This window comes from Asterias amurensis, chromosome 20, assembly GCF_032118995.1.
Source record: "Asterias amurensis chromosome 20, ASM3211899v1".
Taxonomy (NCBI): domain Eukaryota; kingdom Metazoa; phylum Echinodermata; class Asteroidea; order Forcipulatida; family Asteriidae; genus Asterias; species Asterias amurensis.
This window is the reverse complement of record NC_092667.1, coordinates 707,193-779,281: the sequence shown is the minus strand read 5'-3', so window position 1 is coordinate 779,281 and position 72,089 is coordinate 707,193. Positions and strand designations below refer to the sequence as shown.

Below are 72,089 nucleotides of genomic sequence, written 5' to 3'. Positions count from 1 at the left end.
CATTGTTACGGTACCTTATTTTAACGCCATCGTTTAGAATAGTGTGAAATACTTTGGGAGGGGGTTAATTCGCCCTACCCGCCCTACCCCCCCCCCCCTCACACACACACACAAACGAATAATAATGAAAATGCAAAAGAGGCATACGTGTTATGTGTAGATTGGTTTCTATGGAGAAAGTTATACCAGCTCTTTTTTGTGTGTGTTTATTTTTTATAACTATGATCAATCCTGGACGTCTTCATCAGGGTACGGCCCGTTTAAAGGCTCCTAACAGGAGTCCAGGGGCGAAGCCAAGTAAAATGATGCGAGGTCAATATGTTATTATGTACGTCGGCTCAACAGCAGCTCTCTAGCGTAAATCACGAGACTCCAAGTCTGATTTCAGATGGTCAGGCTATGGTAGACTGTGCAAGTTGACCTCGATTTACGGGCACCTAGAAAAGCAAAAATTGTATGTTATAATGACTTCCATTAATTGAGTATAATTAACGTGACATTAATTTTGAAGTTTAAACTTTGCTGTAAATCTTGAAACATATCGATATGCTTAAGGGCAGTGGACACTATAGGTAGTTACTCAAAATAGTTATCAGCATAAAACCTTACTTGGTAACGAGTAATGGGGAGAGGTTGATAGCATAAAACAATGTGAGAAACAGCTCCCTCTGAAGTGACGTAGTTTTCGCGAAAAAAAAAAAAAACAATTTTCCACGAATTTGATTTCGAGACCTCAAGTTTAGAACTCGAGGTCTCGAAATCAAGCACCTGAAAGCACACAACTTCGTGTGACAAGTGTGTTTTTTTCTTTCATATTTATATCTCTTAACTCCGACGACCAATCGAGCTCAAATTTTCACAGGTTTGCTATGTTATGCATATGTTGAGATACACCAAGTGAGAAGACTGGTCTTTGACAATAACCAATAGTGTCCAGTGTCTTTAAGGGCAATGAACACAAGTGTTATTTACTCAAAATAATTGTTAACATAAAAACATTTTGCAAAAAATAGTTAATGGCCTGACGTTTCGACCCTAGCAGAGTCTTTCTCGAAGGCTAAATGACAACACAACAAACATGAATAGGTAACTAAGTAAAACACAAGCAGTGAAGTGGAAATACACGGAATGGAGTTAGAAAGCATACAGCAAAAAGCAAGGGGCAAACAATTAATAGGGGGACAAAAAAAAGGGGGGTGAAGGGAAGGGACTGGCTTGACCACAAGCAAGAGGATGGAAACACAAAGAACAACATCAAGGTTTGGGAGGTGGGGTAAAAAGTTATTAATTGGTGAATGAGGCCCAGGCTTAAAGGCTATGGGGGAAAAGGAGACGGCAAAACAAAAGGTTTACTAAACGAACAGTCTCTCTGTGGTTGCATATGTGCTTCTATTCCCTGTAAAATCATGTCAGAAATGGAGTGATTAGGAAGATTGAAGTGATGTAAAGATTTTCACAGATATGTTATTTTCGGCATTTTATGCGTGTATTGAGGCATACAAAGTGGGAATACCGGTCGTTGACCATTACAATAAAGGTGCCCAGTGCATTTAAACAATGTTTACAGTGATGCAAACAAACTCCAGGTGGGAATTGGCGTGATTGTTGTAGATGCCCTTGTTCTTATGAAAGGTGCTTATTGTTCAGGCCCTTCACCTCGAAAAGCATAGAAAACAAACTTGTAATGTATCAACCCAAAACACAAAAGCTCTACTCAGAAACTGCTTCCAAAATTTCTTCGCTCAGCAAAAAACGAGGTGGACACCAGTGATAAAAATGTGAACTTTATGTATTATAGACTGATAACTCGTTTCTATTAAGCAATATTTATGTTTGCTGAACAAGTATTTTTGTTTACAGGCATTATGAAATGGGCCAAGGACAGTTTGTACACAGCTTCAGGGAAGAAAATTATGTCCTAAATCCTCCATTTTTTTTTTTTTTTACTTTTTATTTATCTGGGTATATTTTGTTTTTTGTTTTAAAATTCAATTTTGCAGAAAGACAAAATTACACCATCACGTATTCGTCATGGTTGATTTGTTACCCTGCATAGTTAAGCTCAATTTGATTACGGTATGCAATTAAACCCCATTAGGGTCTGAATGCATACAATCATAATTAGCTCTCATAGTTTATTTTTTAATCAAAATATGCATTAGCCTTCCCTTTTATCACGAGGCAGGTGTTTCTGATATGGACCAAGGTAGTGGACACGACAGGTTTAGTAGTAACTCAAAATAATTGTTAGCATAAAACCTTACTTGGTAACGAGTAATGGAGAGCTGTTGATAATATAAAACATTATGGGAAATGGCTCCCTCTGTAGTGACTTAGTGTTCGAGAAAGAAGTAATTTTCCACAAATTTTATTTCGAGACCTCAGAATTAGATTTTGAGGTTTCGTAATCAAGCATCTGAAAGCACACAACCTCTTGTGACAAGGGTGTTTTTTCTATCATTATTATCTCGCAACTTCGACGACCAATTGAGCTAAACGTTTGACAGGTTTGTTAATGCGTATGTTGCAAGTGAGAAGACTGGTCTTTGACAATTACCAATAGTGTCCAGTATCTTAAAGTCTGACTAGAAATTTGAATGTAAACCCTCTTAGTCATTGATGTCCATATTTTACAACTGTGTGGATGTTAGTGAAGTTGCGAGATAATATTGTAAGACAAAAAACACACTTAAAGGCAGTGGACACTATTGGTTATTACTCAAAATAGTTATTAGCGTAAGACCTTACTTGGTAACGAGTAATGGGGAGCTCTTGGTGGTATACAATATTGTGAGAAACGGCTTACTCTGAAGTAATGTAGTTTTCGAGAAAGAAGTTATTTTCAACGAACTTGATTTCGAGACCTCGGATTTAGAATTTGAGGTCCCGAAATCAAGCATCTGAAAGCACACAACTTCGTGTTCCATGGGTGATTTCTGCAAGTGAGCAGATTGGTCTTTGACAATTACCAATAGTGTCCAGTGTCTTTAATTGCCACACGAAGGTTTGTGCTTTCAGATGCTTGATTTCGATACCTCAAAGTCTAATTGTGAGGTCTCCAAATCAATCTAGTGGAAAATAACCTCTTTCTTGAAAACTACGTTACTTCAGAGTGAGCCGTTACTCACAATATTTTATATTATAACACCCCTTGCAAGTATTCTGCCTGCTCATTGGTTTAGAGCACGTCACATGACATGTCTTAGTTTTGCTAGACGACGGCCGTGTGATAGTGCGTCGGTTTGCCATGCGCTAGTCCGAAGACTAGCGCTAGTCCGAAGACTAGCACACGGCGCCGTGCGCTAGTCCGACAGACTAGCACACGGCGTGCAGTACCCAGACGTCCGTTGCGTGTACGAGGATGATAAATTAATAGTCTGTAACCATTTCGGATTGCACGACACTACATGCAACACAGTAAGTAGAAGTGTTTGCAATCTGTATTCGCGTCGTCCGTGGATTGTAGCATTCAGGTCTGTAACAGTATTTAGAAATGTTTGGGGTGTTATAAAACAAATATTGACTGCTTTTACTCGTGCAATGGTTAAAAAATATGACTCCCTCGGTTATCCCCGGAGCGTTCTTTTTTTCCCTCGGCTTCGCCTCGGGAAAATAGAACGCTCCGGGGATCACCTCGGGAGTCATAGTTTTAACCATAGCACTCGAAGCAGTCAATATTTGTATACTATAAACCTCTCTCCTTTACTCGTGGTTTTTAGTCGTCCTAATAGCCACTACAATCAGCGCCCTCTTGTGATCAACCTCTGTATTAACCGCGATCCAAGACTTGAAATCAAGTCTAGATGCTAGGTGGTGCACAAGGATGAATTCCCGTGGGTCCATGGTCCTAAGAACACAGTGTTGTCAAGTGCTCATCGTGTGAAATGTACCTCTGCTCTGGATAAGCACGGTTCTGTTGTTGTTTTCTGACTGCGGTCGAGACCCAGCAGGGTAAAACATCACAACATTGTGAAGTTATACTGTATGCTCCGTTATGTGTGTGCTGTTTGAACCAACACCGCAAGCTTAAAACATGGAAAAACCAAGGACACCTGTGTAGCTGGAGTTACCACGCATGCGCGCAATAAAAAACAAGTACATCGAGATGCTCGACCCCGTTATACGATAACGTTGAAAAGCAATATTTGAACGTATTTATAATGAGAACGTGTACACGACTCCTTCAAGGGAGCAAGTTGTCAAGATCATCAAGAAAGTTCCCTCTCGAACATCACTTTTATTTCCCTGAAACATTTATGTTTTTGAATCAATTCCAGCATTTAAAGGCTACTCCTAGAACTATGATATTCGATAGTGGAACCAACCTCATAGTTATACATACAATGTAGTAGCATTAGACTGGTGGCCAGCGCTGAGGAACTACACGCTCCTGCTTGCGTGATCGGAACATCTGAAGACAAATCACTGGGAAGGCTCGAGTTTCTAGATGGCGCTCGACTTGATGATGATGACGGTTTGTGATCTAGGACGATGCGGATTATAGACAACTTCAGTGGTCAAGAGAAGTGCGTGTAATTCTTTTTAGAGTAGCGCGTTTATGTTGACAACGTTCAGCAGAAAGATTTTGCATTCCCCATTTTATATCGATTGTTACTTATTCTGTACTTGGAATGAATGTTTCCACCAAAGATGACAATTGCACGTTATTCTTGGTCATAGCATGAAGCAGGGGCATAGTGTTATGACAAAAAGAATCTTATTTGAGGGTCAATTCCCGACAGCGCGGGAAATTGATTGTACAAACACAATTGACAATGCTACGCTAGCTGTGCGGATATCAGTGAAACGGACAATAAAAAAGGTTGACATTTAGTTATTTAGTTATATTTACAGGTATCCTTAAAGAAAAAAGATAAAACGGATGTTTTTTTCTTTCTGTTTGGCGTTGGAGTTTATAGGTCTTTAACGCAGTGGTGCTTGACGTAAAAGGACAACAATTAGATGAGATCAGAACACATGCAAAAACATTTCTCGAGTCTTAACATCGTTTTCAGAAATTTGACACCGACAAATTACAAGCATGTTCACCGCACCGATGATTGTGACCATCTTGGTTAACACTGTGCCGTCGTCGTATTGCGTCGACTGCTCATGTTGTTCTGAATGTCCAACCAAATCAATTGACAAAATGAATGACCATAAAATACAGCAGATTGAGTCTCAGAGATCTGTCAATGAAGAAATTGAACAAAATCCGCAACTTTTGTCCAATGCCACATACCAGAGATCATTTGTGACGCTCACTCCGCGGCAGAACCAGCAGATTCTGAGAAAGTACCCTAAAATGTTCAGGGACAAGAAGTCAGTCCTTACCTCTTCATCGGCAGTTGGGATTGAAACGGCCTTATCTCAGATATGCCCGCCCCAGTTCGGAGCACAGCCTCTTACTTAGTTTTGACTCCGGAAGGACAAGGTTGAATTCATGCAGGAAAGTGACGAGTTTACTTCTATTGCAGGAAACCGCTCCCATTCAGTTAAGCATTGAAACTCCGATTTAAGAAAATCTATGTTAAAGCTTCCATAAGTTAAAAAAAACATTGTCTAACACCGTTCCATCCACATAAATGTAGGCTAGATGATAAACTACCCTAATGGGCCACAATTTACTACTGTTTTATAGATGCCTGGGCAACAGTTGAACCAGTGGATTTTGGAAGAAACCTGCAAGGACGAGGTTTCATTCTGCACGATATGCCGTGTAGTTGAGCGCTTAGTGTCTGCACTCTTCATTAATTTAAGCAGTGAACAGCAGGTCTTTGACTACTCCGATGTCATCGTACAGTACTGTGCAGCTTTTGAGCCCTAAAAAGGTCCGTGGCCTGACTCCAGGAACTTGGGTGGGTCCCAGTTGGTCAACCACCGAGATTAGCTGAGCCTTCATAGCAAACTTCACATTCTAAATAATGATAGTCACATTTTTAAACGACGATTTACTTAAAGGGACACGTTACCTTGGATCGGACAAGTTGGTCTTTGTTTGAAATTGTTTGTTGATTACATAATGGTTGGAAAGATGTTCTAAAAGGAGAAAGCAATGACCCACACAAATGTGCCTTGAAAAACGTTTTTTTTTTCTTGTACGTTATGAACTGACAAAGCACACTATTATTTTGTTGAGTGCAATTCTGAGGCATATGTGTGTGGATCAATTATTCTACTTTACTATCGATGTTAAATTTGCATCTTTAATTTTTTTTTTAACCCATACACCGATGTATGTTAGCACTGTATACTCAGTACTTTCCCGAGTCCTGTGAAAAAAATATCACAGGCATGTTACTCGGGTGGGATTCGAACACACGACCCTTGCAACTTTATTATCACAATACATTATATAACAAAGGGTTAGAAACGCTATTTATAAACCATGCCCGTTTCAAGGCAACGTTTATTTGTGATGGGGAAAGGGTTTAAAGGTAGTGGACACCATTGGTAATTACTCAAAATAATTATTGGCATCAAACCTTTTTTTCGGTGACAAGTAATGGGGAGAGGTTGATAGTATAAAACATTGTGGGAAACGGCTCCCTCTGAAGCCATAGTTTTTGAGAAAGAAGTAATTTCCATGAATTTGATTTCGAAATCAACCATCTACATGCACACAACTTCGTGTGACAAGGGTATTTTTTTCTGTCATTATTATCTCGCCAGTTCGATGACCGATTGAGCTCAAATTTTCACAGGTTTGTTATTTTATGCAAATGTTGAGATACACCAACTGTGAAGGCTAGTCTTTGACAATTACCAATAGTGTCCAGTGTCTTTAAAGATATTAAAAGCGTATTATTTTGTCGGTAGTTCTATTTCAAACAAAATATTACTGAGGTCTTATAATGAAGTTATCAATTAATATATAAGTAAATATTAGCTGGTCAACCACCGAGTTTGACTAAGCCAACGAACACGGGTCACGCTAACCGGAAGTGGAGCTGGCCATTTTGGATTCTCAAATTATTCTTCTACGGGCCATTTCACAGCCTTTTATGAAATTACAGGATGATTATTTTATGTCGGCTTAGTTATAAATCATTTTATATTCTTACTTTTTGGTTGTGTTTTTAGTCTACGGCTGAAACTAATAGTCTTCTGTGACTATTTTGTTAATAACATACCGTTCCGCCTCGTTTGCTCTACACAAGATCGGACAAATTCGCCAGTTCATAAATAAAACTACAGCAGAAAAGCTCAGCCATGCTTTTGTAATTTGTCATTTCGATTACTGCAATAGTCTTATCTATGGATTTCCCGACTCACAGCTCAAAAAACTCCAACTCATTCAAAACTCTGCGGCTCGTCTCATCATCCGGTTAAGAAAACGCGATTCAATTACTCCTGCTTTGCAATCTCTACATTGGCTTCCAATTCATTCTCGCATCATCTTCAAAATTCTCCTTCAAACATTTCAATGCAGTCGTGGAAGTGGACCAACTTACCTGAAAGATCTACTAACTTGCATTGTCATGTCAGGAGGACCGAGGGGAGCTTGTTGAAAGTTGCACAAAGGTACACGACGGCAGACGAAGTTGGGCCGAAGCAGTACAAGAGGGAAATGAAGGAGGAAAGACATCAAGATTGGAGGAACAAACCACTTCATGGCCGGTTCTTGAGGTGTACTGAGGAAGTGGCCAGCAGCAAGTCATGGAATTGGTTAAAGAGTGGAGAACTAAAGAAGGAAACAGAGGGCTTGATTACTGCGGCGCAAGACCAGTCCCTAAGGACAAATGTAATGAAGGCAAGGATAGAGAAAGCAAACGTCTCTCCTATGTGCAGGATGTGTAACAAGGCAGAGGAGACTGTATTTCATATTATTGTTAGCGAATGCAGTAAGATGGCACAGACGGAGTACAAAGGAAGACATGACAAGCTGGCCAAGGTGATTCACTGGGATCTGTGTAAGAAGTACGGTGTCAAAGTGCTTGCGAAATGGTACGACCATGTTCCGGAGAAAGTTGTAGAGACCGACCAGGTCAAGATCCTATGGGACTTTAACATTCAGACCGATCAGGTTATACAACATAGGCGTCCGGATGTTGCACCAATTTTCAAAGTTCAAAGTATAAGAAACAAGTTGTTGATATTATACTTCGCGTTATATTGGTGTGCAATATGCATGCATAAAAACAACAGCCAATTTATTTGCAAAAATAAATACAAAAGCCTTGTAATGTTACCACACTATTCCCATCCAAGGCAACCAATTACATCTCACGTTCAAGAAGGGAAGCAATAATTTAAACGTGATAGAAGGTAATAAACATGTTTTATATTATAATAAAAGAGTAATAAATTGCAAGAGTTTCTTTGGTTTATAACTGATTGTTATATTTTCTTACCGACACCAAGAAGAATGATATTGAAAAATGTCAGTGTTTTGCACTTTTAATTTTTGTTTTATGTGTCCTACTTTTGACACATGTTTTATCAGGATTACAAACTGGAAATAGGACGCAAAGCCATTATACAAAGAATCAAGTACGTTATGTTTGAGAACAGGTTCGCTCTATGTGTTTATGTAATGACTGCAAAAATGCACCACATAAAATAGCACATTGCATTATAAAGGGGTTTGTTATGACTACATGATCATTTACATTAATTACTAGGGCAAAAATCATCATTAATTTAATAACAGCAAAACTATATAGACCTTATTATAAAAGGTCAATACAAGTAACATGCAAGATTAAAGACGAATTGATAAAAGACCGACGGCAAAAACTTTATTATTATAAAGGGAAAAAAAAATAAATGAACAGCGCCCTCTGCATATTGGAAGGAGTTTCATTATACCGAATGCATCGAAGTTCACATTAAATTGTAGCTAGTCTGTTTTATAAGGGCAAGAACTTCTGTGCGTTCGAAGTTCGTCGTAAGAGGCGCTTACTTGTTGTGTACATTTCATTTACATGATGTGTTTGTCTGATTTTCAATAAGTGTTGATTTGGCTTCAGTTGTTATCTTTTAAATTTTAGGTTAATTAAATATCCATAATTATAGTTTAAATCATTATTGGGAACTTGAAATGTGTCAGGCACATTTGTGTCAACCTGAAAACTACTAAATAGAGGTTTCACCTCCTTAATTAAATAAAACTGATGTGTATGAAATAATGTGTGAACACCTTCATGTCGTCTTTCTTGTGTTCTTGCAATGGGGATGACCAAATGTTATTTTGCATTTTACCTCTATGACACCCGAACTAAAAGGGGTGTGTTCACGTGGGAGTACGGACTACTATTTTTGAACGCAGTATCATAATCTTTAAGGGTTGGGTGGTTATTAGATGTCATGCATTAATTAAGCTACATATTATTTCGCTTTAAGTTTGATGGCTGCGTCTGACAAGAAAAAAACAAAACACTTGACTAAAGTGCATGGAAGATAACGTTATGCGCGTTGGTGCTTAATAGAACAAATACATTTGTTGTTTACATTAGATGATTTTTAAAAAGCAAATCTTGTAATCTTTGCACCTTTTTGTATTCGAGTTGAGTTGGTAAACTAACTTGTCTAGCCAGCAGGGGATTTCCCCTTTTCCCTCTCATGTTTTTTTGTTTATACAAAAACAACGTACTTCGATGGGCCCTTCAGTCATAGACCTGCCGAAACGCCCCAAAAAGGTGTTTATTTTTCGGATCCAATGGCGGCACTTGGTACCAGGCTTGTAGCAACACAGCTTAAACTTTGTGTTTTCAAAGTATTCATTTACAAAAGGTCTATAAATGTGTTTGTTGTTAAACAAAGACAGGTGGTGCCGCCAGCATGCGCATATCAAGCGCTTGATTGGTTCACAGTGCGTCACATCTTTGTTTCTTCCTTTTTTTCTTCTTTTTAACAACAGCAGGAACACGACGCGCTATACACGCAGCAAAACACCGTATCAACCAAGGTACTTTTCCCTAACAACCATTGTACTACACACCATTTTGTTTCGGATGTTGTAGACAAACATTGACTGTTTTTACTCGTGCTGTGGTTATAACTAAAAACGTCGAGATGATCCTCGGCGCGTTTTTTTTTTTTTTTTTAAGAGAATAAAATGTTTTCGAGGTAACGGAATAGCACTTCGAAATAACTCAGTCACTCGAGGGAACGAAACAATATAATGACGGAACGACATATTGTTGTTATTTTACCCTTCATTTTGTTCTTACCTGTCCCTTTATGGGGGCTCTGTACTAACTCTTCGATAAGATGATCATACTTACAATAAGTTATTAACCATTCTGAAATTGGTACCAGTTACTGCCAGCTCCATTAACTTCGTGAGTCAAACATTCAAGGCGTGTACCTCCTGATTGCCTGGCAATAACAACTCAATTTTTACAGTTCATAGTCAAGCTGGGCGTGTAGCATCATTTTAGAGTACGTGGGAGAACCACACATTATCATGTACCCGTGTTGACATTGTAGATGAACATCCGGGAAAGGTCCCGGCTAAGGTCGTGTGCTGTGAATACAATCAGATTAATTTGTTGAGTTTTCCAGAGTCGTAAATAATCCGAATCCAACTTGAGATTTTTATTTGAAGCCTACAATCAGAACCACTGTTTTTTTTCCTTTGAAAAATGTTGTTCACTGAATTATAAATGAGCTGATGTATTTTCTGGTCATAGTGCTGTTTGCAAATTTATGCATAACGGCCGTCAGTTTATACCGACTTCTCCCCAAAGGCAAACAACAACACAAAACAATAAATGACGAAATCCGATCTAAAAATAGTTTGGAAAGTCCCGTTTGAGACCCAGACAGAAGAGAACACGGGACCATACACTGAAGTGAAAAAAAGGGAGCAGCATGATGTATATTTTGAGTTGTATTTTAGAACACCCCTCACAAGTATTCTGCATTTTGAATAATAATGTCTTTTTTACTAGAAACTTTTACTTGCTAACGCACCCAGCTATTGACTCAGGTACTTCACCCGTAGCAACCAATCTGCCCACCGTAGAGCAAGTACGTATTATAATCAAATTGAATTAGTATACGTTTATTGCTGTAGACATAAAAGCCTCCCCGTTTTTCAAAGATTCGTTTTTTTCCGTGTTTTTTTTTCTCACTTTACATGGTTAATTTGGGGCTAAAAAAAACACAAAAAAAACACACACAATAGGATGGTGTTTGATTATCCGACCTCAAAGGCTGCATGGAAAGTTAACCAGGGTTGCTGGAGAGTCAGTGGGTCAAAGGAGGGCGCTTTTAGAAGAGGTTTGCACACATAGACCTATTCGCAAATACCATTGCGCAAGTGCAAACTGTCGAATAAGGTGCATGCTGGTCTAGCTAGTACCCAAGTTTGATAGTTAGCTAGACCAGCATGCACCTCATTCCACGTCTATTGTGCGCGTACCGAGTATTTACGATAAAATTGGGGGGAGGGGGGGGGGGGGGGCACATAATCTACTGCCACACCGACGTATCAGTTGGAAAGTAAGCGTATACCAAAGATAACATTATACATAACAGGGCTCCCGAGGTCTACATCTCACAAACATGTCATGTAAATTCGTGGTTTTACTTTTGAATTAACAAATTGTTTCTTCACAATGATGCACTTAATCAGTACCAAGACCCCCTCACCTATGGGCTGCCAAAAGGGCCAAAAGCTAAGTAAAATAAAAACTAACTATATTTTTGAAAACTAACATAAAAAACGAAAATCAAAGAACAATTACAAATAATTAAAGATAACAAACAAAACGAATAATTAATTAACGAAAGTTGATCGTAAACACAAAGCATCAACAGTTTAAAATGAATATCATTAAAAACAAAAAACAAATTACTGTAAATTTAGACTAAGGGAAAAGCTGAAGAATTAGTCAAAACTGGAAATATTAATCCAATCGAAAAAAATTACACTAAATGAAAAACAAAGTAAAAAAATGTTAATCCTTAAAAATAATCCATTAGAAAAAAAATCACACTAATTTAATAAAAAGGTTATAATAAAAAATGTTTTTCCCTTAAAATTGCATACACGAAATGTTTCTAAAATTAACAATACAAAAAACTATCCAATAAAATAATCCATTAGAAAAAAAATACACTAAATAAATAAAAAATTAATAATAATAAAATGTTTGTCCCTTTAAAACCACTGGGAAAAGAAGTTCGCGACTCGCCATTATACGCGCCCTCTATGTTCAATGATGGTCAGTGGGTAAAAACTGTTGTTCGTTGATTCTGAAATTTGTCCTTTACACAATAATTTTATTTGTTCTTTTTACAAAATTTGTCCTTTACAATATTTGTCTTTAGTTTGACGCCCTCAATGTTTGTTTAAAATTTTCAACGTAGCTTGTGCATTTTAGTTTACGTTGTTGGTTTTTAGGTAAAAATTATTACAACAAAATTAATGTAATTTTGTTTAAGGATATTTTTTTTTTAATTGTTAATTTAAAAACATTTCGTGTAATTTTTTTTTAAGGGACAAACATTTGTTTATTATTTTTTTTTTTTTCATTTAGTGTAATTTTTTCTAATGGATTAATATTTCCAGTTTTGAATAATTCTTTAGCTTTTCCCTTTCGTCGAAATTTTCAGTATACTGTTTTTTTTAATTATTTTATGTTATTCATTTTAAACTTTTGGTGCTCTGTGTTTACGATCAACACATACATGTTGTTAATTTATTGTTTGTTTTATTTTTTATCTTTAATATTTGTAATTAATCTATGATTTTTGTTTTTTATGTTAGTCTTCAAACATATAGTTAGTTTTTATTTTGCCCATATAAAACAAATCTAGCTTGATAACATGAATTTCCCGGTCGAGATTTCGCAACAAATAATTTTGGGGCGGGCGTATATAAAGTGGAAGCTGAGGTGTAGACCACACATAAACAGCTTTACTTGTGTCGTCTGAACTTCAACTCTCACATCTAGAAGAGTTGTTTAACTCACATTGTATACAGTAAATGATTTTTGGGGTTGAACAAAGAATTGACTAGAGTGGGATTCGAACCAACGACCTCCGGATTAACGTGCCGGCGCTCTACCAACTGAGCTATCTAGCCCTATATTGGCGGTGTCCCTATTTTGTCAATATCTTTGTTCGGGGGTGCCTGTCAGAAGCCATACAACCGTTAACTGCCGTGTAGCCAGGGATCACACCCAAATTACGATACAACCTGGGAAGCGGAAGCTAGGGGATCACCTTAAGGGGATGCGACTTTTTGTTTCAGATATCAATATAAACCACAAGGGAAACTGACTGGGTAAATTTGTAAATGATTTTTGGGGTTGAACAAAGAATTGACTAGAGTGGGATTCGAACCAACGACCTCCGGATTAACGTGCCGGCGCTCTACCAACTGAGATATCTAGCCCTAAATTGGCGGTGTCCCTATTTTGTCAATATCTTTGTTCGGGGGTGCCTGTCAGAAGCCACAGTACTAACTTTTCAAGATATTACTTTACCGGTGGCGGGGTGGATACGGTGAGTACAAACGTATTATACCGGAGAAACAGCTTTGAAAGATTAAATTGATTCATTTTTGTATAGACCACAAAACCTCCCTTATTAAATAAAACTGATGTGTATGAAATAATGTGTGAACACCTTCATGTCGTCTTTCTTGTGTTCTTGCAATGGGGATGACCAAATGTTATTTTGCATTTTACCTATATGACACCCGAACTAAAAGGGGTGTGTTCATACTGGAGTACGGACTTCTATTTTTGAACGCAGTATCATAATCTTTAAGGGTTGGGTGGTTATTAGATGTCATGCATTAATTAATCTACATTTTAGTTCGCTTTAAGTTTGATGGCTGCGTCTGACAAGAAAAAAACAAAACACTTGACTAAAGTGCATGCAAGATAACGTTATGCGCGTTGGTGCTTAATAGAACAAATACATATGTTGTTTACATTAGATGATTTTTAAAAAGCAAATCTTGTAATCTTTGCACCTTTTTGTATTCGAGTTGAGTTGGTAAACTAACTTGTCTAGCCAGCTGGGGATTTCCCCTTTTCCCTCTCATGTTTTTTTTTAATACAAAAACAACGTACTTCGATGGGCCCTTCAGTCATAGCCCTGCAGAAACGCCCCAAAAGGTGTTTATTTATCGGGTCCAATGGCGGCACTTGGTACCAGGCTTTTAGTAACACAGCTTAAACGTTGCTATACACGCAGCAAAACACCGTATCAACCAAGGTACTTTTCCCTAACAACCATTGTACTACACACCATTTTGTTTCGGATGTTGTAAAACAAACATTGACTGTTTTTACTCGTGCTGTGGTTATAACTAAAAACGTCGAGATGATTGTCGGCGCGTTTTTTTTTTTTTAAGAGAATAAAATGTTTTCGAGGTAGCGGAATGGCACTTCGAATTAACTCAGTCACTCGAGGGAACGAAACAATATAATGACGGAACGACATATTGTTGTTATTTTACCCTTCATTTTGTTCTTACCTGTCCCTTTATGGGGGCTCTGTACTAACTCTTCGATAAGATGGTCATACTTAAAATAAGTTATTAACCATTCTGAAATTGGTACCAGTTACTGCCAGCTCCATCAACTTTGTGAATCAAACATTCAAGACAAATGTGTACCTCCTGATTGCCTGGCCATAACAACTCAACTTTTACAGTTCATAGTCAAGCTGGGTGTGTAGCATCATTTTGGAGTACGTGGGAGAACCACACATGATCATGATTAATGATCATGCCCCGTGTTGACATTGTAAATGAACATCGGGGAAAGGTCCCGGCTAAGGTCGTGTGCTGTGAATACAATCAGATTAGTTTGTTGAGTTTTCCAAAGTCGTAAATAATCCGAATCCAACTTGAGATTTTTATTTGAAGCCTACAATCAGAACCATCTTTTTTCATGAAAAATGTTGTTCACTGATTTATAAATGAGCTGATGTATTTTCTGGTCATAGTGCTGTTTGCAAATTTATGCATAACGGCCGTCAGTTAATACCGACTTCTCACCAAAGGCAAACAACAACACAAAACAATAAATGACGAAATCCGATCTAAAAATATTTTTGAAAGTCCCGTTTGAGACCCAGACAGAAGAGAACACGGGACCATACACTGAAGTGAAAAAAGGGAGCAGCATGTTGTATATTTTGAGATGTGTTTTAGAACACCCCTCACAAGTATTCTGCATTTTGAATAATAATGTCTTTTTTACTAGAAACTTTTACTTGCTAACGCACCCAGCTATTGACTCAGGTACTTCACCCGTAGCAACCATTCTGCCCACCGTAGAGCAAGTACGTATTATATCAAATTGAATTAGTACACGTTTATTGCTGTAGACATAAAAGCTATGCCCACTTTTATTTTAAAAAGAGTTGTTGAAATGTTTGTGTGAACACAAATTGGCAAGATGAAATTATTTAAATATAAAGTGATGAGGAAATTGTTTTATCTTAAGCTTTCCGAATCAAGATCTGTCCCAGAAATATTTACAAAAAATTACCTCAAAATCTTTGAATCATTAATATTGTGCTCTTTCAGAAATCTGTCAATAAGTTGGTTCCTGTCTACTCTAATGATCATTGAATAAATTAATAGCTTGGGTTATGTGCTGAAAAAATGGCACGTTGTTCCAACTTTTTTCTGTTGTTCCAACGTTTTCTATTAAAGGAACACGTTGCCTTTGATCGGTCGAGTTGGTCTTTGAAAAGCGTTTGTAACCGTTTGTAAGATGTTGTTAAAGTAGAATACAATGATCTACACAAACATGCCTCGAAATTGCGTTGTTTCCCTTTTACCTCGTCGACTATCACGGTCGGCCATTTATGGGAGTCAAGTTTTTGACTCCCATAAATGGCCGACCGTGTGATTTCACAAAGTAAAAGGAAAACCACGCAAGTTCGAGGCAAACTTGTGTGGATAATTGTATTCTACTTTTAAAACATCTTTGCATGGAAAGTTAACGGGGGGTTGCTGGAGAGTCACTAGGTCAAAGAGGGCGCTTTTAGAAGAGGTTTGCACACATAGACCTATTCGCAAAAACCACTGCGCAAGTGCAAACTGTCGAATGAGGTACATGCTGGTCTAGCTAGTACCAAAATTTGATAGTTAGCTAGACCAGCATGCACCTCATTTCACGTCTATTGTGCGCGTACCGAGTATCTAAGATAAAATTGGGGGGGGGGGGGGCACATAATCTACTGCCACACCGACGTATCAGTGGAAAGTAAGCGTATACCAAAGATAACATTATACATAACAGGACTCCCGACGTCTACATCTCACAAACATGTCATGTAAATTCGTGTTTTTAATTTTGAATTAACAAATTGTTTCTTCACAATGATGCACTTAATCAGTACCAAGACCCCCTATTATTTTGTTTAGCTTTTGGCCCTTTTGGCCGCCCATATAAAACAAATCTAGCTTGATAACAGGAATTTCCCGGTCGAGATTTCGCAACAAATAATTTTGGGGCGGGCGTGCATAAAGTGGAAGCTGAGGTGTAGACCACACATAAACAGCTTTACTTGCGTCGTCTGAACCTCAACTCTCACATCTAGAAGAGTTGTTTAACTCACATTGTATACAGTACTAACTTTTCAAGATATTACTGTACCGGTGGCGGGGTGGATACGGTAAGTACAAACGTATTATACAGGAGAAATAGCTTTGAAAGATTTAATTGATTCATTTTTGTATAGACCACAAAACTAACCTGTAGTTTATTATGAAGCTGTAATGCTACTCTAACACTAGGGAGAATAATGTGAGCGAATGTGCTTACGAACAGAAATATTTAACAATCGCGCATACTTCGCAACATTCGCCACAAATTCACTACGTTCACAAGTCATTCTCCACCTCCTTACGAAGATCGTTCAACTTATGCTGCTCTCACACGGCGAATATGCTAGGAAATATTTGACACTCGCTCAAACTTCGCAAGCGTTGGTAACAAATTCGGAACGTTCTCAAATTATTCCCCACCTCCTTAACGACGATCGGTCAATTTAGAAACCGGTTTCTAAATTTCAGCGAATGTTGCGACAGCGTATCACAGCGTATGCAAGCGTATGAGTAACGTATTGATGGGTTGATGCGTTCAGCACGACCGACCATGACAAAAATGAGGATTAGTGATGGCCCTGTCACACCATGGCGTATCGCCTGAACGTAAGCCAACGTATGCGAATTATCGAAAATACGTTGGTGTACGCTGATATAAGTTTGGGGTAAGTTGGGGATACGTCGTTTACGTTAAGAGAACGCTGTGATACGTTGTTAAAATTGTGAACACGTCGAGCCCGCCGATTTTTTTTTGAGCATGTTCAAAATTTATCGGCGTACTGAACGTGTGTTTCATACGTTCTGCATAAGTTCCCCGTAAGTTCAAGGTACGATAGATATACGTTGACATACGCTGACATACGCTGACATACGTTATATGAACGTTACTCGTAGGTTGGTATACGTTGATGTAGCCTACGTCTGCTAAAGGGGAAACGTACAGCCAACGTTGTGATAACGAGATGATAACGTATCCGTAGCGTATTGAACGTTTACATAACAGTTAGTGCGCAATTTAGAGATAATGAAGCTGACGCGCAGAGTTTCTTTGCAAAATCTTGACCAGAAAAGCGTTCTCAAACCCTTTCAGAATTCACGAGAAAATGCGAGTGTTAATTAGCGTGCCAGTAAACCGCTCCGCTTGGTGGGAAATGTTTCAACGAAAAAACTTAAAATGAAGGAGGATTATCTTGAGATGTTTTTTCTAAATGAAGAGTTATCAAATGTGTTAAACTGTATGCACAATTTAAATAAAAACCTTCGCAAAGTGTGACATGAATACAACTCCTTTTTGGTGAACCCTTCACGTTTGCCGTGACCCTGACTGTTTCCCGTTACTTCGGTGATTATAAAGGATATTTTTAGTATATTGAATAATTTGGTCAAAGGGGGGTATTATACCCATACCGAAGAAAGGAGACCTGTCGCAGCCGTCCAACTACCGGGGTATCACTCTTACTAGCATCGGAGCAAAATTTTTCAACCGGATGCTGTTGAACAGAATCAGACCTCATGTGGACCCTCTACTGCGATGGAATCAAAATGGCTTTAGACAAAAGAGGTCAGATCAACTGTCTCCCAAATTCTGGCACTCAGACGAATCATCGAGGGCATGAAGTCAAAGAACCTGCCATTGGCTCTGTGTTCGTAGACTATTCAAAGGCCTTCGACTCCATCCACAGAGAACGAATGTTCAACATCTTACAAGCATATGGTATTCCAACAAGTATAATTGAAGCCATTAAGCTAATATATGACGACTCCTCTGCATCAGTAATCACACCAGATGGTGAAACGGAATCCTTCCAGACCCATGCTGGCGTACTCCAGGGCGACACTTTAGCACCTTTCCTCTTTGTGGTTGTGCTGGATTATATAATGAGGCACGCTTTACGAGGTATTCAGCAGGAAACAGGAATTGTGCTTAAAGAAAGAAAGAGCAGTCGTTATCCAGAGATCCGTCTCCATGATCTGGACTTTGCTGATGATGTAGCACTCTTGTCAACATCAATTGACACTGCAGAATCATTACTTCACAGTATTGAGGAGGCTTCCAATTGTGTCGGGCTTCATCTAAACACAGGAAAAACGAAGACTCTCCTCGTGAATATTCCTCCAACATCCAGTATACAGACTCTTGATGGTACGAAACTTAAAACTGTTTCAGATTTCAAATACCTCGGTTCGTCACTACCTGACTCATTCCAAGATTTCAAATGCAGGAAAGCGCAAGCATGGTCAGCATGTAACCAATTAGATAAGATCTGGAAGTCTGATCTTGACAGAGCTATCAAAATCAAGTTCTTCAGGGCCTGTGTTGAAAGCATCTTGCTATATGGAGCCGAAACATGGACAACAACACAATAAGATGAATGATCGCATCAACGGTTGCTACACTCAACTGCTGCGTAGAGTTCTCAACATCCACTGGCGGGACCATACTACAAACAGGGAGGTTTATGGCAATCTACCACCACTTTCCGAGACCATAATGCAGAGACGTCTCCAGTTTGCTGGCCACTGTTTGCGAACAGCGGATCAACCTATATCGCATCTGGTCTTTTGGACTCCCCCTGGCGGACATCCAAATCGCGGCAGGAGGAAAATGAGCTACACTGACACCATCACCGGAGACACAAATCTCAATCAAAACGAGACTCAACAACTCATGAGGGACAAAGCAACCTGGCACCACTTCATCAAAGCTGCTTCTGCTATTCCGTCTAAGGACGACGGATGATGATGATGATGATGATGAATAATTTTGCAGTTGTTAGGTTTTTAAATTTGTAATGCGGGAAAACGGGGAAAACATTTCTTTTGCGTCGAAAAGGGGCAAACTTTAAAAAAGAAATGAGGATGAGTTACTTAAGGGACCCACTATACTGACTTCCCCCCCACCCCATTAGTTCATAAAACGCCGAATGCTCGCTGGCTGTACGGCACATACGCTACAACCGTCCTTTATCGCTGTTGGTTTCCTTTTCTAAGTTATTAGAAACGTTAATGAATTGTAGAACGCTAACTTTCTTGATTCAAAAAAAAAATCTTGGTAGGTCGACGGTTCACGCTGTGTTAGATTTTTATTATAATCTCTCAGCCTCTGGTAATAAATATCCCTCGTAAATTTCTTAAGGTGTATTCTTAGACATTAAAAAAGCTTTTGACGTTGTTAATCCACCTATCTTTCTGAGTAACTTGAACCATTACGGTTTTACGTAAACATTGTTCTTAGAAAAGTTCCTTCCGATGTGTTTCAAAACGGATAAAAAAATGCTTTATGGAAGAATCAAGTTATCAAGGTGTATAATAACATTTCCAAAGCTAACTACCTTATCAATAGGACTTTACATTATTTAAGTTTGAGAGAATGTTTAGCAATTTAATATACATAGGTTAACTATCATTAAATTTTAAATCTTTGCGTGGGGTGGCATGATTAAAGTTAACCCCTCGTTTTAGTCAAGGCTTAATTACATTGCTAACCAGTATTTTCCTTTGAAACTAGACTTATCACTTTTGCTCCACTAGAAAAGTCAGTCTCCTTCATGCTTGTTTGTATTAGTAGAGTTGGCGTTGCTTCATAAAATTATCGCTTTACGCTTCCAATCATTTACATTTGTGTTTTCCTATTGGACCTAGACAAGGTTTTCTTAATGTTCCTAAGAAGCGTTTGATTAAAAAAAAAACATGACTTTTATTTAATTAAGTGTAAAGCTTTATATGTACTAATTTGACGTGTAACACTTACTTTAAAGCAAAAAAAAAACTCCTCTGGAACCACAATTTGAACGTTCATCATCTTTACGTCATCAGAAAATGCTCTAAAGACTCTTCCACACACTGTGATCCTAATTAATGTTAACTTCCGGTTACGTTTAAAAATAAAAAAAGGCTTCTGAGCTACTCAATAGATTTTCACAATCTATACTTAACTTGGAAAAAACATAACAACTTAAAAAACGCGTAAACCTATTTGACCTTACTTTCAAGTTAAGCCATAGTTGATGTTTATTAAGTGAAAAACACATCTCCTACACTGTAAAAATGGACTGCACATCATGCACTTGTGGGACAGCAGATATTTGTCCCAGAATCATGAACACTTGAGGTGCACCTAGTGCCTCATGTGGTACAGGTATTGATTTGGGCCCACCTCAGGTGATAGTACATTTTGGAACTAGCACCTGCTGACTAGCACCTGCTGACTAGCACCACGGTACATGTCTATATGTATTAGAAGGTCATTGTTGTCACTAATATGCCCACTTTTATTTTAAAAAGAGTTGTTGAAATGTTTGTGTGAACACAAATTGGCAAGATGAAATCCTCTAAATATAAAGTGATAAGGAAATTGTTTTATATTAAGCTTTCCGAATCAAGATCTGTCCTAGAAATATTTACCCAAAATTACCTCAAAATCTTTGAACCAATGACCATTAGAGTACACAGGAACCAACTTATTAACAGATTTCTGAAAGAGCACAATATTAAAATATTGTGCTCTTTCAGAAATCTGTAAATAAGTTGGTTCCTGTCTACTCTAATGGTCATTGAATAAATTAATGGTTTGGGTTATGTGCTGAAAAAAAAATGGCACGTTGTTCCACCTTTTTTCTGTTGTTCCAACGTTTTCTATTAAATTAACCCTCCTATATACCGTTGGGTGTGCGAGTGGGGGAGATTTTTTTATTTATTTATTTATTTATTTATTTTTTTTGGGGGGGGATGAGGGGGTGGTGTAGGATTGATTGTTTTTTTTAACCAAATAAGAGCATGGGGGTGGGATGGGGAGGATGGGTCTGGAAGGGTGTTGGGGTTTTTCCAAGCCAGGACACATGGGGTGACAATTGGGAATGGGTGTGGTTGGGGTGTAGGATTACCCTTTTTTTTGGGGGGGCAGAGTGGGGTGGGGTGTAAGATGGGGGTTGGGGGGGGTGTAGGATTGTTTTTTTTCCGGAAAAGTTTCGGCATGTCAAACAACTTTATGACAAATTGTACTGTACTATGCAAAGCGACACATTTAGTCGACCTTTAAAAACCCTCCAAACCAGGAAAATTCAAGGGGTCAAGCAACTTCATAACACTTTGTACTGTTTACAAAGGAGGGTTAAATTAAAATACATATTGCACAATCCTCAGTTTCAAAGTTCGGTGAACATAAAGTATTGGCAATTAAGATAATTGTACACAAAGAGTATACAGCCTAAACCGCTATACATCAGGAGACTTTTTGGAGCAAGGTTTGGGGTAGCACCAAGCGAAAATATTAGCAAAGCAAATCAACGTATCAAACAGATTCAACTCCCTTACTGTCGATGTGTCGAGAATATATGTGCACCAAAAATCCATGGCAAGATTATGAAAAATAATTTTTTTTGTCATTAATTTGTTTATTAACGAAGACCTACCACAGGTGACTACACCTGCATCATTCGGGAAAGTTAGTTCAACAAATATTCTTGTCCGATGTTCAATGTTCAATGTTTTGATCGACTTGGGGATGTCCTTCACTATTCTGCCCATCAGGTAGTGCTGTATGAATTTCAGCATCATCGAGGATCCTGGAGGATACTCGAAATCAAGGATGTATAGTAGGTTGCCATATGCGACCACAGTCCCCTCTTCAACGCACCTTCCCCGTACATCTCCACAAGGGTCCGCCCAAAAACCCACGACATGAGAAGATGTAACAAGGTTATCATTAGTTGTAATGACGAGGCTAGGTGATATCTGGCCATTTACTTTCGAGTCCGTGGAGTCCGAGTTGAGCTGCAGGATGAGATAAAAAAAAATAGAGTGAATAATGTTTGATTCAGTAATTGAGCAGTGGCTTTCTTGTTTGTTAGTCTGTTTTTCCGGTTGTTTGTTAGTCTGTTTTTCATGTAAAGTTTAAAGAAAAGTAATTTAAACTCGGCACGCTAGAGTTTATAGTTAAGTGTTTACTTAAAGGCCGCCCGCTAGTTGTCAGCGAATATTGCTGTACGTACCGAGTTACAGTACGTTAGTGCCGTGTACTAGCGCGCTGGTCAATGGGAACCAGAAAAATTTGCAAACATTTTTTCGTCAGCTGTTTATTTACTTATTTATTTAAGTATTTGAAGATCTTTATACAGGGTACAAAAGTCAGCACAAGAGCTGTATTACAGAGCACCTAAAGCTTGTGTAAAGAAAACTCTCCACGTCCAGCTGTTCAAGTTACGGTATAAATATACACGTGTACCAAGTTTCGTGTTCTTACTAAAACTGAGGAAAAATATTTTTTTAGCAAAAAAGAAAGAAAATCATTGACATTGTTCATTATGTAAAAAGTATTTCCTTTTTATGTTGGTATGAGAAAAATGGCACATTATTCGATCCACCAAACCCACTAAAATAATCTATTGATTTTGACGGGCAAAATGTCTTCATTTCTCTTTTTGCAGGCTTCGACGTCACCATCATGACAGCGGAGAGGACACTTGAGCTTCCGGCATTGGGTCGACCAATGCAGCTCGGAATGCTGTATGATTGCCGCAGTGACACTCCTATACCAGGAATTACGCTATGGGATCCAGCGATATTACATGCTGATCGCAACGTCATTCCGAAGCCTGGGACACATTTCAGCATCATTTCATCGGATGGAGTGAAAGACAAAACATCCGCCCTGAACGTCGAAGCAGAATTGAAGGCAAGTGTCTTATGCGGTTTGGTGGAGGTGCAAGGAGCAGCCAAGTATCTCAATGACACCAAAGCATCGGAGCGCCAATCTCGTCTGACTCTGCATTATGAAGCAACAACAAGGTTTGAACAGTTGACAATGAAACATCTTGGAAGACACAATGTTCAGCACGCCGACGTCTTTGATCAAGGTACTGCAACTCATGTAGTAACGGGTATATTGTATGGGGCAAAAGCATTTTTTGTGTTTGACAGGGACTGTACAAATGAGGATAAGATTAAGAATGTACAGGGAAGATTAAAGGCTTTAGTAGAGAAGATACCTTTACTTAATATTGGAGTAGGTGGATCAGTCACGCTCAGTGATCAAGAGAAAAAAGAACAAACAAACATACGTTGTACATTTCACGGTGATTTTACCCTGCGAGCAAATCCATCAAACTTTGAAGAGGCTATCGAGGTATACAAGCAGTTGCCAACAGTGTTGGGGAAGAATGGAGAAAATGCCGTACCCATGCGGGTTTGGCTTTACCCCTTAGTTAAGTTAGACGACAGGTCTGCCAAATTGGCCCGAGCAATTACTGTTAATCTAATCACCGATTCTCAAAAGATTCTTGAGAGGTTGGACCAAATGCAGGTAAAATGTGATGACACTAAGACGCAGAAAATATGTACAGATTTTCCTCAATTTGTAGATAATATTGATAATCTGAAAGAACTGCTCCTCCGTAAGAAGTTGTCCTTCAGACAATTTCTAGCTCGAGTGCTGCCCCAAATTCGCGGGGGAAGTGTTCAAGAAAACGAACTTCACAAAGCTGTTGTTGATTTCGAACAATGTCCATTCAATTTAAAATATGTTGAGGATTGGCTAAGTAAACTAGGCAAAGAGATGAGTGTTGTAAAGGCTTATGTGAGATATTTTGAAGGGATTCAAATCATCAGCTCTCGTGAAGATCTAGAGGCATTGATTTTGGACCCTTTAATTAAGCACATTGTCTGCTTTGCATTTCCTTGTATTGGACATGAAGATAAGTACCTAACTGTTTTATCAAAATGTCTCAAATCTAACAAGGCAGATTCCCAGTCGTACATTCCGGCTAATAAGGGGTGGTTTAATGGCGTGACTGCATCCAAGAATATTAGGAGATATGCTGAAAGCTTTGTTGAGTTTTACCGGGCGAACTTAACGAATCCAACAACCATCTTTGCGGTGACAGGGTTTGACGATGGTGATCATGAAGCTACTGTTGGGGGGTCCATGTTTCTGTACGACTATGGGGTTCTAGCAACAAAGACATTTGAACCCCCAGGTAAGCCAGTTAAACTCAAAGTGTCTGGAAAGTCTCATGATTCAGTTTCCCTTGAATGGCAACCACCGAGTCACGGTGTACCAGAGTTGAAGCACTACATAGTCAAATGCAGGGAGGCAGCAATTCCACAAGCGGACTCAACTGATTGGATAGAGCTGCAGACAGATGGAGCCGATGTTACTGTGATCGGATTGAGCCCATTCACTTCATATGAGTTTAAGGTCGTATCTGTTTGTCAAGCTGGGGTAAGTCAGGCTAGTGAAACAACCTCGGCTAAAACCTACCCTTCTAGTCCACCGACACAGCTTAGGAAGCAGCGAGCATCGATGTGCAGTATTTCCATTGGATGGAGCAAACCATCTCAAATTGGCAAAGGTCTAATCATCAACAACTATTTGGTCAAATACAGACCTGCTTCTGGTCCTTCTGAAAGCAAAGTACATAAGAAAGTTTATACCAGCGATCAGTCGTGTGCTTTTACAATTGATGAATTGCATAATGACACTCCATATGAGTTTTTGGTATCTGCTATATGTAGCGGTTCAGTAACTGGTGCAGAAAGTGACTCGATTGAAGTACGTACCGGTTTGTCTCAGAAGACTGAGGGATACGCACATCAAATTGCCAAAGAATCGCAGGTACTTTCCAGAGGCTGTGTGGCAAAGGGCAAACCAGAAATCCTACAGCTTCCCTTGAAGAAGTTACGTTGTCATCGTAATGCCAAGTATTGTAGTTACAGCTTTGGTATGAAGTCTGGGACCTGTCCGAGTCAGGATAAAGTCATCATGGTAGTTGGTGCTACAGGTGCCGGGAAGAGCACATTAATCAATGGCATGGTTAACTACATCTTACAAGTTGAGTGGGAAGATGAGTTTCGGTTTAAGATTGTTGATGATCAAGCGGACGGGAAATCCAAGTCACAAGCAGACAGCCAAACACAGATCATAACATCATACACCATACACAAACACAAAAACCACAGTATATCTTACACATTGACGATCATCGACACTCCTGGATTTGGAGACACTACTGGTATCGAGCAAGACAAAGCCATCACCGACCAAATCCGAGATTTCTTCTCTCATTCCGACACTCATCAGATAGACCACATCGATGGAATAGGCTTTGTTGCCCAAGCTTCACTAGCACGTCAAACCCCTACCCAAGGTTACGTCTTTGATTCCATCCTGTCCGTCTTTGGTATAGACATCTCGCCAAACATTCTACTTCTCGTTACATTCGCAGATGGGAAAGATCCTCCACTTATTGCAGCACTCCGAGAAGCAGGTATTCCGTGCAGCGATGAATTATTCAAATTCAACAACTCTGCCCTTTTTGCTAATAATAAGGTAGAGTCAGCAAGGTCGGTTGTTGACGATTTCTGCGCTGGTGCGTCTGAAAGAGATGACATTGCCAGCTTTGACAAGATGTTTTGGAAGATGGGGTTTCGAAGTATGTTTAAGTTTTTCCACGCTCTGGGCCAGCTTGACCCACGAAGCCTTTATCTCACTAAGGAAGTCCTTCAAGAGAGAAAGCGCTTGGAGGTTTCTCTTGAAGGCCTACAACCTCAAATCCGAGTGGGTGTTTGTAAAGTTGAAGAGCTCCGTCGGGAGCATGAAATATTGGAGCAACATGAAGTAAACATCGAGGCAAACAAAGACTTCTGTTTCGAAGTTGACGTCATGAAAAGCAAAAAAATTGACATATCAGGCACCGGTAACTACATCACAAACTGCTCCGTATGTCATTTTATATGTCACTACCCGTGTACCATTACCGATGACACGAAATTAAGTGGTTGCTTTGCAATAACCGATGATAGGTGCCGTGTCTGTCCGGGTAAATGTATCTGGAACGTTCACTCTAGTCAACAGTACAAGTTAGAATATTACAGTGAGAAGGAAACACGAAAATACACCAATCTTGAGAAGCGTTACAAGGACGCAAGAGCCAAAAAACTCAGCGTGGAGCAGGTGATTCAAAGACAACTACAAGAGTTCAAAGACGTCGTGGAAGGTGTGTCTGTACTACTATGTCGCTCCAACGCAAGTATAAAACGACTTGATGAGATAGCTTTGAGGCCATACCCTCTCAGCACGGTTGAGTATATTGACTTGCTGATCCAGTCAGAGAAGATGGAAGCTGAAAAAGGCTGGGAATCCAGGGTAAGGGCACTTGAGAATGTCCGAGAACAGGCACACATAATAAGTCTAGTTAAACTTGGCAATTTTAAACCTTTAGAACCCTATGCGGAGCCCCAAATGGCAAAAGGAGACAAACAAGACAAAGGTTGGCTCTCCACGTGGTCAAAGCTTGTGCAATCCATAGAAAAGAACAAAGGGAAATCTACTAAATAAACTCGGCATCAATCCTGCTTGAACCATCTACCTGACGTGTGAGAAACTGCCAGATCTTGCGACCATTTCTGCACCGGTCTCCCGATCGACGAGCCAACTCGTACAGATGTATAATAACGTCACCGTTTTTGACATCCTTCCAGGTTGTTCTGTATTATTATTTTTTTAACTGACAGAAGGTCAGGGACGCGATTGTTTGTCTCTTAGCTACTCAAATGTGTTTAAGATCGTTACAGTTGCCAAGATCTTTGCTACTGCTGATGTCTTATAGCCGCTATTAGCAGTGGCCGTTTGATCCTGGATCGGACCGGCTAGTGTGGTTTTTAGGTAGTTTTTTAATATTTTTGTTCAGTAGATTTAAATGCACAACACAAGATGCCTCAGAACTGTGTGGTTTGCCATTAACTCCGTGATCAAACACGGTCCGGCATGATATAGTGGAGTCAAAAAGTCATTCAGTCAAAAAGTTTCTGTGTTTTTCTTCTGTAAATGCCGTGGCTCATGGTGTCGTAGACACGATTTAGCTGTCTCTTTATTTGCATATGCCTTTTCAACTTGGAGATGAACTGTTGATGACGTGTTTGATTTATGTGGATTCAAAAAGTTTGAATTTGAAGATTGCTCTCCGGTTATAGATTTAAATCATGATGTAATTGGTTTCACGTTGCTAAATCGTCGCAATCTATGTGTGGGTTGGTACCATTAGACTGTACTTCCTTCTTGATCTGAAAATGTTGATAAATCAGAGAGCAGTTTTATTTTTAAGTTGTTTGTGTCTTTTGTGGAGACTTTAAAGTTTCGTGACTTTTAGAAACAAATGATTTTAAGGTCAGTTGTAGACATGTGCTTTGAATCGGGTGTTTTTAGTTCCCACATGTTTTGTTGCAAACTTTTACATGAACAGTAAGTGTACCGGCTAACCGCATTTATTATACATTTCACCATGTTATGGTGTTTACGTTTTTACGTGTACATTTAACATGTCTTTGCATAAAATAATTATGGTTTGTCTAATTTTGAAGTCTTTGTAAGACTGATTTTAGTTGTTTGTTTTTTGTCGAAATTGTTTTGTTTTTTCTTTTGAAAATGTTTGTCCTTGTACCCTTTTGAGCCTTTGTTATTTTTATTGTCTGGATCACCTTTAGATAGTGATTATTTTCGCTTTTTGGTTAACCGCAGGCTTGTTCTCTGTGTAGTCATATTTTTATTGCCTATTCTTTTGTATGTACTGTTCTTTGGAAATAAATGAATAAATATATAAATAACGCATTTCAACAGCTTATAATTATTTGTGTGCGTATTTCATGTCATCGAAGTTTTTGCCGGACAAATATTTGAAATATAAAGTGTTTTAGCTGAGACTAAAGTGAGTGCCTTAACATATTCTTCGAGTGAAGATAATGAAGATGATTTTCCATTTTGTAGAAATCTTGTCAATATCATCAAAACTGTATTAGATGCTACATTCTCGTATTGTTTCTAACGTATTGAAAGTTTGAATGCATACAGGAACAAGGTTAACAATACAGTCAACTGACCTTGATACTTTTTTTCCAGATACTTCTTGTATAAAGTGAAATATATAATGTTATTTGAGAAGACTGTGCCATTTATTTTGACCCATTTATCAAATAAGCTACTGTTTTTAATAATGTTGGGTTGGCGGGAGAGTTTTTTTTTAATTTTTTATTATCCTATCTGTCAGTGTTTTTTATTATCCTATCTGTTAGTGTTTTTGAAGAGAGTTATCAGTTAGTTTCCAAGAAAGCAAAGCAAAGGAAAAGCAGAAAAGTTTACCGTGTATTTTTAGGGTTGCAATTAATGTATCCACTACTTTTGGTGTAAAAAAGTAATCATCTATTGCCCAATAATATACTTTATCTTGGGCCAATTGCTACAAGCTATAACTCAAATATCTGTGATGATGAGGGGGAACAAACACAAGCACAATTTTCTCTAAAATTCTTATTTTCTGGTAAATAAAGAGTAAATGCTTCTAAACACCTTTTTGAACCAGTGTTGTTAAGACTTAGTTTTGTTCTTTTGTTGTTATTATAATGAAGCTTTGTTACCATGCTGTGTATATAGTTGGTTGTGTTTTGAAATTGGAAAACGCTACTGTCAGATACGTTTCTAAAATTAAACTTTATTGTCACGGGTTAATTTGATTGTATATTTCTATTATGTGTAAAGGAATAAAACAGTCAAATGGATTATAACAAAGGTAAAATTTGCCTTTTGTATAAGATCAATGATGAAATTATGACCTTCTCGTGACTTTTTAAAATGACTGTACACCAAGTGTTGTGTTTAGGAGATTTGACATGACATTACAGTATAAGTTTTTATGGTCATTATCTTAAAGACAACCATTTCCCACAATTTATCAGTGTATTGTACTCTGGTTAACCCTCTCTGTAACAACTTTGTTGGTGTTTTAAAACTGAGTTCAAGAGTTTACTGAAAGTATTGTGTATACATGTTACATTTGCTAGACGGTTTTGTATTGGGATATTATTCTGAATAAGAATACGTTTTTCGATAAGAATTTATTTCAACGCATAGTGTGTGTAAGTTTGTATTTAGAAAACCTTGTGTTAGTGAATATTCAGTGGCTATTATATGGTACCCAGTAAACAGACACCAAAAAGTAACCAGTTTTGTCGGTGAATTTTACGTGAAAATGAGGTATGAATAATTTCGAACCAAATCGTCACCTTGCAAACACGTGATTGCTGTAAGGATTTTTGGGCACCTAATTTTTACGTTATATTTCCCCTTCGACATTACCGCTTAATCACGTGAATAGTCGAAGTTAGTTACAAACGTTTGATTGACAAGTGATTTTAAGGTAAAAATTTCCTATTTTTCACCTAAACAACTAACGTGAATTCAAACTGTAAATTACTGGTGCCGACAAAGCGTGAATATTTGGTCGTCAGAGCATCGGCGAATTCCGTTGAAGATTAACTAAATAAAAAGTGGTAAATATAACGTGTTTTTCACCAAAAACATACGTAGTCATCTTACCAGTTTAAATAACGAGATAATTTGGTTTTTCAAATGACTGACTATTACGTTTTCATACACACCAATTATTTTGGTTGAAGACTAACCACAAAACACTGGTCAAAATTACGTGTTTTCCACCAAATACAAACGAAGTCATCTTACCGGTTTAAATAACGAGATAATTTAGTTTTTTCAAATGACTAAAAATAACGTTGTCAGAACACTATTTATTTTGGTTGAAGACTAACCACAAAACACTGGTAAAAATTACGTGTTTTTCACCAAATACAAACGTAGTCATCTTACCGGTTTAAATAACGAGATAATTTAGTTTTTTCAAATGACTAAAAATAACGTTGTCAGAGCACTATTTTTTTGGTTGAAGACTAACCACAAAACACTGGTCAAAATTACGTGTTTTCCACCAAATACAAATGTAGTCATCTTACCGGTTTAAATAACGAGATAATTTAGTTTTTTCAAATGACTAAAAATAACGTTGTCAGAACACTATTTATTTTGGTTGAAGACTAACCACAAAACACTGGTAAAAATTACGTGTTTTTCACCAAATACAAACGTAGTCATCTTACCGGTTTAAATAACGAGATAATTTAGTTTTTTCAAATGACTAAAAATAACGTTGTCAGAGCACTATTTTTTTGGTTGAAGACTAACCACAAAACACTGGTCAAAATTACGTGTTTTCCACCAAATACAAACGTAGTCATCTTACCGGTTTAAATAACGAGATAATTTAGTTTTTTCAAATGACTAAAAATAACGTTGTCAGAACACTATTTATTTTGGTTGAAGACTAACCACAACAACACTGGTCAATATCACGTGTTTGTGACCAAATACGAACGTAGTCATCTCACCAGTTAAAATAACGAGATGATTAAGTTTTCCAAATGACTGAAAATAACGTTGTCAAAACACAATTTATTTTGGTTGAAGACTAACCACAAAACACTGGTCAAAATTACGTGTTTTCCACCAAATACAAACGAAGTCATCTTACCGGTTTAAATAACGAGATAATTTAGTTTTTTCAAATGACTAAAAATAACGTTGTCAGAACACTATTTATTTTGGTTGAAGACTAACCACAAAACACTGGTAAAAATTACGTGTTTCCACCAAATACAAACGTAGTCATCTTACCGGTTTAAATAACGAGATAATTTAGTTTTTTCAAATGACTAAAAATAACGTTGTCAGAACACTATTTATTTTGGTTGAAGACTAACCACAAAACACTGGTCAAAATTACGTGTTTTCCACCAAATACAAATGTAGTCATCTTACCGGTTTAAATAACGAGATAAATTAGTTTTTTCAAATGACTAAAAATAACGTTGTCAGAACACTATTTATTTTGGTTGAAGACTAACCACAAAACACTGGTCAAAATTACGTGTTTTCCACCAAATACAAACGTAGTCATCTTACCACTTAAAATGACGAGATGATTTGGTTCCTAAAATAACTGACAATTACGTTGTCAAAACATCAATTATTTTGGTTAAAGACTAACCACAAAACACTGGTCAAAATCACGTGTTTTTCACCAAATACAAACGTAGTCATCTCACCGGTTTAAATAACGAGATAATGTAGTTTTTTCAAATGACTAAAAATAACGTTGTCAGAACACTATTTATTTTGGTTGATGACTAACCACAAAACACTGGTCAAAATTACGTGTTTTCCACCAAATACAAATGTAGTCATCTTACCGGTTTAAATAACGAGATAAATTAGTTTTTTCAAATGACTAAAAATAACGTTGTCAGAACACTATTTATTTTGGTTGAAGACTAACCACAAAACACTGGTCAAAATTACGTGTTTTCCACCAAATACAAACGTAGTCATCTTACCACTTAAAATGACGAGATGATTTGGTTCCTAAAATAACTGACAATTACGTTGCCAAAACATCAATTATTTTGGTTAAAGACTAACCACAAAACACTGGTCAAAATCACGTGTTTTTTTACCAAATACAAACGTAGTCATCTCACCGGTTTAAATAACGAGATAATGTAGTTTTTTCAAATGACTAAAAATAACGTTGTCAGAACACTATTTATTTTGGTTGAAGACTAACCACAAAACACTGGTCAAAATTACGTGTTTTCCACCAAATACAAACGTAGTCATCTTACCGGTTTAAATAACGAGATAATTTAGTTTTTTCAAATGACTAAAAATAACGTTGTCAGAACACTATTTATTTTGGTTGAAGACTAACCACAAAACACTGGTCAAAATTACGCGTTTTCCACCAAATACAAACGTAGTCATCTTACCACTTAAAATGACGAGATGATTTGGTTCCTAAAATAACTGACAATTACGTTGCCAAAACATCAATTATTTTGGTTAAAGACTAACCACAAAACACTGGTCAAAATCACGTGTTTTTTTACCAAATACAAACGTAGTCATCTCACCGGTTTAAATAACGAGATAATGTAGTTTTTTCAAATGACTAAAAATAACGTTGTCAGAACACTATTTATTTTGGTTGAAGACTAACCACAAAACACTGGTCAAAATCACGTGTTTTTTTACCAAATACAAACGTAGTCATCTCACCGGTTTAAATAACGAGATAATGTAGTTTTTTCAAATGACTAAAAATAACGTTGTCAGAACACTATTTATTTTGGTTGAAGACTAACCACAAAACACTGGTCAAAATTACGCGTTTTCCACCAAATACAAACGTAGTCATCTTACCACTTAAAATGACGAGATGATTTGGTTCCTAAAATAACTGACAATTACGTCGTCAAAACGTCAATTATTTTGGTTAAAGACTAACCACAAAACACTGGTCAAAATCACGCGTTTTTCACCAAATACAAACGTAGTCATCTCACCAGTTAAAATAACGAGATGATTTAGTTTTTTCAAATGACTGAAAATAACGTTGTCAATACACTGTTCATTTTGGTTAAAGACTAACCACAAAACACTGGTCAAAATCACGCGTTTTTCACCAAATACAAACGTAGTCATCTCACCAGTTAAAATAACGAGATAATTTAGTTCCTAAAATAACTGACAATTACGTTGTCAAAACACCAATTATTTTGGATTAAGACTAACCACAAAACACTGGTCAATATTACGTGTTTTCCACCAAATACATACGTAGTCATCTTACCGGTTTAAATAACGAGATGATTTAGTTTTTTCAAATGACTAAAAATAACGTTGTCAAAACACTATTTATTTTGGTTAAAGACTAACCTCAAAACACTGGTCAAAATTACGCGTTTTCCACCAAATACAAACGTAGTCATCTTACCACTTAAAATAACGAGATGATTTGGTTCCTAAAATAACTGACAATTACGTTGTCAATACACTATTTATTTTGGTTGAAGACTAACCACAAAACACTGGTCACAATTACGCGTTTTCCACCAAACACAAGCGTAGTCATCTAACCACTTAAAATAACGAGATGATTTGGTTCCTAAAATAATTGACAATTACGTTGTCAAAACATCAATTATTTTGGTTAAATACTAACCACAAAACACTGGTCAAAATCAAGTGTTTTTCACCAAATACAAACGTAGTCATCTCACCAGTTAAAATAACGAGATAATTTAGTTTTTTCAAATGACTGAAAATAACGTTGTCAATACACTAATAATTTTGGTTAAAGACTAACCACAAAACACTGGTCACAATCACGTGTTTTTCACCAAATACAAACGTAGTCATCTTACCGGTTTAAATAACGAGATGATTTAGTTTTTTCAAATAACTGAAAATAACGTTGTCAATACACTATTTTGGGGGGTTGAAGACTAGCGACAAAACACTGGACAATATTACGTGTTTTCCACCAAATACATACGTAGTCATCTTACCGGTTTAAAAAACGAGATAATTTAGTTCCTAAAATAACTGACAATTACGTTGTCAAAACACCAATTATTTTGGATTAAGACTAACCACAAAACACTGGTCAAAATTACGTGTTTTCCACCAAATACAAACGTAGTCGTCTTATTACTGGTTTAAACAACAAGATGATTTGATCCTCAAAAGAACTAAAAATGACGTTGTAAAAACATCATTTATTTTGGTTGAAGACTACCCACAAAAACTATGGTCAAAATTACGTGTTTTTTTTAACAAATACGAACGTATAGTCATCTTACAGGTTTAAATAACGAGATGATTCGGTGTTTCAAACAACTGACTATTACGTTGTCAAAACATCACCTATTTTGGTTAAAGAATTACCACAAAAACACTGGTCAAAATTACGTGTTTATGACTAAATACAAACGTAGTCATCTTACCGGTTTAAAGAAAGAGATAATTTTTTTTTTTAAAGACTGACTTTTACGTTGTCAAAGCACCAATTATTTTGGATGAAGACTAACCACAAAAATTATGGTCAAAGTTACGTGTTTTTCACCAAATACACACGCAGTCAGCTTACCTGTTTGAATAATGAGATGATTTTTGGTTCTTCAAATAACTGACTATTACGTTGTCAGAACACTAATTATTTTTTGTTGAAAGACTGACCACAAAAAACTGGTTAAACTGACGTGTTTTTGAATAAATACACACGTAGTCATATAGTCATCCGACTGGTAAAAATAACCAGATGTTTTGTTTCGTAATGAGTTTTCTACTACGTCCAGCAACCGAAAGTTCATTGACTGAAACTGGGTTTTTTCTTTACCATTATCTGAATATATAAGACTACGGAATCTTTGGTTATGTAAGGACATAGAACAGACGACTTTATTGAGCGTATTATATGAGGTTGCTATAAGAAACAGACGGATACCGTTATTATCTTAAAAGTAAGCAACACGTTTGTAATTAAATTAAACTGTGAATTACTGGGTGTGGCAATACGGGTGCTGACTCCGGCAGCGGACGTTTTTGAGTTAGTCCATTTGGGCAATTTTGCTTATAAAATTCATTGTAACACAAAATTTGAATGATTTTAATTAATATAAGGGCAGAACAAAAGTGAAACAAGGAATAATCGCCCCTGACTAGCGGCGACTGCAAAATACCCAAGTAAAGCCAATGGATATGACAGCCTATTAACCTACTATTAGAAAAACAAAACTTACGAACTTATTATAGCTTGGCGAGCTAATTACTGTTTAGGACAGAGGGCCTTAACTGTGTGAGAGATAGCCTAATCATTTATTTCTAAGCAGAGCTGGTTTCAGTTTCTCCACAGTTAACTTGTTTTCTGTATCCAGCCGTTCTATCAGAACTATTTAGTTATTTAGGTCCGAGGCTGTAAACAAAATAATAAGTAGTCACCTAACCACCTTGTGTTTTACAAATAATTAATCTGACTTTTAATCTGACGCGTGAAACAACGCCAACGGTAATAGAAAACGGCAAAGGGGCAACACAGACCACCAGCTATGGACAAAACTGTTATGCATAGGATGGGTTTGCCAGAATTGATTTGGTTTATAGGTAATGTCCCATCTTCCCCAGTGTACCCGCTATTTGGAAATAATTTTCGTTTTCGGGGCATTTGCGCAATTTTTGTAACTATTTTATCTGGTATTGGTTTTTCAGCTGTTTTTTTTTTTTTTTTAATTTGCCCTCATGCACACATGATTATGACTTCGGTTTTTTTTTTATTCATTATTTGTTCGTCATAATATGACCTAATTGTATTATGTAAGTTATAAGTTTGCCTTTGCCGTTTTGCGCCCTCGTGCGATGCACAGCGAGATGATCGTTTTTATTTTTTTTTATTCTCTCCGTACATTTCATGTTTAAAGTTCATTAAAGCAGTAATCTGCTTGTGATCCAACATCTACTACACGTTCCATTGTTTTAGCTCACTGGTTTCGCGGGGTCCAGTGACCTTTCACCTCAACGACTGCTTTTCGTCCAACAGGTAAATCAAACTCTTTCAAACTTTCACTTTTAAATCTGTGATTTTGATATATTCCATTTGTATTGATTACTTTAAAATGTACTTAAATTAGCAGCAGTTGCCTCCTGATTACTCTGGGTGTATATTTTGTTAATACTATTGAAGTATATAGAGAGATTTTTGTCTTGGAAATTCAAATTGTAGAGGTTCGTAGAGAACACCGTGTTTTGTGTATAACGTAAGATTTAACGGTTCATGTGTGTCGAGTGCCGTGGTGCGTGGGTGGCAGCGGGCCATGTGGTCATACTGTGCACATGTACATATTATATACATCATGTACATGTACATTTACATGTAGCTATGCCGGGTGTGTTTTTAGTGCATGGAGGAAGGGTTAGTGTGATTTTATTGATCGTTTTATGTTCGTTCACGATACACTTTGTAGGCCTAAATAGTGCGTATGATCACATTATCTTATTGTCTCAGTTAGATGGGATATATTATCCCTTTCAACTCGCCCCCTACGTAAAATGGTTTATGAAAATGGAGATGCATTTTAATGAGATATAGTATTACCTTAAACTGTTTTGTTTTTTTCTTCCTTCTTTTCTTTCTGTTTTACTTATTATTCAAATTTTTTCGCAGCGAAAGGATTTTTGCTGGTGGCCAGAGCAAAATTTCAACATCAAAAGACTCATCATTGACCACAAAAAGCTGAACCCGTCGAAATGGAAAAAGTTCCATGTCCGTGTGTTGCATGAGCGGTTCCGTAAGTTTACACTCAAATCATAATGACATTTATTTTGTAATACTTCTGCGTTCGAAGACACATTGAACTGGAATGAATACCAGTACATATCCCCGGTGGTGAGAACTGTGTCCCTGAGCACGACACTTTACTATAATTGCTTCTCTCTGTCCAGGGGTAAATGGACACCTGTGAGGGCAGAGATGGTTCTTGTGGTTGGTTTAGCTTAGTGCACTACATATTTGGCAGCACAGGCTGTATACTCCTCAGGGAGCTAAGATGGTTTAAGGAATGAATATGGCCCAGTGACCAGGGGTACTAATGTTGGAAGCGCTTTGAGACGCGGTGTATAAAGCAATTTATAAAAACCGAACATTATTACTATAATTATTTGGGGCACATTTATTGATTGTCTGTTTGTGTTTGTACCCGACGTTATACAAAGTATTTTCATCACATTTTTGTCAGATACTTACCTGAAGGCTGATAAAGCCGTATCACACTATAACCTGATAACTCTACGTCAGACAAATACGAGTCCGAAGAAGAAAGCAACAAAGATGGGCAGGTCGGGGAGCAAAAATGTCATCAAAGACAATGAATGGTGACAAGCGGGGTAAAGGAATTGATGATGGCGAAGAAGGCCGGGAAGGGGACAATGAGGAGGAGGAGGAGGAGAACATCGAGACACAAGAATCTGACGAGAGAGCATCCCTTCAGAAAGAGGACACATGTAAGTAGTAAACTCCAGTACATTTCACATGATTGCAACCAATTAACGTTAAGGGTCACATGAATGAAGACAATTAATTTAACATCTAAAAAAAGGATAAAAATAATACAAATTTCATGTCCTGTTTAAATAGAAGAGTAACTCGAGTAATTGTTAAAAATCTGTTTTCGTCCTCGGTCATACAGTTATTAAAACAATTACATGTATGTGTGTGTGTTTCACACTCGTTGTGACCCACGTCATCATTGTCATTCTCGACGAAGTAAGCCATTTGTTTTGTTTGTTTATAAAAAACTTCAAATTTCTTAACACTTCATTATTATTTTCTTTGTAGCTGTCGTACTGGTGACCGATGCTGATATGCACAATGCAGACGTGATGGATTCTTCAATCGATGAAGAGCGTTCACCACGTACAAAATGTAGATGTTTTAGTTATGGTGAGTCACATTCTCTATATATAACTCAAATATTTGCTCCGGAAAAAAAGGTTCTTTTTAGTGAGTTTTACAACCCCTTCCATCCTCCCGACCCTTCCTTTTTTTCAAACCCCCCCCCCCGCCACACTTTCTTCTGTGAAGATGCATTAAAACATCAAACATTAGGTCTGTTCTAACCATTGCTATGATTATTTGGAAAACGAAGACCTTTGTCTCCCACAAAAACAACATCCAAACAGTCAGGGAATGGTTTATTACCAGAGACCACACCGATAACATGTGATTTCCTTTTCAACCCCCCCCCCCCCCCCCACACCTTTCTCTGCCTGTATGTTGCTGTCACGGATTTGGTTTCGAATTTCCTGCTCTAGGGTTATTTCCGCTTTAGTTCTTTCTAGGCAGTGTGTATCTCTTTTCCTCGCACCTTCCCTCAGTTCCAAACCCCACCCCCTACCAACAACTGTTCCACTTTGCCCCCCTCCCCTCCATAATTAAGAACTGTACACATATTAACGCCTCATACGCTCTTTAAAGCCTTGGTTTCCATTACATGATTCTCCATGTACAAGGGAAGAATTTTATAATACTTAACCTAAAGCTTTTTGAACGTTTTGAGTGTGTCCCGGTTTTACTATTTTTCTGTGCTTGTCCTCGAATTTGTTTTATATGATGCACATGTTTATTACCATCAAAACGTTTTTTTGTTGTCACTATGTTCTCATCTCCTGGTCTGTTGGCGCAGGCCTACATGTATGATTTCGCTTTTCCCCTTACACACATTATTGATCTAAAAATGCCATCATTACCACTGGAGCTGCCACATGTGGGAAGGGCATTGCACTTTTATAGCAGCAAAGCATTATGGGAAAACGGCATTTTTCATGTTATGCTAAATTATTTAGCAGCCATATGGTAAGAAATCATCCTTTGATAAGATACACTGCTGTCCTGATTACGTTTTTTTTCAATATATGTACTGAGCGTGAACCTTTATGTGAATATTTCAACAATGAAGAAGATCTAGATATCAACTACACAAAATCCAGGGACGATTTGTTTTGTAACCCTGAATGAAGGACAAACCGGGTTTTGTCTTCGTTTCAACACCAGCATTACACTACTACTGCTATATATGTGTTGTAGTGTTATAAGGCTCGCAACTGCCAATTTTGGCGCTTTTGTAATAATCTAGTCAACAACTAATCAACACCATGAATCAAACGGTAATAAACGTTTTCCTTTCTCTTATTGCTTGCCTAATTTTCTTTATGAAACAATATCTAGTGGTGAAGGCTGCTGGAGAAAAGGAGGCAAGGCCAGTACTAAGGAAAATGTTAGAGGCAGTGGCATCGGTACCAGTACTGGCAATGCTTTTAAAGTGTGGCCAGGAAAGGAAAAAGTGTGATGCCAAGACATCCTTGCAGGATCTCACTCTATATACGATCATTATCAGTAAGTAAACACTCGACTTATTAATTTTACTAACTTAAAAAACCGTATTAACGAAAGCTATACTTTCTGCGAGTGATAAAAATTTGCCCTAAAATTGTATGCACTCCTGAAGAAACATGGACCTAGAGTCAGGTAAACACATTCAAACCTGTAACTTACAACACAAGGATCCCCTGCTCAGGAAAGGTACCTGGTTGGAAAAATTCAAAACCCTAGGTGTTGTTGACCAAAATGTACAAACAAAAAAGTATGTCCCTGATTGCATGTATTTGTTTATGTATGTGTGCCCTCATATTTACTGCCTTGTGGAGTCTATAACAAAGGGACAGTTAAGTACATTTGGTCTCTTATGTGGGTTTTCTTTCTTTTCACCCTTTTTTTTAAAGGGGGGCTCCATTGTTCTATGATTGTTCTAAAAACTCCAGCCATCCGGCCCCACATTTTTTCAACCCTATTGTTACAACCCTATTGTTACGCCAAACTTTCGATGGTCCTGTTCACCGAAGGACTGCTTCAGGGAGAAAAAATGAAAACTAGCAGCATAATTATTATGTGCTACTTTTTTTCAATAGTACTTCAGTGTCCTTATTTGCCAAATAATATCAACTTTATTTTTATGTATCTTAATCAAATTCATACACAAGGCCTGCCTCATTTTCTATTTTTTTTTTCATAATTTTTTTCCCAAGTTCTTGCCATTTACTTTTTAATTTTGTGAAGCTTGTTTTTTTAGAGCCACATGTGAAACAAATCAATTCTGGATTTCAGAATGGAAAAAAACAATTCATGTTTTGTTTACTAGTGTGACAAAATGTTGATTGTTAACCAACATGAAATAAATTAACAGGCATAATGATGTTTTGTTTTTTTCTCCATATTTCCAGGGGCATCAAGAGCTAATAGAGAAAGACTTATCAAACAGGCAGAGTTAGACTCCAACCTTGTTAATATACTTAAAGCTTATCCTAAGCGAAAAGTTGTCAAACTTCATCCAGTATTGAGTGTACCAGAAAGAGAGGACACCAGTGAAGAGGAAACATAAGATGTATAGCTTAAGCACTCTCTCATGAAAGAAATTGATCATTCCTGAATTAAGGTACTCATTTTGCAAGCTGTCCACGGAATACTTGACAAAACAAATGTCAAGCAAAGCATTTTAGCTGTACAGGGCAAGTCAAAATGAAGTTAACTGAGATTTATGATTTAAAAACAAAACAACAACTGACACTCAAAACCCCAGTGAAGCTCATATTGAACAAGCATTCTTTCCTGCTTATCTAAAAAAAGAATGAAACAAATTGATAAATTGTAAGAGAAGTTATGCTTAGCTGTTTACTGAAAACACTCATGTTTGTAGATGTACATGGAATATTAACACTTGACTCAATCTAAACATCTGAGTAAGTAGGTTTTCTTTTAAAGGCACTGGACACCTTTGGTAATTGTCAAAGACCAGTCTTCTCACTTGGTTTATCTCAACATATGCTTAAAATAACAAACCTGTGAAAATTTGAACTCAATTGGTCGTCGAAGTTGCGAGAGAATAATGGAAGAAAATTTGTGCGCTTTCAGATGCTTGAATTCGAGACCTCAGCTGAGGTCTCGAATTCAATTCAAATATTTTAGTGAGAAATTACTTTCTCAAAAACTACATTACTTCTGAGAGAGCCGTTTCCCACAATGTTTTATACTATCAACAGCTCTCCATTGCTTGTTACCAAGTAAGTTTTGTATGCTAACAATGACTTTGAGTAATGCCCCAAAATTGTTATAAAAACTTACTTGGTGTAGAGCAATGGAGAGCTATTGATAGTATAACACATGTTGAGAAACGGCTCCTTCTGAAGTAACATAGTTTTTGAGAAAAAAATAATTTGTCACTGAAATATTATTTTAACTGAACTTGAGGTCTCGAATTCATAAGGCGTCTGAAAAAACACAACTTGTGCGACAAGTGTGTTTTTTCTTTTTCTCGCAAGTTCGACGACCAATTGAGTCCAAATTTACACAGGTTTGTTATTTTATGCATAAGTGGGAAGACTGTTGTTTGACAATGAATTTCCAAAGGTGTCCAGTGCTTTTAAGTGGAAAAATATTCAGGGAAAGTCATCAAGTTTGGAAATGAACATATATGCAGGGAAATGTTGGTGAGGAATGTACAATTCTTGTAATTATTTTCATTGTTGTGAAGTTTGGATGCTGATGTCATTATCTCTTGGAATGTGTATTGGAATGGATAATTTTATTTTTAATTTTGTTAAAGTTGGTGGGATACTTAGGAATAACTTTTCATTGAGACTGAATAGTTTTGCATCTCGTTACAGTTATGGTTATGTGTTAACTTTTGTTGTGAACAATTAAAGTGTGAAACAAATTAAAGGTTTTGCATACGTTTTGTAATGTTGATCTGTAAGTTACTAATGTAAATTTATTTTTAAATAATGGTGCTCTATATTCTAAACCCGTATTCTATAACTGGTGAAGAAAGTGATTACATGTATTAGAGCGCAAACGGGGATTTCTAATGCCGAATAATGACGTTGTTATTAGGTGTTCAACAATTGGTTTCTTTAACCGGCTGAAACAGTAATTATTAGGTTTGGTTAAGGCTGTTTATAACGGGTCAAGAACGTGATTATTCGGTATAAAAAAAGTGGTTTCTAGAACCGGTTAAGAACGTGAACAAGCGTGCGAAAAGGGGTCTCTGTAAAGGATTTAGAGCATTATTATTAGGTGTGCAAAAAGGGGTTTCTACAACCAGCTTAGAACGCGATTATTAGGTGTGCAAAAAGGGGTTTCTACAACCAGCTTAGAACGCGATTATTAGGTGTGCAAAAAGGGGTTTCTACAACCAGCTTAGAACGCGATTATTAGGTGTGCAAAAAGGGGTTTCTGTAAAGGGTTAAACACGTGATTATTAGGTGTGAAAAATGGGTTTCTACAACCAGCTAAGAACGTTATTATTAGGTGTGCAAAAAGGGGTTTCTACAATCAGTTAAGAACGTTATTATTAGGTGTGCAAAAAGGGGTTTCTACAACCAGTTAAGAACGTGATTATGAAAGTGAAATTCACGTGGCATTCACGTGCAGGGTATGACGTGATTATTTAGCAAAAACGCATTAACGCCTCCGAAGAGATTTTCACGTTTTTTAAGAACGTGATTTACTGGGCGTGCACAAAAGGGGTTTCTACAACCAGTTATGAACGTGATTATCAGGTATGCAAAAAGGGAGTTCATATGTCGGGATAATGACGTTTTCATTAAATGAGAAAAAAAAACAGTTCTTTTATAATAGAATAAGAACGTGATTATCAGGTGTCCAAAACACGTTGATAAACAGCCGGCAAATAACGTTATTATAATAAGGAAATGTCCAGTGTATTAACTCGAGGCCTCCAACGAGATTATCCCGTGCTTTGAAAAACGTTATCTGTATAGCTGACCATAACGTGACCTTTAAGTGTAAAACAAACTTGAATCAACAACGGATAAAACACGTGAATATAACGCAGGGTAATCGCGATTCAATTACGGGTATTTTACGTTATTTTCTGGTTTGGAATGCGCGTTTTTTAGGATTGGACTGGTAACGTTATTATGGAAGTGAAATTCACGTGACATTCACGTTCAGGGTATAACGTGAATATTTAGCAAAAACGCATTAACGCCTCCGAGGAGATTTTCACGTTTTTCAAGAACGTGATTCGCACCAAACCTTTTCTCGAATTTCACGTGTTTTTCACGTGTTTTTAACGTTCCTTTGTTTACTGGGTAGTTATTTTGTTATGTCTAATGGATCCTTACATCACGAGTCTTTTAGCTACTTTACCTTAAAAACTATTATTCATTTCAAAACAATGTTGCCGTTTGGAATTACTCCTTTTTCCTTTTAATTTAAAAGACAATCAGCAGAAAACATGGTCTGCCGTTTTGTGAAGTCAAAACAAATGGTTTTATAAAATAGCCGACCGTGTGTTGGCATGACATTGCACAACAAACTTACAATCTAAAGGTATATATTCATTTGAATCTTTGTATAATAATCATACTTTAAAAAAACATTCATAGCCAGAACCCCAAAACGTAAAGCAACGTGCCCCTTTAAGGCTGCTACATTGTTGTCATCAACCTTTGTATAATATTACCTTTTCGTAAGTTTAACTTGTAATCAAATAATTTTATGAATTCAAATAATATTATTAAGATAAATTGTAATCGATAATATTGGAATAAGGCTTTCCCCGACTTGGTCAATGGATCTTGTATTGATAATTTTAGAACAAATTGTTCAATCAAAACTACTTCGATAGCAGTACGACTAAGGAGCCCAAATGTAAAATCTCAATAAGATATTTCAGTGAAACATCAAGACAAGTGTTTATTTACTTCTTTAGAGCCACTTGATCAAGACATTTGCTCAGAATAGTAAGGTCATTAGTAGCAATTAAACGTAATGATTAACAGGCCCTTACAACAAATAATTATGCGGATAAATTGGAGAACAAAAGTAAGAATAACAACAATAATAATGAATGTTTTAGTTGAAAACTAATATTTCTTTTCGCCTAACAAATACTTCTTCACCGCTTGTGATCATGTCAACCAGAAGCGTAAAAATATGCAAAACCGTTTTTTAACATATGTATAAATTGCACTATAAGGACCATATAGTTCTGAGCAGACATTAGAGGTAGTTGATGAGTTTAATTTAAGTTTCAGAAAACTTAATGTTTTAAGTAACTCTAATACAAGCAAGAACCGGTAAATGTTTTTTTTTTTGCTGTCTTTAGGTTTGTTTCATTAGTCGCTTTTTAAAACTTATAATAAAATTTGTTCTAAACTACAAACACAACAAACAAACATTGTTTTTTTGCAAAGTTGTACGATTTTCTAATGATCATTAAATGAACACGTTGTTGCCTTGGATCGGACGAGTTGGTCTATACAAAGTAGGTTTTAAAAGTAAAATACAGTGATCCACACAAAATAAATATGCCTCGAAATTGCGTGGTTTTCCTTTTACCTCGTCGACTAACACGGTCGGTCATTTATGGGAGTGACTCCCATAAATGGCCGACCGTGTGAGTTCGCAAAGTAAAACGAAATCCACGCAATTTCGAGGCAAATTTTTCCTTAACGTACCCAGCTGGAAATTGTTGATAATTTGATATATTAGAGTCAGAGATGCAACAAATCAATGATTATTCAACAATTTTGTTTTAAAGAAGCACACGCAACTTTTAACAGAAATAAATTAACTGTTTCGAGAAAGGATTTCCTTCGAGGTTAAATAGTTTCAAATGTTTTCATTAAAATATTCCTTTGAAGAAAAAAAAAAAAACTCTTTCGCGGATTTCTGAGTATTAGCGTCAAAATTGCTTCGCCCAGAGAGCACCGGTTGGTTCAGCGATTGGTTCAGACACTTAAACTATTTTCAAAGACTATGCAAGCAGGGGCGATGGCACAGGGGTTGACGGGTGGACAAAGATTGAGACAAAAGTTGGGGGAAAAGGCACTGAAAAGAAAAGAGAGATGGGTGAAAACATTTTTTAAAAGACAACGCAAATGTACGGAAGCGTATATGGGTCAGACCAACGCACTTTTTTACCTCATGTCTTCCGATTTTGATAAAGATTGCTGTGCTTGTAGGTCCTAATGAGCAATGAATGCACACCAATTTTTAGCCCGATCGGACTTACCGTGTGGTCAGAGCAGAAACCACTAAAATCTGACGTTTTTAGGGTAAAATACCACCTTTTTGGTAAAAATATGTCATAACCATGTCAACTCTCATCACACATGTGCAAATTTTGTATCAAAATGATGAGAACTGCATGCTGAAATCAATTCTTTTGTCAAAAATAAATTTTCTGAAATGTAAGTCACTGTAATCTTTATTATGTTATCGTGACCTTTCCAAAAATCAACAAAATAAAAATCACTTGATAGAGCATGTCTTCCTCTATCAGAATCAACCAAGAAACAACTGGGCTCTTCAAAATTTACAATTTTATGACTATTTTTGTACAGTTGTTAAGTTACAAATTAGTCAATTTATATACTTACATAATAGATCTACCAACAAAACTCACTCTTCTGTTTTTAAAGTTACTTAAAGTCTCCATGGTTTGCGATTTTTGTCTTGTTGATGGTTGATGTGGTTTAACCAGAATCAGAATTTAAATTATCAGCAGTGACGCACCCAGGATTTGTTATTTTTGGGGGTGGGCCATATTTACCCCAAATATTTCTTTCGAAGATTGTAAAACAAAAAATCAAAAGAAATCAAACAAACAAATTGAATACCTTGGAGGGGCCGGGATCAATACCCTAGACTCATCGCCCCCCCCCCCCCCACCCTTTCGGGTGCACCACTGTGATTATTAATGATTCCAGTTAGAGATTACATCAAAGTTGAGATGGAGAAGCTGTCTGCCTTTCTTCAGTAGATCACAAACTTATGCAGTCTTGCTTTAACCCCCTGTGATGAATCTTGAACAACAAATTAATGCATAATAACTTTCTGAGAAATCCTCAAGAACAATTTGTTTACCATGCTGCAACTCTGACTTCAGGGCCCATTTTAATAGAGCTGCTCAGCAGCAGATTTTGTGCTAACTGTGCGATTTCCATTTAACCGTATAGCACACGAAAAGGCATGCTAACCTTCCGATGACGTCAGAGTTTCAGCATGCTGACATTTTTTTTACCATCTTGGAAAGAATTTTGTTTGGGAAATATGCCCTCCCCCCCTCAACCCACAAACCAAACTAAATCCTGGGAGCTAATCCAACCATCGTTGTTCATATGGCGCCGTACAGTAGACTTTTGAAAAAAGATGAGATGATTTCAACGAAAATGGTATTTTAACTTGATAATAATGCACTTGTTCACCATTCTAATGTAGTTTTGATATGTGTACACTTCTGAATTTTTTGTAATTATCTACTAAAAAAATCGGGCCCCAACCTAAGGTTTTGACAAACTTAAAACACTTCTGCCGTTGACGACGCGAATCAAAGGACAATGCCGCTGACGTCATGTCTGAGAGTTTGCTTTGCTTCTCTAGTTGATAAAGTGGTTTTCCTCTACGCCGCAACAAATAGTCGGGGAGCTTATGACCAAAAATTAAGTCTCGTAGAAAATAAATGATTAGAACATGCCACCTAGCTAGATATCTAAATAAGACTGTCAGGGACAACAAAACCATGTTGGCAACCTGTCAGATGTGGCAGAGGGCGGCCATCTTGGATTTCAAAATGGACGCCTTTTAAGTTATAATTTTCTTTAACTTTGGCTGTGAATGTCGTCAAATCATGATTTGTGTGGCTAAAATTACTCTAGCCATTACACAAAGGCAAAAAGGGTACAACTGAAATGTTTCAGATGGTGGCCATCTTGGAATTCAAAATGGCCGCCTTTTTTATATTATTCTTTAAATTTGGTAATGATTGTAAAATCCTGAGTTGGGTAAACTAAAGTAGCATTCGCAATGACTATAAGGCTATACAAGCTAGCATTAATATAATTAATATATATATATATAAGACCAAATTAAACAAACATCTGGTTAAGGCGGCCATTTTAAATTTAAAAATTGCCATCAAATGCATTTCTGCCCGTATCATCGTCTATGAGTCTCACAGAAACGCGGTGTTGGTTTCTATACAAATGTGCACTGAACCCAATAAGAACAATGTATTGGATCATTTGGTTTAAGGAGCCATCTTGAATTTCAAAAAGGCCGCCAATTAAATGTGCTTGTTTGACATATCTTGGTTTGTAGAGACTCATACATGCGGGCAAGTTTTACGGGTAAGGAAATTCAATAAAAACATATCCATCCCAGCTTACTCTGACAAACTGGCCCAGATCTTGCCCAGAAATGACAGGTCCTGGCTTGCTGTGGGCCTGTTGATGATATTGATATCTTGGCCTGACCTGACCGCACCAGTTCAGTTGCTGTCAGATCTGGGCCATGTTTGGCCAGACCAGCTCAGATCAAGATCAGAATGCCAAAGAATGGCAGATCTTGGCATGGTACTGCAAGACCAGGTAACCCTAATGTTAGGTCTGTGTCAGGTCATGCCACACACGTTTAGATGGCGTCATAGAGCCAGCTGTGGCCAGGCCGTAATGTTAATATTAGATTTGTGCCAGGTCTGACAACACCTGATCTGATGGCAGATCTGGGTCAGGTTTGACCAGAACAGGACGTCAGATGATCAGTTTTTTGGTCTGGTCTTGCCAAACTAGGTATCCAACTGTTAGATCTGCGTCAGATCTGTGTAAAAGCAATGTGTGAAACGCCTCTGAAGTTTCCTATTAGTTAAGCATCCCTATTTTTCCCCGGGGCCCCGTAATGCGGGCACCGGACGCCATGCCGAATAAAGGCGTTGAACTTGCTCGCTCGTTCTTCCCGTACAAAGGCACTGCATATAATGCACACGATAAAGGGGGTATGACGCACGGACAGGTTGGGACCAGTTCCCTTTACAGTCCTATTTATGGATATTTGTTATACTCGGTTTAACAATTTAGTATGCCCCCCCCCCATCCCCGATTTCAGAGCCCCTAAAGGAAGTTTTGGTGTACGGATTTTGTCCATATTGTGACGTTGTTGTTGATGAATTTTGGATGACACAGGCCCGACCAACATTGGTCCTATTTGCTAAGACGTGTAGGGACATTTTTCATGATTGATGTTCGGACTTCAGAAAATTACACTGGTATTGTTTTTGCTTTGAGGGGGAATAAGTCGACGGGCCCAGGGACCCCCCTCCCCCCCCCCCCCCCATGTACAATTGAACAGAGGATTAAAGTTCCAGAGTCCATGAACAATTGATTGTCCCTTTACTGTAAAAAGCTGTGAGACTTAAGTTTTTTCGTTTATTTACATTTAGTGAATTTGCACAAAGGACACGCAACTATTCATTTCCATTCCCACACACAGAGAGCTACCGCCCTCTGACGGCGATGTAATGGCAGTGTATCGAGTGCCTAACATATTACGCATATTTTGTAAAGAAGGCTGGTCTTAAAATATCATAGTAATATCCGCTAGAATCCATGAACTTAACCAAGTACAAGTTTACGGAACGGTAACGTGTGTTGTTCATCCCGTAGAATAGAGATAGACGTTCCAATCTCTATCCGGCTGACGGTCACCACGAATAGTCCTCAACAAAGACTAGTTTAAATCATCAAAACTAAGAGCCAACAATTACTCAATATGAAAAACCCTTGGTTTGGGTTTTTTTTTAGGGGGGTGGTTGTCAATCTTTCACACAGTTCATTATACAAAAAAGCAATGTAGCACTTTGGTCAAGTGTTTTGTTTTTCCAGACGCCTTTCGAGAAAGACGCTGATATTTTGTCGAAAACTTTAGGTCATTAACCATTTTTTCTTGCAGATATACAATCAGTCCATTTGGTTGGTATGTTGTCTGCAACATCTAATTAGGCTATGGTTTCTTATGTATGAGGTGTGACCTCAATCTAATCGTTTGCAGGTTGACACTAATGTGCCTGACAAGTTTCAAGTTATCTATAATGATTTAAACTAGGGATAATTAATTTATATACATACAACATTATCTGGTAACAATTGAAGCCAAATCAACACTTCATGACACACAGACAAACACATCATGTAAATAAAATGTACTCAACAAGTAAACGCCTCTTACAGAGAACTTCGAACGCACAGAAGTTCTTAACCCTTATAAAACAGACTAGCTACAATTTCATACGCACTTTGATGCCTTCAATACAATGAAAAACTCCTTCCATTGTACTGAGGGCGCTGTTAAACATGTCTATGGGTCACAGCGAACGCAGGGTCCAACTTTCCGTCAACAGGGCCCTCAGTATACCTCCATGCTCTGTAGACCAAAGATTATAGAGCGCCGCAAGTAGCCCCAATGTTGTACCTAAATGTTGCATGAAGTAAATGTAGCCAAAATGTTGTACCTTATCGAGCCCCGACCAAAATGTTGTCCCGAAGTTGTTCCTAAATGTCACCCGACCTAAATGTAGCCCAACAGCTGTACCTAAACGTTTCCCGACCTTAAAGTAGCACCAGTGTTGAACTAAATGTAGCCCTAAAGTTGTACCTCAATGAAACCCCGACCTAATAGTGGTCCAAAAATATACCTAAATGTAGCACCTACCTAAATGTAGTCATGAAGTTGTACCCACATATCACCCCGACCTAAATGGAGCCCCAAAGCTGTACCTAAATGTCGCTCAAAGTTGAACCTAAAAGTTAGGGTGAGTTCTAGGTGCCACACAGACGGCCCAAAACTGTTATCAGACTTAATGGCCCATGTCAGACACGTCTACTTCATAAAACTGGTATTCCTAATGCACATTTTGATTAAAAACAAATTATGAGACCTGATAAATTTTTATTATTGTATGCACTCAGATCTTCACGAGGATTAGTTCCAGACCATATCATTTTATTGTTCTGCAAAATTGAATTTGTCAAATAAAAATGTCTACCCGGATAAATTGAAAAAAATAACCGTAAATATAACGCACCCTTTGCCAAATGATATAAAGCTTCAGGTATTTTAACTGCAAGGTAAGTGGGACGAAGTTTGGACTATGAGACCTAATCCTTAGCACCATGTAAAGACCTCAAGTTTTAAATCTGAGGTCTCGAAATTAAATTCGGGGAAAGTTACTTCTTTCTTGAAAACTACGTTACTTAAAGGCCATGTCACACCATGGCGTATCGCCTGAACGTATGCACAAAATTGTTCGAAAGTCCAAGAATGTCCAACTTCCCAACGAATTGCATCAAAAAAGTCGTCATCGGTGTTGGAAAGGACGTATCCATATAGCGTATCCTTAGCGTATTGAACGTATACAAAGCGTATGACTAACGCATTGATAGCGTATAACAGCGTATGCAAGCGTATGAGTAATGTACGAATTCGTAGCATATATCTGCTGTGTTCAACGTATCCTCAGCGTATCCTCAACGTATCCTCAACGTACCCTCAGCGTATCATCGGCGTACAACGAACACGTGACCTATGCCAGGCAACCAGGAGCCAACGACGGGGACGTACATCAACGTATACCAACCTACGAGTAACGCTCCTCTAGCGTATTTCAACGTATGTCTAACGTACCATAAACTAACGGGCAACTTATGCAGAACGTATGAAGCACACGTTCAGTACGCCGAGAAATTTAGAACGTGCTAACAAAAAATTCGCGGGCTCGACGTGTTCAAAATTTTAACAGCGTTTCACAGCGTGCTCTTAACGTAAACGACGTATCCCCAACTTACCCCAAACTTATGTCAGCTTACATTCCACCACAGCAGAAAAACAGATCACAGAGCACAATTGCGTAACATGGCTGATGACGTCACCAAATCATACCAAAGGGACGAAACCAGATACCTCAAAGAGGAGCTTGATGTTCTAAACACTACGGCAGCGACAGGCCAAGTAAACCGAACATGGGCAGTTATTAACAAAATAGCTGGAAAGAACAAGGCCAATAATAACAAAGTCAGAAAGAGGGATGGTACCCAGATCAAAAAACACAAAAGATCTACTCTCAGAGTGGCAGGCCTACTTCAAAGACCTCTTAAATGCAGAGCCAGTACATCCCTTGAAATTGCCAGATCCCGCTGAAGAAGACCTGTCAATCAACACCGATCCAATATCTCGTGAGGAAATTGAAATCGCCATCAGGAGGTTGAAAAGTGGTAAGGCAACATTATCACGAGAGAGACCATACACACTATCTGCAGCAAGGTTTTTTCCGAAAATATAGCTCCCAGTCAACGGAAAACCAACCTCATCATTCCAATCCCAAAGAAGGGAAACCTGACGTCCGTGTCAAACTACAGAGGCTTCACTTTAAAGTCAGTTCCTGCAAAGATCTACATCAGAGTGCCCCTTGACAGAATAAGACATATCGTCGATCCTTTCCTAAGAAACAACCAGGCAGGTTTTCGTGAAGGCCGTGGCTGTGTCGACCAAATTCACATCATGAGAAGAGTCATGGAGGGTGCAGCAGCCCAACATCTACCCCTAAACAAAACCTTTGTAGACTTCGAAAAGGCCTTTGACTCCGTCGACAGAAGTCTCATGTTTGCCATCCTTCGTCACTATGGTGTGCCAGAAGACATTGTGAAGGCCATCCGCATTCTGTATGATGGATCGAAGAGTGCGGTGCTCGTTGAAGGAGAACTGACCAAAGAATTTCCAACAGACACCGGAATTCTCCAGGGGTTGTCTTGGCCCCATTTCTCTTTGTCATTGTGACAGACTGCGTGCTATCAATCTCCATCAAAGACTCAGGTTTCACAACACATCGAAGGAGATCTAGTAGAGCGCCAGCTCAGATTCTGAGTGATTTGGAATTTGCAGATTACATCGCACTCTGTGAATCAACCCTGGATGGAGGGCCCAAGATCACAACTACTAGATGTCTCAGAAGCTGTCAGATCAGTGGGGCTCAAAATACACAACGGGAAAACCGAACTGATGACTACTCAACTATGTACAAATCTAACACTCAAAGGAGAAGTCATCAAACAAACAACAGACAAATATTTGGGGTCAATGATGGTTTCATCGGAGAGCGACGTACGACGACGCAGACCTGTAGTATGGGGTGCTTTCTGGAAACTGGGAAGGATTTGAAAGTCTTCTTCCGTGAATCAAGAGCTAAAACTCAACATCTTCAAGACAGCCTGCCTTCCTATACTCCTGTATGGCTTTGAGACATGGATCCTTAACGTGTTTCTAACTTACCGCACCGTATAACGGCGTATTGGAAGCGTTTATGGGAATCAGTATCTAAAATTTGGGTTCGCAGGAGGACTACCACGATGTCAAGTGAAGTTATTATTTCAATCGTCGAGAGGCACCCTCTTTTTTAGGCTTCTACATGTGATCTCCTATAGTACGCTGCCGCGCGCTATGCAGTAGTTGGACTATCGTTGGACATAAGTTGTTAACGTCGGCACCACGCTAAGCTTTCGTTTTGGTAAGTTGTTAATACAACTCGTCATGAATACGCTTTGTATACGCTCAAAATCGAAAAATCTATCGGTAGTTCAGCGTATGCCGAGTTTTAGTTTTTAACTTTGTTTTTACCTTTGTCCCTGTAGTTAAGAACCTTTTATAGACTTTCTGCACAAAATATTGACATCATGGACCATCCGACGGTTCAAAACTCTAGTTCAAATCTCTAATCAGACTTAACGGTCTACTACTTCGTGTTAATAGGAAAGTTAATGCATAGTTTGACTTACAAACTAATTGTGAGAGCTATTTATTTTGTAATGCTTCTATGCAGTCAGATCTTGACGGGAACTCATTCCAGATCTTATCATTTTGTTGTTCTGCACAATTTAATTTTTCAAATAAAAATATACCCGGATAAATGAAAAGTCTGATCAAAACTATATTCCTTGAAGCTGTGTAAAGTATGGAACGTAATTGTTGAAAATTAGAGACAAGTTAAAGTGGATTTGCCAAAGAGAGATCGTCATGATCGATAATAACCAGTTGATTTTGGAAGAAACCTGTCGGGACGAGGTTTCATTCGGCAAGACATGCCGCTTAGTTGATCGCACTGTGCCTGGACTCTTCATTAACCACAACAACATAGTGGAGACGGGTGGTGGTAGTGAGGACTTCGACTACTACAATGTCATCGTACAGTACTGTGCAGCATTTGAGCCCTAAGGTCCTTGGTCTGACTTCTGGAGCTCGAGTAGGTCCCAGCTGGTCAACCACCGGGTTTAACTGAGCCTACAGTACTTTACGTTATATACACGATATTAAACATAATACAAATAATACTTTATCAAGGATCAGACTAGTTAGTAGTTGGTCTATGAAAAGCGTTTGAAACCGTTTGTTATAAAATGCATATGGTTAGAAAGATGTGTTAAAGGCATTTGTAATTACTCAAAATAACTAGTATCATAAAACCGTTCTAGATTATGAGTAATGGGGAGAGGTTGATAGTATAACACATTGTGAGAAACAGCTCTCTCTGAAGTGACGTAGTTTTCGAGGAAGGAGTAATCTCCACGAATTTGATTTCGAGACCTCAGATTTTGAAAACTAGGTCTCCAAATCAAGCATCTGAAAGCACACAACTTCGTGTGACTATAGTGCGACAAGGGTGTTTTTTCCATTAACATTAAGACTGATTGAGCACAAATTTTCACAGTTTTGTTATTTTTTGCAAATATACACTAATTGTGAAAACTAGTTTTGACAATTACCAAATAGTGTTCAGTGTCTTTAAAAGTAGACTACAATGATCAACACAAATATGCCTCGAAATTGCACGGTTTTCCTTAACGTCGTGAACTAACACGGCACGCTATTTTGTGGAGATAAAGTTTTGACCCAAGAAAACGGCCGACCGTTTTAGTTCGCAAAGTTAAAAAAAAACAAAAAAAAAACGTGCAATTTTTAGTCATGTTTGTGTGGATTATTGTCTTCTACTTCAAAAAACAATCCGGTTACGCTAAAAACGGAAATGGATCTGGCCATTTTTGATTCTTTTATTTATCTTCTTCAGACAATGTCGCAGCCGTTTAGATTATGTCGGCTTAGTTATAATAGTTTACTTCAAAATGGTGTTAAGGTTTTTAGTCTACTGATTCGTTAATAGTAAACACCTGTATTTAATTGGTCAAACGTTCATACTGATAAGTTAATTGCCTTTGGTTAAGTATTAAGCTTCTATTCACCCGAACACCTAGTATTTGTTATTACAAACAACTCCGCAAAGAACGAAATTACAGTGTTTTGTTTCAGTTCTAAATAATTTAAAATTCATAAATGGTGTTAAGGTTTACGTCTTGTGGTGTGGCAAGTTTCTGAGACTATTTCGTTCATTGTAAACACCCGTATTTAATGGTTTTTACATTCATATTGATAAAGTTTGTTGCCTTTATTTAAATATTTACCTTCTATCCGCCCGAACAAAGTATTTGTTATTACAAACAACTCTGCGCAGAGCGTAATAAACTATAGTGTTTATTAATTTAAGGTTTTATTTTGTTCAGTGACCAAACTACAGTTGTTCATCTTTAATTATAGTTACTGGCGATGAAAACACCCGAACAGTTTGTTTTTCTTACTACAGCATATCATTCTTGATTGTACCTAATTGTCAGTTCATACTTTTGAGTTCATAGTGAATAAAACAACATCGCAAGATGTACAACATATGCACGCTGGATGCAGACTTTCAAAAGTGTTACACCCGGTTCAGGCAGGCGCTCCAGAGTCGCGCCGGACTAAATAGATTAGGGGCGACTCTGAGTCGACCCAATTAAATTTTTGTTTCAGACAGGTGAACTTAACATAACATTTACAATGATTCGGCTCATGACAAGCTCGATGTCTGAACCCAATGCGCCCCAGAGTCGTTCCGACCGACAGAAACAATCGATCTTTCGACTTCTAGCGCATCTCACTGTAAAAAAAAAAATCGTATTTTTACGGTTTTTTCCTGGCAGTTTGGACGCCAGTACTATCCCGTAAATAAACGGTCTAAAGTAAATGTACAGGCCACACTGTTAAATCACAGTACCTTCGGTGTTGTAAAATTATGGTTCGTCGCTGTGATTTTACAAGGAGAGGCTTGTAAGAATAGGGCAGCTCCAGTCATTAAACGTAACTTTTCTTGTAAAATAACAGCTTTCCAACATTAATTTTTCAAATTAAACCCTGTAAAATCACAGTCCCACCAATGTAACTTCACGTTGACGGTTTAGCTAAATTACACGCGACACTGTTAAATCACAGTACCTTCGGTGTTGTAAAATTATGGTTCGTCGCTGTGATTTTACAAGGAGAGGCTTGTACAAATAGGATAGCTCCACTGTCCTTTCACATAACTTTTGCTTTAAAATCACAGTTTTTTGAAATTAATTTCACAAAATCATCCCAGTAAAATCACGTTCCGTACCTTACCGTAAAATACACGTCAATTTAATAACTCGAAACGTCAAGAAAAAACAATTAATAATATTACCGGAACACATCAGTATAGGATTTCGATTTCTTTTTATTTAGCGCTCAACATCCTCAAACCACAAACTTGTAAAAACTTGGCAAACTTTGGCATATACCTTCTTGGAACCCTAAGAACAAACAAGAAAAGCAGAACAAAAACATCTCCAACATTTAATAAATAAATCAAAATAACGGTGTAATGTTCTGTTCTGATGGTGGAACAAAAAAAAAAAAAAAAAAATCTATAATACAAACTTGTCTATTTTTTGTTCCACTATCAGAACAGAACCTTACACGTATATTACGTCACAAATTATGTGTTGCAGATTTTTTGCATGAACACATAATTTTTATCTCTAATAGTGGCTCAAGTTTTGGCCACTCCACCAAGAATACATATGTGATCACAAGTCTTTGTTTATTGGCATAACTTCAACTGATTTTAAAGGCCTGTATAAAAGTATGACCTGAATAAAAATGAGACAAGTATTTATGTGTTGCAGATTTTTTGCAGTGACACATAATTTTTATCTGTAATAGTGGCTCAAGTTTTGGCCACTCCACCAAAAATACATATGTGATTAACAGGTCTTTGTTTATTGGTTCAACTTCCACTAATATTAAAGGCCTGATACTATTATTACCTTAACAAAAATGAGACAAGTTTACAATGTGCTGCATGTTTTTGCAATGGCACATATATTAAAATTATGTGTCACTGCAAAAAATATTGGTGGAGTAGCCAACACTTTCATTTGATGATTACATTTACATGTACCATGTTTTTTAGTTCAAGTCCCACTCATTCTCAAAGACTTTCATTGAATTAGCCAGCTTCAGTACGCCTGGATGAACAGACGGCTTCTTTCGTCCACTTTTGGAGCCAGTCCCTGGGTTTAGGCCCAAGAAACATCTGCAATAAAAACAGAAATATACAGATTGGAATATTGCCTTGTCTTTGTTAAAAAATAAAGATGTGCTGTTATGTTTTTTATAAACAAATTTGGAACTGTTTAGATACAGAAAGGAGTTAATGTCATGTTTCGACCCTAGCAGAGTCCTTCTCAAAGGCTAAATGACAACACAACACACACAAACATGTGTAACAGAAGCAGCCAGGTGGAAAGAAGTGAAAAGACAAAAGAAGACTGTAGCCAGAAAAAGCAGGGGAGGAACAATGGAAAGGGAGACAAAGGAGGGGTGCACACTAATTTTATGTGTGACCCTTGACATACTAGTGGGCATACATGTGCTATGAGTATGGCCATATCAGACCACTTCCTACTGTCCAATGAGAGTCTCATTGGACAGTAGGAAGTGGTCATTGAGACCCACTTGTAATGACTCTTAGGGGTCCCATCCTAAGTACATGCTGACTCCTGGGTTCAGTAGTTGTTCATGAGTACCAAATAAACCAATACCTATCTTCCATGGGGGATCAATGGTTGAAAAATCTCAACCCTGACCTCGAATCAGGGCGAAAATTCTCAGGGTTGGTGCAGGTTTAAATGTTTCCAATTGTTAAACACAGAACATGATATATTGAACCCTGCATCAACCCTGGGATTCCTCTAGCATGAACAGGCCAAGCTTCTTGAACATTGTCAGTAAACTCACCTCTGGATAAACTCAAGCGCCCCTTCGGACTTGTTCGGGTACTTCAAATTGAAGCAATAGTAAGCACAGAACCACATGCTTAGGGCTGACAAAGGATTAGCCAAATCTGCCACGAGAAACTTTCCAATGCCGAGTAAAAATCTTTAAGATTGAAGTGGTCTACCTACAGTGCATGTAATGAAAGTATTGGACAGTAAAGTTAAAGACACAAACAAATGCTTTGCAAATATTTAGATGGAAATTTGACTCGTAGCATGCAATGTTTCTGACAAACATGTTAAAGGAACACGTTGCCTTGGATCGGTCGAGTTGGTCTTTGAAAAGCGTTTGTTATAAAATGTATACAGGTAGAAAGATGCTGTAAAAGTATAATACTTAGTTCAAACAAATCGTGCATCTCTTCCACTATCATTTGAATAGTGTTCTCTGGAACTAGGAACTTTGAATATAATTTGAGCAGAAATAGTGCAATACTCTTGGTAAAGTGAGCCAAAGACACTCCAGGATCATCGTCATCTTCATGATCATTGTCATCACCATCAACTGTGTTTTCAGGCTCAGTAAATGTGGATGTACCTGCTCCATCATGGCATGGATTATCATCAACATTGAAGTTAACATTTTGGTCAACAATTAATGTTTGGTTCACATTATGAGCCGAGTAGTTTCTGTGATACCGCGATAAGTGAGAAGAGAAAGACTTTTTATTTGTGAACGTTTTAGTACAACCTTCAAATGGACAAGGTACATTTAAACCACTTGTAATATGGCTTTTTAAATGAGCAAGTAGCTCCTGAATATCGGAACATTCATGCTGACAGAAATCAAGTGGACACCGGAAAAGTACACCAGCATCTCTTTACCTATTATTGTTTTCTTGCTTCGTAAGTTGATGGTGTCTTTCAATATGAGAAATGAGACCTTTGTATGTGAAATACTTTTTTTGACAACCCGACACACAACAAGGAAATCGCATATTTCGATCATGTCTATGTAATGTCACATTGTGTACCACAAACATGACAAACAGTCCTGTTGAACATGTTTGTTTATCTTTTTGGTTTAAATGTGTACTGTACACATAATTAAGGTACTGTACATGCATTAGCATAGGATACTGGATGGAGGTTTTGTGTGCAAGATTGTCGTCTGCACAGAGAAAACGTGACATAAACTAACTAACATTCAACGTCAACGGACATGACGCTACCGGGGCTATTTTATTTTTATTAAAGTTAATCCTTTCGTTAATTCTAAAAGTGGTAAACAACAAAACACATTTCCAATTTTGCCAACATCAACAACTTATAATTCTAAGCTACACGTACAATATGAATGGAATGATATAATCATACCTTAAACAGCAATGATTCTGCTGTTTGACAAAATTCTGAGTACAATAAGCCTACTTCAGCTCAGGATTCGACAGTTCACGTGAAAGAAAGAGAGCAACTGTTGACAGACCGTGTTGACAGCTCACGCGCGCCCGCTTCTCGTCTAGTTTCCCAAATTTAGCCCATGTTATTCACGGTACAGCGAGCCTAGACTGGTTCCTGAAAAGTTACTGGTTGCCAAAATGCTTTTTGTCTATATAGGTTTGTAAAATCAGGGTACCGGTTTCTACGTGCGTTGCATACATGAGCCACGGTAAAAATACATGATTTTTTCGGCAAATATTAACAATCGACTTAACAATAGACTACAGGCCCATAATAAGTAAATGAATAAATAAATAATACAAATATATGATCCATGGTTGCAAAATCAACAGTTGAGGGAAATTTTCTTTCGGGGGGGGGGGGGGGGGTCACAAAAAGAAGGTAGAAGGGGAAATGAAAAGGGAAACACATTTGAGGAGACGATATTCAGATGACTATGAGGGCATCCTTGCAGGTTTCTTGAATGGGAAATGTATTTTGACAGCGTGAAAATTCATAAAAATAGCTACAATTTAAATTTACAGTTTATTTATGTAATAAACGGTGTGTTATTTATTAAAAGAAAGTCTACAGTCATCAACAAAATTCGTCAAACCAACGTTGGTGCGCTGTCATTTTAAACGTCATACAATTTTAATTTACAGTTACAGGGTAAAAAGTGTGTTAACTAACGTTGTAAAGTTAATTAACAGTAAGTTGGCGTTTACTTACTTACAGAACTCCGTTTGACCCAAAACACGTTGCCATGCTGTACTTTTATTGCCAAAAAACGTTAATTTGTACGGTGTGGTTTTTTTTCACACGCACGGGAAACCTGTATTTTTCCGGAAACGATCCTGAAAACACAGCATACAACTTAAATTTACAGTTTCATTGTTAAAAATATATGTAAATAAACGTCGTGAAATTAATTAACAACAAGTTGGCGTTTATTTACCTGCAAAACCCCGTCAGACCAAAAAACGTTGCCATGCTGTTATTTTATTGCCAAAAAACCTGTATTTACAGTTATTTTTACAGTGTATTTTTACAGGTTTTTTTTTCACACTCACGGGAAACCTGTATTTTGCCGGAAACGACCATGAAAAAAACAGCATACAACTTAAATTTACAGTTTCATTGTTAAAAATATGTAAATAAACGTCGTGAAGTTAGTTAACAACAAGTTGGCGTTTATTTACCTGCAAAACCCCGTCAGACCAAAAAACGTTGCAATGCTGTTATTTTATTGCCAAAAAAACCTGTATTTTACGGTTATTTTTACAGTGTATTTTTACAGGTTTTTTTTCACACGCACGGGAAACCTGTATTTTGCCGGAAACGATCCTGAAAAAAACAGCATACAACTTAAATTTACAGTTTTATTGTTAAAAATATGTAAATAAACGTCGTAAAGTTAATTAACAACAAGTTGGCGTTTATTTACCTGTAAAACTCCGTCAAACCTAAAAACGTTGCATTGCTGTAATTTTATTGTCCCAAAACTTGTATTTTACAGTCATTTTTACTGTGTATTTTTACAGGTTTATTTCACACGCACGGGAAACCTGTATTTTGACGGAAATGTTCCTGAAAAACGGCCTACAATAGAAATTTACAGTTATAACTGTTATTTTCAATTGCAGACCGTTTTTTCAGGATCATTTCCGTAAAAAAAAGGTGTACTATGTAAATAAACGTCGTAATGTTAATTAACAGCAACTTGGGGTTTATTTACCAGCAAAACTCAGTCAGACCAAAAAAACGTTGCCTTGCTGTAATTTTATTGCCCCAAAAACTTGTATATTTACAGGGTTTTTTACAGTGATAGTTGCTCCTAACTGTTTTCATGTAGGCCTATATACTTAAAGACAGTGGACACTATTGGTAATTGTCAAAGACTATAGTCTTCTCACTTGGTGTATCTAAACATATGCATAAAATAACAAACCGGTGAAAACTTGAGCTCAATTGGTCGTCGAAGTTGCGAGATATGAATGAAAGAAAAACCACCCTTGTCAAACGAAGTTGTGTGCTTTCTGACGCTTTTGATTTCGAGACCTCAAATTCTAAACTTGAGGTCTCGAAATCAAATTCGTGGATAATTACTTCTTTCTCGAAAACTACGTCATTTCAGAGGTATCCCTTTCTCACAATGTTTTATACTGTCAACCTCTCCCCATTACCCTTTACCAATTGAGGTTTCATGCTAATAATTATTTTGAGTAGTTACAAATAGTGTCCACTGACTTTAATTCATAATTTGGTTCGGGGCGACTCCGGCCAAGTGGAGACGTGTTTTTTCTTTTTCTTTTGTCCTTGTTGTTAAGAACCTTCCATAGACTGTGTGCACAAAATATTGACATCATGGACCTGTTGAAAGCTTAACACTCTAGTCAATGGCCCATTGTCATACACACCTACTCCGTGATAATGGGAAAGTAATTGGATATTTTGACTAAAAAAAAAAACAAATTACGAGACCTAAATATTTTGTATAAGTGTAATGCACTCAGATCTCCACGGGGATTAGTTACAGACCGTATCATTTATATTATTTGCAAAATTGATTTACCCGCGTATAAATAAAAGGTCAGAGCAAAATTACCTTCCATAAAGCTGTGTAAAGTATGGAACGTAATTATTGACAATTATAGTCTTGGCCATGTGGATTTGTCAAAAAGAGGCAGGTCGTTGGTGTTTAGGCCTTTGCTGTTATTGCAGTGGTGTTTGATATAAAAGTACAACGACTTTCTCGTATCAGTTTATTTGCAACATCATTGTTCGAGTTTAACTCGCGTAAAACTACCTGGTTAAACTGAATTTAATAGGTGAAATATTATTTCCAAAATGGCGACTTCAAGCTGTCTCCTTACGTTCACATCATTCATGATCATTTTCTTGGAGATGGGATCTCTGAAATCGTTCGGTGTTTTATTCAACCCTATGATGGATTCTCTAGAGTGCAGTGCAGCTGAACTGGGGACTGTAATCGGCATGTCAAATAGTATTGGTTATATCATTGGTAAGTCATTTATACCAATCCTATACGTAGGAATTGTACTGGTGAAAGAGCCAAGCTTTGATTACAAATAACCATTGTTGTCGTTATAAAAAAAGAACTGATTTTATAAACTTGATAACAATCACAAGTTAACACCATGTATTGATAATCACAAAATGAGTTGGGGTGGTTCTGAAAAGAGCCGTTGGTTTCAACTCGACGTTTCGATCAGTATACTCTGATCGTCTTCTTCAATCACTCAGACTTAAATATCACTTCTGTAGCATTATCCTTATCTGCCACATTAACTACAAGTGGGGATTCAACATACTAAAAACTCACAGCTTTTGAAAACCAAACCACAATGATGTGTTGAAACTTAAACAAGTGTACGGGCATCACGTTATGGCGGAAACTTAATGAATGAAAATACTGGTTTAATGAGTTGTGACTTGTTAAGAACCAGTGCCAGAATTCCAATTCATTGCAATATCAACATGTTGCTTATTTTACAATTATAACATAGTTTGAGGGTGACTAGTCGATATTAGCTCCCCGAGGTATTGGAAGTTGACAAACTAGTTCCCGAGGCGACTAGTGCATTCGGGATGGCTTGCCAAGCATGGCGGCGCAATCGGAGAAGAGTGACGTCACCCCAGAATATACTTGAGCAAGTCTTACATTTGTACAGTAAAATTTGTAGTTTAAAGATGCTATGTCAGATTTTTGGCCGATTTGACCCCAACATTTTGATTTAAAATTCAATAAGTATTTTGATGGGGGTCGAGAAAGTTACAAGCTTTCATTTGAGCCATTTTTCGAGCAGTGAAATAAAGTGCTCAAAATTAGTTTTTGTCGGGATCCCGACAATATATCACGTCACCAATTCTTATGTGTTTTATGAGAAACGTTTTAAATTTTTTCATGGTTCCTGGCCACTAAAAGTAAAAGTTAAACTTTGTTTCGTTAGAGCGGGTGATTCTCTTTGAAAATACCATTCAATTGAAAATATATATTTTTTAATGTTTGGGGCCACAAATCTGACATAGCATCTGCAATAGTCAGAATCTATTCAGTTTTCTTAAGTCGTACCTTCTTCAAAATTAACTTTCTGGCCCCCCTCCCTGTAATCTTGTTTTGATTGTCATTCTTACTTGAGTGTAGGACCTGACCAATTGAATGTTGTGTGTCTTTGTTGTCCCGGTCTTTGTTGGTCATGTGTTTTTTGCTTTGTCTGCTCAGTCTGTAATAACTCTCATTGGCTCTTTTCTTTGTACGGGCACTCCCTATCACAAGCTGCGCTTACTTGCATGATTGCTGAATCCAATTTCCTGCATTTTGTGTATCACCTTGCTAACATTGCATTTATAATATTTGAGGAATTTGAAATAAAAATTGAACTGAAGTTTCTTCATTTGCTTTGTTTTCTTTCCGAACGATGGTTACAGGACCGATCACAGGGAATCTTGCAAAGCGATATGGCAGCCGGGTGTGTGTAACGACCGGAGGGTTCTTGCTTTTTGTAGGATACCTTGCCAGTGCGTTCACTTGGAACATCTTCCAGTTAACCATCACATTGGGATTAACGACAGGTAAGTGTCAGTTCTTGGGGTAAAATAACACCTTTTTGGTAATAATATGTCATAACCATGTCACTGGGTAATTTTTAATATGTTATCGTGACCTTGCCCAGTTTGTGAAACAATGTATCATTCCAACAATCATCGAAATAAAAATCACTTGATATAGCATGTCTTCTTCTATCAGAACCAACCAAGAAACAACTGGGCGCTTCAAAATTTACAATTGTATGACTATTTTTGTACAGTTGTTAGGTTACAAATTAGTCAATTTATATATACGTTACAGAATAAATCCACCAACAAAACTCACTCTTCTGTTTCTATAGTTACTAAAAGTGTTCATGGTTTTGCGATTTTGTTCTTGTTGAAAAAAAAAAAAATTGAATACTTTGGAGGGGCTGGGATCAATCCCCGGACCGATCGTCCCCCACCCCCAACCCCCCCCCCCCTTTTCGGGTGCACCACTGTGATTATTAGTGATCTCAGTATAGAGATTACACCAAAGTTGAGATGGAGAAGCTGTCTGCCTTTCTTCAGTAGATCACAAACATAATATGCAGTCTTGCTTTAACCCCCTGTGATGAATCTTGAACAACAAATTTAATGAATAATAACTTTAATCCCAAAGAGCAATTTTTTCACCTTGCTTCAACTCTGACTTCAGTGCCCTTTTAATAAAGCTGCTCAGCTGCAGATTTTGTGCTAACTGTACGATTTCCATTTTATAGCGCCGCTAACCGTATAGCGCACGAAAAGGCATGCTGTTGTAACATTCGTGCCAATCAGCCAGTAGAGGGCGTCAGCACGGCTCCGCGGTGGAACTAGTTGCTGGCTGGCCCCCTGCTGGAAGATTGGAAAACCCGCTCGCCTGGGGATGTTTTCCTATGTCTAGATCTGTGGATTTATAAGAAAGGATGTCTGGAATAAAACGGTCAGGAATTCAAGCAAAAATACCGATTTTTAGTATGTTTCATTGCTCCGTATTGTTGTGGTTATTGACACAGGATTTTTGTGTTACATTTGTGGCGGCGGTGGGACAACAAGAGCAAAGGAAATCAGGTAAAAAAGTTAGTTTTTCTGTTTGTGAAATCCTCGTGGTTAGGACAGCATGGCGTCGGACTCGCCATACGCCCAGGTCAAGCCGGACCAGACTAAATTACTGAGTGATACATGTGTTTTTATCACAGTAGAAAAAAAAACAATTTTTAGGGCTAAAGAAGGCCAATGCTAGCAAAAGCAGAAATTATAATAAACATACACTGCAAATCTCTTTGGTCAAAAATTGCCCATTTTTTTTTGCCCAACGTTGGTTCAAATATCAACTGGCTACATAATTGGGCATAATTTAACCAACAGTGGTTGGGCAATAACGTTTATCCAATAGCTGGGCAAACAGTTTGACAAAACAAGTTGGTCAAATCATTTTACCCAAAAGTTGGGTAATATTTTTTGACTAATAGTTGGGCAAGTTTGGTTACCTATATGCTTGTTAAAATGTTACCCAATAATGTAGTCAGTTAATATTAGAACCAACGTTGGGCAACCGTGTTGGGCAAAGGTTGTTACCCAACAAAAGTAGCAATGATTGAGTATTTTTGTTGGTTACTCCTTTATTCAATTGTTGGTTAGGCCAAAAAATAAAAGAATACGTTGATCGTCCGGATTTTTTTCAAAAAGAGGAAGATGAGTGCCCTTTTTTTAAACGTAAAGTGGTGCAACAAAAACTTCAATAAAAAAACTTCAATGTTACCCAAAAGTGTAGTCAGTTGATATTTGAACCAACGTTCGGCAACCGTGTTGGGCAAAGGTTGTTGCCCAACAAAAGTAGCAATGATTGAGTATTTTGTTGGTTACTCCTTTATTCAGTTGTTGGTTAGGCCAACAAAATAAAAAAATACGTTGATAGTCCGGATTTTTTTCAAAAAGAGGAAGATGAGTGCCCTTTTTTTTAAACGTAAAATGATGCAACAAAAACTTTAATTCGGAAAGGGCATCTAATTTGCGGTACTCTTTCCACTCTGGATTCATCTGATATGTGCAGTATATAATGTTTTCAGCCAGCCATTCCTCTTCACTTTTGCTTCAACTTCTGCTTTGTTGTATCTGCTGGAAGTTGGGCAGCGTAGTATTTGTCGATCTGATGAGGTAAATAAATGTCAGAAGTAACCTGGTAAAAGAGTCAGCAATCAAAAATGTTCACTGTTTTTTTTTCTTTTTCTTTTTATATTATAATTTCCAAATTATATTGGCTTTATATAATTTTGACAAGATAACTGAGCCCGATCAAAAAGTCTGGAACACAACGGATTCAATCTTACCCTTGTCTTTCGATCGTTAACGACAACGGACTGTGCAGCCGTTCCCCCACTACACGGGCCGGAGTAAACATCAAACTATGCACGGTGGGCTCCGTCCTACTTTACTTCTGAAAACTAAACTGTGTCCCTACACATGAATCAGTGTATTATGGGTATACCTTTAAATAATGGATGTTGTTAGCATCTTACCTATAATGTTTCAGAGAAGCACTCCATTCCCCATCTCGAAGAGTATTTTTGACAGCCAGCCGCCATGATGTTGCTTGTGTGTGTATGTGTATGGCCTACTATACTACTACATATACAGTACGAACATTGTACTTGCAATAATAAAATGCGCACCGGGAACTTTGCCCAACAACCAGAAAGCTTTGTGCACAACACCATTGGTAACTGTGGTAATGTTGACCAACTTATCGGGCAAATTTTGCCCAACTACAATAAAATACACATTGGACCAATCAGTTAACCAATAATTTGGTCAACTTTGCCCAAGCGTGTTGGGCAACGGTTTTGTTTAACCAACGTCCATTATTTGTGACCAACAAATTAGTAGTGCATTTACCCAACACATTTTTTTACCAACAAATTTGCAGTGTAGGGTCAGCCACGGATTCTAGGGGGCATAACTGGTGCGTCTGCATCGGGTCATGCGGGCTCGGAAAGGTTGGGGGTGGCACCGTACGGAGCCGTTCCGGCTGTCTCCGCAGCCTACCGACACGAGGGCAGAAGAGTTGGGGCAGCACCACATGGAGCTGTTCCGGCTGTCTCCGCAGCCTACCAACACGAGGGCAGAAGAGTTGGGGCACACCACACAGAACTTTTCCGGCTGTCTCCGCAGCCTACCGACACGAGGGCGGAAGGGTTGGGGTGGCACCGTACGGAGCCGTTGCGGCCGCCTCCGCAGCCCACGGACACGAGGGCAGGAGGGTTTGGGCATAACCGCACGGAGCCGTTCCGGCTCTCCTCACAGAGCATCAATGATCCTGAGGATGCCATGGTTGAACCAGTTGTCCAGGTTACCCAACGCGACCATGTGGGGCTCCGCACTGTACATAGCAATGGGGTTGAGCGAAAAAAACTGCTCCGCACTGCAGAACCCTATGGAGTGGAGCAAATGGATTGGCTCCACCCTGCACAAGACAATGGCGGTGAGCACCATGTGGAGCTCCGCATGGAGTACAAAGCAATAGGGCGGAGCACATGAACCTGCTCCGCACTGCACAACCCAATGGAGTGGAGCAGATGGATCAACTCCACCCTGCACAACACAATGGCGGTGAGCTCCGTGCGGTGAGCTCCGTGCGGAGCTCCGCAGTGTACAGTGCGATGGGGTGGAGCGAAGGAGCCTGCTCCACACTGCACAACCCTATGGAGTGGAGCAGATGGATCGACTCCACACTGCACAACCCTATGGAGTGGAGCTTCGCACTGTACAAAGCAATAGGGTGGAGCAAGGGAACCTGCTCCGCACTGCACAACCCAACGAAGTGGAGCATATGGATCGACTCCGCACTGCACAACACAATGGAGTGGAGCAGATGGATCGACTCCACCGCGTACAAAGCAATGGGGTGGAGCAAAGGAGCCTGCTCCACACTGCACAACACAATGGAGTGGAGCAGGTGGATCGACTCCACCCTGCACAACACAATGGCGGTGAGCTCCGTGCGGAGCTCCGCAATATACAAAGAAATGGGCTGGACCAAGGGATCCTGCTCCACACTGCACAAATCTATGGATCGCTACCGGATCAACTTGGCACTGCTTGACCCTATGGGATGGAACAAAGGACCCAGCCCCCCACAGTAAAAGTCAACAGAGAAGACCCAACGGCATTGGGTCGCCAGAACACCTGACATAATCATCCACCGTTGGTGAAGAAGGCTGTGAAGGGAGTGGTGCTGTCGGCAGGCCAGGAGGAAGAGTTGGGCCCTCCCTCAGGGAATCAGCGGCCCGGTGATGTTCCCGAATAAATTTGATGGCGTCTCCTCTTGGTCCGACTACCTCATCCACTTCGAGAGTTTGGCGACCGTTAACCAGTGGGGGGAGGTCGAGAAGGCAATATTTCTGGCCTCCCATCTGGAGGGTTTGGCACAAGAGGCCCTAGCTGACATGGAACCGACAGCACGAAAGGAATATTCCTGCATGGGTAGCGATGAGTCATTAAGCAGCCTGGGGCAGTCTATTCGGAGGTTGGTCTCCATGAGCTACCCGAAACTGCCCGCCCAGGCTCGGGAAGAGTTGGCCGTGGAGGCTTTTAGAAACGCACTGGGAAATAAACAGTTGCAATACCACGTGTTTTCGAGGGCGGCGACAACCTTGACAGAAGCCATCACCCTTGCTACGGAGAATATGTCCGATCAGTAGAGCAGCCGCTGCAGCAACAGGCAGGGGCTAACAGTGCGAACACAGGTCCCCCGCGTAGGGCATTCGATCGCTCGATGGTGGAATGTTTTGGGTGCCATGATTTTGGACATTTCCGACGGGACTGTCCGCACAGGAAACGGAGATTCAACAATAACCAGCGAAATGCACAGAACGAACCTAAATTGACCAAGCAATCAACTGGTGGAGGGCCCCAACACCAGGGCCAGAAGACGAAGGAGGCATCTTCGGAAGGTTACAAACAATGGTCTGCTCCTTGTGTGGTGTGTCGTTGTTTCGCTTGCAAACATTGTGGAAGGAAGTTTGCCCAGTCCAGCAACATGAGACGGCACCGGCGCACATCTTGTGAGGTACTTCATCAGGGGAAGCCTTTTCCCTGCACCCGCGGTTGTGGTCTCCACTTCTACAGGAAGTACATGCGGGATTGTCACGTGCGAGGTTGTGAACACACCACATTGTTCGCGGGTGAACCACGCCCAACCAGGATCCAACGAAGAGGACCACGCCCACGCGGAACAGCTACAAGTCCCCCCTGCGTCGTCTCTACGAAAGCGCTCAACCAGAGGCAATGAGTCCACCTGCACGGAGCAGCTCTCTACCCCACATCGAAGTGAAGTTCTAACATCGGACGCTGTCGAGGATACCTCGGCACGGACAATGCCTGATCGATGCCCCACCGGAGTTTTTGGAGCAGCTGTTTCAGCAGACATAGTTGAAGGGGATGTCACTCCCTTGACGGAACACCAGATCTTAGAGCCAAGCCTTTTTGTTTTCTTGTTGATTGCCAGTTATCTTTCCTATTATTGTAAAGGAGGTGTCTCCCTGGCGGAGCCGGTCCCGGGTGTTTACTGCCTGCTTTGGGTCAAGCAGAGTCCTCGAAGGGAGCAGTGTAACATTTGTGCCAATCAGCCAGTAGAGGGCGCCAGCACGGCTCCGCGGTGGAGCTAGTTGCTGGTTGGCCCCCTGCTGGAAGATTGGGAAACCCGCTCGCCTGGGGATGTTTTCCTATGTCTAGATATGTGGATTTGTAAGAACGGATGTCTGGAATAAAACGGTCAAGAATTCAAACAGAAATACCGATTCTTTAGTGTGTTTCATTGTTCCGTACTGATGTGGTTATTGACACAGGATTTTTGTGTTACACTATTACCTTCCGATGAAGTCAGAGTTGCAGCATGGTGAAATCTTTTTGTTACCATCTTAGAAAGAATTTTGTTTGGGAAAGTTGCCCCCCCCCCCCCCACCCACAACCCAAATTAAATCCTTGGTGCGTCACTGCTGGTATTTCAAAGTATGATTCTGGTTAGACCACATCAGCCCTCAACATGAAAAAATCCCAAACCATTAATAATTTAAGTAACTTTTTGTTGTTGTGGACTTCATCAAGTAAAGTATATAAATTGACTAATAATATATAAAAAATATTAAAATTGTAAATTTTGAAGAGCCCAGTTGTTTCTTGGTGGATTCTGATAGAGGAAGACATGCTCTATCAAGTGATATTTATTTCGTTGTTTTTTGGAATGATGCGTTTTTAAAATGTCAGATTTTAGTGGTTTCTGCCCTGACTACATGGTAAGTCCGGTCGGGCTAAAAATTGGTGTGCATTCATTGCTCATAAGGACCTACAATCAAAGCATTTTTTATCAAAATCGGAAGACATGAGGGAAAAAAGTCCATTGGTCTGACATGGAAAGACAGATATACCTGTATTTTTACCATTTGTGACAGGTGTTGGTATGGGTCTTAGCTACATACCACAGACAGTTGCACTGGTAACGTCACCGTCCGAGCATTTCCCGGTCATGTACGCCATAGCACTTCTAGGTGGGTCATTTGGTGTTATGGCTTGCCCTCCAGTAGTCGAATTTTTCCTCGGAGTCTATGGCTGGCGTGGAACCTTGATGATCATGTCTGCTGTTATGTTCCACGTGACTGTGTTTGGTGCACTGAATGGTCAACACGTCCATAAGTATTCAAAGATAAAAACAACAGACACTGATCAAGTATCAAATGAAAAGAATGAGCCTGGCTTTCGTAATCCGCTGAAGGAAGTTGCTTCCTGGCTTTCCTTGAATATCCTCGCTGAGAAACCAACGCTACTTCTTCAACTCGGTAATTCTTTACTACAAGGCATATCTTCTGCTGCTTGGATGGTATTTCTAGTACCTCATGCAGTATCAAGAGGTATAACTCTCTCTGCAGCAGCTCTGTTATCTACTGGAGGTGGTGTTGGAAACCTTGTTGGAAGACTCCTTCATATTCCTCTTCAGGGCTACAGTGTCATCAGTGCATTTTGGTTCGTTGTGTTACTGTGTCTTATAAACTCAGCGGCAATGTTCATGGATTCATTTGCCCAAGATAATTATGTGGTAAGTGATACTGCTGTCCCTTTAATCTCTATCCTTGTAACTAATAATTGTTTTATTCTTTATATTATGCCAACGAAAGCTAAGTTTCTGTGTATTTATAATGTTGATATAGACATTCTAATCTTTCGTGTTGTTTAATATGGCGTTTGATCAACAAGAAATGTGTTTTTCCGTGTTAATTATGCCAGGTCCTGATGTTTTTGGCTTGTGTCAACGGTGGCGCCATTGGACTTCTAAACATTCTAATGACGTTAGTGGTGAAAGAAACGTACGACGAAAGTTTTCTCGTTGATTTCTTTATTTTAAGTAACTGCCTCTACGGGCTTGGAGAAATCAGCGGAAGTTTTGCAGCAGGTAAGGTTTACTACAGCATGGACATTGTGATTTGGTTGCATGGCTATGTGAAGCCATAGAGCTAATCAAAAGTCTGCCTCGATTGACGTCACAAAATGGGTAGGCGGAGTCACGCCCCGTAAACAACTTTATCTCTAACTTTATTTTTTAAACATTATAAATCGTGACAAACAATTATTAACAAAATTGTTTTATTGTTCATTAGCCTTATATGTTTGAAAGAAAAACAATTCTATTTCCAGGTGACTTTACCTGTCCTTTTAGGAGCTCCGTGTACGGGTGTTTGTGTGGTGGTGATGGTGGTTATGTTGGTGTTTTTTACAGTTTGTTTTAAAGTTTTGTTTTTAAGAGAACTGACTTCAATTTCGTATTGCGTATTATCTCTTTACAGGGTTGCTTTACGACCTGACACGAAGTTACGACCTAGCGTTCGTCGTGCTTGGAATCATCAACATTGTAATGATGGTACTTATGCTGGTGGACGGCGTTATTCAGCGATGATTTTGCCACCATTTATTAACAATTTGCTAAAAATGCTTTTTTCCCTCACTAAGGTTTGCATTGAGAGTTTTTAAGTCACAAATTTGGTTGCTAGTGTTTGAACGTAGTCATCGTTATTGATGTATTTCACGTCGTTGACTGCAATATTTTGTAGACGCCACTAAAAGCCAAAACTTATTTGTTGCTAGTGCTTATTTAAAATCCTGTCCGAAAACCCTGAACAGTAGTAGTAAAGTCCGAGTCACGCGTACCTAATTCTCAAAAAAATCACGTGTGTACCTAGTTGTCCGTGCGCAATTTTGGCGCGCACGTATTTTTTTGGCGCGTAAATTTTGGCGCGGTGCGCAAATTTTTGGCGCGTACCTAATTTTTTCGTGAGTTTCGATCCGTATCGGTGTGTACACACATAGCCTTGATATGTAAGTGTTGTGTGTGTTTGATGTTGAAAAATATATTGGATGATGTTGAAAGAAAGAAAGAAAATAGTAATTTACTCACGTTAGTGTCTCTGAGGGCAAACCGTTATTGTTTGTACTCAGATGGAGGGGCGGGAGTGATTTGTAAATTCACGGAGCGGCGACAAAATTCCACGCAGCACAAACGAAGTCTATACGTTTCGTTTGTATTTTCATGAAGTGAAAACACAGCGGGTTGATGAGTACGTTGACAAGACGTCGAGAAAGTAGAACAGAGATGAACATCTTGAAGTGTTTTGAACTAACTTGTATTGTGTAGATCCCAATGGCGAAACAAAGCTTGTCCAGACGTTAGCGCTAGTGCATAGAGAAATGGCTAGTGGTACGTATAATCTCAGTCAACCAGCTGGATGGAGGGGTTAAAGTCTAAATCCAACTGTGTTGTTGCCACCCGGCATTGTTTGCTGATTGTTTTATCTCTGACCTCGAGGTACCAAACTTGTCCGAACGAGTCTATACGACGTCACGTCCCACTAGCGAACTTATCTGGACAAGCTTTGTTGTACCCATAATTGTCCGTATATATGACGTCACGACCCCCCTACCGGTCACGTCTGGACAAGCTTTGAAACGGCCCCTATGCTTTGTTTTGAGTGGTTGCTTAAAATTGTAAAGTGTTATTCGCGATTCATATAAAAGGCGGTGTTCTTCACTTACACTGAAAACCGAATGATTTTATGTGAGAACTGAATAACTCGTCTACGTTGATATAATGGCTGCTCTTCCCAAGATGAATACTAAATTGGTAGCAGATTACAGCCCGACACCGAACTCGCCACCACCGGCGATGGATGAAGGAGTTGAAACCCAAAACACCCGTGATATTTGTCACGACATGCTTGTAGCCGGTTGGCGTGAAGCCAAGAGTCTGAGCGGTAGAGTGTA

The 72,089-nt window shown here is 38.5% G+C and overlaps 4 protein-coding genes and 1 long non-coding RNA gene across 6 annotated transcripts in view; 4 read left to right on the top strand and 1 right to left on the bottom strand.

Annotated features, from left to right (window-relative positions):
* Positions 1–16,338: 16,338 nt before the first annotated feature.
* On the top strand, positions 16,339–29,486 carry LOC139952229 (uncharacterized). The gene is made up of 2 exons (XM_071951293.1): positions 16,339–16,599; positions 22,957–29,486. The coding sequence occupies exon 2, from the start codon at positions 22,974–22,976 to the stop codon at positions 26,862–26,864; it is 3,891 nt and encodes a 1,296-aa protein (XP_071807394.1). The 5' UTR covers positions 16,339–16,599; positions 22,957–22,973; the 3' UTR covers positions 26,865–29,486.
* Positions 29,487–34,832: 5,346 nt separating this feature from the next.
* On the top strand, positions 34,833–41,559 carry LOC139952230 (uncharacterized). Of its 2 annotated transcripts, none has more exons than XM_071951294.1 (6): positions 34,833–35,802; positions 36,427–36,550; positions 36,998–37,262; positions 37,597–37,701; positions 38,986–39,153; positions 40,038–41,559. In XM_071951294.1, the coding sequence occupies exons 3-6, from the start codon at positions 37,112–37,114 to the stop codon at positions 40,193–40,195; spliced, it is 582 nt and encodes a 193-aa protein (XP_071807395.1). In that variant the 5' UTR covers positions 34,833–35,802; positions 36,427–36,550; positions 36,998–37,111; the 3' UTR covers positions 40,196–41,559. The 2 variants fall into 2 exon arrangements, with proteins under 2 accessions (XP_071807395.1, XP_071807396.1); XM_071951295.1 differs by having other exon boundaries at positions 34,833–36,174.
* Positions 41,560–55,182: 13,623 nt separating this feature from the next.
* Positions 55,183–58,342, bottom strand: LOC139952488 (uncharacterized). Its single transcript, XR_011787897.1, has 3 exons — positions 58,146–58,342; positions 56,791–56,953; positions 55,183–56,086 (listed from the first exon to the last, which is right to left on the bottom strand). It is a non-coding gene; the product is annotated as an uncharacterized lncRNA (long non-coding RNA).
* A 2,716-nt stretch (positions 58,343–61,058) lies between these two features.
* LOC139952633 (monocarboxylate transporter 6-like) lies at positions 61,059–70,736 on the top strand. The gene is made up of 5 exons (XM_071951837.1): positions 61,059–61,233; positions 62,661–62,804; positions 69,233–69,873; positions 70,062–70,227; positions 70,619–70,736. The coding sequence occupies exons 1-5, from the start codon at positions 61,059–61,061 to the stop codon at positions 70,726–70,728; spliced, it is 1,236 nt and encodes a 411-aa protein (XP_071807938.1). The 3' UTR covers positions 70,729–70,736.
* Positions 70,737–71,787: 1,051 nt separating this feature from the next.
* LOC139952556 (uncharacterized) overlaps positions 71,788–72,089 on the top strand; it is a 1,273-nt gene continuing 971 nt past the window's right edge. Inside the window, exon 1 of the mRNA XM_071951725.1 lies at positions 71,788–72,089. This exon is cut by the window's right edge and continues 971 nt beyond it. Coding sequence (XP_071807826.1) covers positions 71,917–72,089 — 173 coding nt within the window. The 5' untranslated portion in view covers positions 71,788–71,916.

Bases quoted from the DNA above. Each gene is read 5' to 3' on its own strand.
- LOC139952229 (XM_071951293.1), top strand. From the start codon at position 22,974: ATGACAGCGGAGAGGACACTTGAGCTTCCGGCATTGGGTCGACCAATG.
- LOC139952230 (XM_071951294.1), top strand. From the start codon at position 37,112: ATGTCATCAAAGACAATGAATGGTGACAAGCGGGGTAAAGGAATTGAT. The intron at 37,263-37,596 runs GTAAGTAGTAAA...TTTTCTTTGTAG, and splicing joins CCTTCAGAAAGAGGACACAT to CTGTCGTACTGGTGACCGAT. The intron at 39,154-40,037 runs GTAAGTAAACAC...CCATATTTCCAG, and splicing joins TCTATATACGATCATTATCA to GGGCATCAAGAGCTAATAGA.
- LOC139952633 (XM_071951837.1), top strand. From the start codon at position 61,059: ATGGCGACTTCAAGCTGTCTCCTTACGTTCACATCATTCATGATCATT. The intron at 62,805-69,232 runs GTAAGTGTCAGT...CATTTGTGACAG, and splicing joins CACATTGGGATTAACGACAG to GTGTTGGTATGGGTCTTAGC. The intron at 69,874-70,061 runs GTAAGTGATACT...TAATTATGCCAG, and splicing joins TTGCCCAAGATAATTATGTG to GTCCTGATGTTTTTGGCTTG.